Source organism: Ranitomeya variabilis, chromosome 2 (assembly GCF_051348905.1).
Source record: "Ranitomeya variabilis isolate aRanVar5 chromosome 2, aRanVar5.hap1, whole genome shotgun sequence".
In the NCBI taxonomy this organism is placed as follows: domain Eukaryota; kingdom Metazoa; phylum Chordata; class Amphibia; order Anura; family Dendrobatidae; genus Ranitomeya; species Ranitomeya variabilis.
The window spans coordinates 217,836,077-217,908,165 of record NC_135233.1 but is presented as its reverse complement, the minus strand read 5'-3'; the positions used below and the strand labels follow the sequence as shown (position 1 = coordinate 217,908,165).

The 72,089-nt window shown below is 43.2% G+C and overlaps 1 protein-coding gene across 1 annotated transcript; it reads right to left on the bottom strand.

Annotated features, from left to right (window-relative positions):
* Positions 1–14,338: 14,338 nt before the first annotated feature.
* On the bottom strand, positions 14,339–45,406 carry LOC143809258 (uncharacterized). Its single transcript, XM_077292368.1, has 15 exons — positions 45,201–45,406; positions 43,845–43,889; positions 43,123–43,224; positions 41,233–41,350; positions 40,317–40,402; positions 38,939–39,067; positions 38,602–38,733; positions 38,120–38,275; positions 36,360–36,521; positions 33,329–33,490; positions 30,258–30,419; positions 27,181–27,342; positions 22,932–23,093; positions 19,862–20,023; positions 14,339–15,701 (listed from the first exon to the last, which is right to left on the bottom strand). The coding sequence occupies exons 1-15, from the start codon at positions 45,352–45,354 to the stop codon at positions 15,580–15,582; spliced, it is 2,016 nt and encodes a 671-aa protein (XP_077148483.1). The 5' UTR covers positions 45,355–45,406; the 3' UTR covers positions 14,339–15,579.
* Positions 45,407–72,089: the final 26,683 nt, after the last annotated feature.

Sequence of the window (72,089 nt, the reverse complement as noted above, 5' to 3'; positions counted from 1 at the left end):
CAGGGGGATGAGTGGAAAACCGCATTTAATACGCCTGAGGGCCATTTTGAGTATTTGGTAATGCCTTTCGGCCTTTCTAATGCACCTTCTGTCTTTCAGTCCTTAATGCATGATATTTTCCGTGAATATTTGGATAAATTTATGATGGTGTACTTGGATGATATTTTGATTTTTTCTGATGACTGGGAGTCTCATGTTCAGCAGGTCAGGAGGGTTTTTCAGGTTTTGCGGGAGAATTCTTTGTGTGTAAAGGGTTCAAAGTGTGTTTTTGGGGTTCAAAAAATTTCCTTTTTGGGGTACATTTTTTCCCCTTCTTCTATTGAGATGGACCCTGTCAAGGTTCGGGCTATTTACGACTGGACGCAGCCTACTTTTCTGAAGAGTCTCCAGAAATTCTTGGGCTTTGCTAATTTTTATCGTCGATTTATAGCTGGTTTTTCTGGCGTTGCTAAACCTCTGACGGATTTGACTAAAAAGGGTGCTGATGTTGCCAATTGGTCCCCTGCTGCCGTGGAGGCCTTTCGGGAGCTTAAGCGCCGCTTTTTGTCTGCACCTGTGTTGCACCAGCCTGATGTTTCTCTTCCCTTTCAGGTTGAGGTCGATGCTTCCGAGATCGGAGCGGGGGCGGTTTTGTCGCAGAAAAGTTCCGACTGCTCAGTGATGAGACCTTGTGCGTTCTTTATGCGAAAATTTTCGGCCGCCGAGCGAAACTATGATGTTGGTAATCGGGAGCTTTTGGCCATGAAGTGGGCATTTGAGGAGTGGCGTCATTGGCTTGAGGGTGCCAAACATCAGGTGGTAGTTTTGACTGATCACAAGAATTTAATTTATTTGGAGTCTGCCAGGCGCCTGAATCCTAGACAGGCACGTTGGTCGTTGTTCTTTTCCCGGTTTAATTTTGTGGTCTCGTACTTACCGGGTTCTAGGAATGTGAAGGCAGATGCTCTTTCTAGGAGTTTTGAGCCTGACTCTCCTGGGAATTCTGAACCTGCTGGTGTCCTTAAGGATGGAGTGGTTTTGTCTGCTGTCTCTCCAGATTTGCGACGTGCTTTGCAAGAATTTCAGGCGGATAGACCTGATCGTTGTCCGTCTGGTAGACTGTTTGTTCCTGACGAGTGGACCACTAGAGTCATCTCGGAAGTTCATTCTTCTACTCTGGCAGGTCATCCGGGAATTTTTGGCACCAGAGATTTGGTGGCTAGATCCTTCTGGTGGCCTTCCCTGTCTCGAGATGTGCGTGTTTTTGTGCAGTCTTGCGATTTGTGTGCTCGGGCCAAGCCTTGTTGTTCTAGGGCTAGTGGGTTGTTGTTGCCCTTGCCTATTCCGAAGAGGCCTTGGACGCACATCTCTATGGACTTTATCTCGGACCTCCCTGTTTCTCAGAAGATGTCTGTCATCTGGGTGGTGTGTGACCGTTTTTCTAAAATGGTTCATTTGGTGCCATTGCCTAAGTTGCCTTCCTCATCTGAGTTGGTCCCTCTGTTTTTTCAAAATGTGGTTCGCTTGCATGGTATTCCGGAAAACATCGTTTCTGACAGGGGTACCCAGTTCGTGTCTAGATTTTGGCGGGCAGTCTGTGCCAGGTTGGGCATTGATTTGTCTTTTTCGTCTGCATTCCATCCCCAAACCAATGGCCAGACGGAACGAACTAATCAAACTTTGGAGACTTATTTGAGGTGTTTTGTGTCTGCGGATCAGGATGATTGGGTTGCCTTTCTGCCGTTGGCGGAGTTTGCTCTTAATAATCGGGCTAGTTCTGCCACTTTGGTTTCTCCTTTCTTTTGCAATTCAGGGTTTCATCCGCGTTTTTCATCTGGTCAGGTTGAATCTTCGGATTGTCCTGGAGTGGATGCGGTAGTGGATCGGTTGCATCAGATTTGGGGACAAGTGGTGGATAATTTGGAATTGTCCCAGGAGAGGACTCAGCAGTTTGCTAACCGCCGTCGTCGTGTTGGTCCCCACCTTCGCGTTGGGGACTTGGTGTGGTTGTCTTCCCGTTTTGTCCCTATGAGGGTTTCTTCTCCTAAATTTAAGCCTCGGTTCATCGGTCCTTATAGGATTTTGGAGATTCTTAACCCTGTCTCCTTTCGTTTGGACCTCCCGGCATCTTTCGCTATCCATAATGTGTTCCATCGGTCGCTGTTGCGGAGATATGAGGTACCGGTGGTTCCTTCTACTGAACCTCCTGCTCCTGTGCTGGTGGAGGGTGAATTGGAGTACGTGGTAGAAAAGATCTTGGACTCCCGTATTTCCAGATGGAGACTTCAATATCTGGTTAAATGGAAGGGCTATGGTCAGGAAGATAATTCTTGGGTAACTGCCTCTGATGTTCATGCCTCGGATTTGGTTCGTGCCTTTCATAGGGCTCATCCAGATCGCCCTGGCGGTTCTTGTGAGGGTTCGGTGCCCCCTCCTTAAGGGGAGGGTACTGTTGTGTATCCGCTTTTTGGGCTCCCCTGGTGGTTGCTGGTGGTATTGGTGATTGTTTGCACTTTGCTGCTTCTGTTCACCTGCTTCCATCAGCATTTGGGAGTTTCCTATTTAGCCTTGCTCTCCAGTCATTTCCTTGCCGGTCATCATTGTAACCAGAGCCTTCGGTTGCATGTTCCTGCTACTAGTCTGCTGATCAGCTAAGTGGACTTTGTCCTTTTGTTTTGTATCTTTTGTCCAGTTTGCAGTTTTTGTAATTCTCTGTAGCTGGAAGCTCTTGCGGGCTGAAATTGCCACTCCTGTGTCATGAGTTGACACAGGAGTCTTAAAGTAATTTCAGGATGGTTTTTGAAAGGGTTTTCAGTTGACCGTGAAGTCCTCTTTTGTATCTTTCTGCTATCTAGTAAGTGGACCTCTCTTTGCTAAATCTACTTTCATACTGTGTATGTCTTTTCCTCTTAATTCACCGTTATTACATGTGGGGGGCTGCTATCATCTTTTGGGGTATTTCCCTAGAGGTAAGCCAGGTCTGTTTCTTCCTCTACCAGGCGTAGTTAGTCCTCCGGCTGGCGCGTGGCATATAGGAAGCCGTAGGTATGCTCCCTGGCTACTATTAGTTGTGTGGTAGATTTAGCTCACGGTCAACTCGAGTTTCCATCACCCGAGAGCTCGTTCGTTATTTATATGTTTCTTACGTTCCCTTGCCATTGGGAACCATGACACTATGCAATGTGACAGGATTCTGACCAGAATTGAACGGCAAAATCACAGACGTCAGAATGGGTTGTGCTTTTACTGTGGTGACTCCACTCATATTATCTCTGATTGTTCTAAGCCCACAAAAAGGTTCGCTAGGTCTGTCACCATTGGTACTGTACAGCCTAAATTTATTTTGTCTGTTACTTTGATTTGCTCTCTGTCATCCTACTCAGTTATGGCTTTTGTGGATTCAGGCGCAGCCCTGAATTTGATGGATGTGGCATTTGCCAGGCGCTGTGGTTTTATCTTGGAGCCTTTGCAATTCCCTATTCCACTAAAGGGAATTGATGCTACGCCATTGGCCAAGAATAAGCCTCAGTACTGGACTCAAGTGACCATGTGCATGACTCCTGCACATCAGGAGGTTATTCGCTTTCTGGTGTTACATAATTTGCATGATGTTGTCGTGTTGGGTTTGCCATGGCTGCAGGTTCATAATCCAGTCCTGGATTGGAAAGTAATGTCTGTGTCTAGTTGGGGTTGTCAAGGGGTACATGGCGATGTTCCTTTGGTGTCAATTGCTTCTTCTACTCCTTCTGAAGTCCCTTAATTTTTGTCGGATTATCAGGATGTATTTGATGAGCCCAAATCCAGTGCCCTACCTCCTCATAGGGATTGTGATTGTGCTATAAATTTGATTCCTGGTAGTAAGGTCCCTAAGGGTCGACTTTTCAATTTATCTGTGCCAGAACATGCCGCTATGCGGAGGTATATAAAGGAGTCCTTGGAGAAAGGGCATATTCGCCCGTCCTCGTCACCATTTGGAGCAGGGCACTTTTTTGTGGCCAAGAAGGATGGTTCTCTGAGACCCTGTATAGATTACCGCCTTCTTAATAAAATCACGGTCAAATTTCAGTACCCTTTGCCTCTGCTGTCCTATCTGTTTGCTCGGATTAAGGGGGCTAGTTGGTTCACCAAGATAGATCTTCGAGGAGCTTATAATCTTGTGCGTATAAAACAGGGCGATGAATGGAAAACAGCATTTAATACGCCCGAAGGCCATTTTGAGTACTTGGTGATGCCATTTGGGCTTTCTAATACCCCTTCCGTGTTTCAGTCCTTCATGCACGACATCTTCCGAGAGTATCTGGATAGATTTATGATTGTGTACCTGGATGATATTTTGGTCTTTTCTGATGATTGGGAATCTCATGTGAAGCAGGTCAGGATGGTATTTCAGGTCCTGCGTGCCAATGCCTTGTTTGTGAAGGGCTCTAAATGTCTCTTCGGAGTCCAGAAGGTTTCCTTTTTGGGCTTTATTTTTTCCCCTTCTACTATCGAGATGGATCCAGTTAAAGTCCAGGCCGTTTATGACTGGACTCAACCTACATCGGTGAAGAGTCTTCAGAAGTTCTTGGGCTTTGCTAATTTTTACCGTCTCTTCATCACTAATTTTTCTAGTGTGGTTAAGCCTTTGACGGATCTGACCAAAAAGGGTGCTGATGTGACGAATTGGTCTTCTGCGGCCGTTGAGGCCTTTCAGGAGCTGAAACATCGGTTTTCTTTGGCTCCTGTCTTGCGTCAGCCGGATGTTTCTCTTCCTTTTCAGGTCGAGGTTGATGCTACTGAGATTGGAGCAGGGGCTGTCTTGTCGCAGAGAAGCTCTGATAGCTCTGTGATGAGGCCATGTGCTTTCTTTTCTAGAAAGTTTTCGCATGCCGAGCGGAATTATGATGTTGGTAATCGGGAGTTGTTGGCAATGAAATGGGCATTCGAGGAGTGGCGACATTGGCTTGAGGGAGCCAAACATCGCGTGGTGGTCTTGACGGATCACAAGAATTTGATTTATCTCGAGTCTGCCAAGCGGTTAAATCCTAGACAAGCTCGATGGTCGCTGTTTTTCTCCCGTTTCGATTTCGTGGTTTCGTACCTTCTGGGCTCGAAGAATGTGAAGGCTGATGCCCTTTCTAGGAGTTTTGTGCCTGACTCTCCGGGAGTTTCTGAACCGGCTGGTATCCTCAGAGAGGGGGTGATTTTGTCTGCCATCTCTCCTGATTTGCGGCGGGTGCTGCAGGAATTTCAGGCCGATAGACCTGACCGTTGTCCACCAGAGAGACTGTTTGTCCCGGATAGATGGACCAGTAGAGTTATTTCCGAGGTTCATTGTTCGGTGTTGGCAGGTCATCCTGGGATTTTTGGTACCAGGGATATGGTGGCTAGGTCCTTTTGGTGGCCTTCCTTGTCGCGGGATGTGCGTTCCTTTGTGCAGTCCCGTGGGATTTGTGCTCGGGCCAATCCTTGCTGTTCTCGTGCCAGTGGATTGCTTTTGCCTTTGCCTGTCCCAAAGAGGACCTGGACGCATATTTCCATGGATTTTATTTCGGATCTTCCAGTCTCTAGAGGATGTCTGTCATCTGGGTGGTTTGTGATCGTTTTTCTAAGATGGTCCATTTGGTGCCCTTGCCTAAGTTGCCTTCCTCCTCTGATTTGGTTCCGCTGTTTTTTCAGAATGTGGTTCGTTTGCATGGTATTCCGGAGAACATTGTGTCTGACAGAGGGTCCCAGTTTGTGTCCAGATTTTGGCGGTCCTTTTGTGCTAAGATGGGCATTGATTTGTCTTTTTCTTCGGCCTTCCATCCTCAGACGAATGGCCAAACCGAACGAACTAATCAGACCCTGGAAACTTATCTGAGATGTTTTGTTTCTGCTGATCAGGATGATTGGGTGACTTTTTTGCCATTGGCTGAGTTCGCCCTCAATAATCGGGCTAGTTCTGCTACTTTGGTTTCGCCTTTTTTTGTAATTCTGGTTTTCATCCTCGTTTTTCCTCAGGTCAGGTTGAGCCTTCTGACTGTCCTGGGGTGGATTCTGTGGTGGATAGGTTGCAGCAGATTTGGATCCACGTAGTGGACAATTTGACGTTGTCACAGGAGAAGGCTCAGCGCTTTGCTAACCGCCGTCGCTGTGTGGGTCCCCGACTTCATGTGGGGGATTTGGTTTGGTTGTCTTCTCGTTATGTTCCTATGAAGGTTTCCTCTCCTAAGTTCAAGCCTTGTTTCATTGGTCCTTATAAGATTTTAGAAATCCTCAACCCTGTGTCATTTCGTTTGGACCTCCCAGCATCGTTTGCCATTCATAATGTGTTCCATAGGTCATTGTTGCGGAGGTATGTGGTGCCTGTGGTTCCTTCTGTTGATCCTCCTGCTCCGGTGTTGGTCGAGGGAGAATTGGAGTATGTGGTGCAGAAGATCTTGGATTCTCGTATTTCGAGACGGAAGCTTCAGTACTTGGTTAAATGGAAGGGCTATGGTCAGGAGGATAATTCCTGGGTTGTCGCCTCTGATGTCCATGCGGCCGATTTGGTTCGTGCCTTTCATTTGGCTCGTCCTGATCGGCCTGGGGGCTCTGGTGAGGGTTCGGTGACCCCTCCTCAAGGGGGGGGTACTGTTGTGAATTCCGTTCTCGGGCTCCCTCCTGTGGTCATGAGTGGTACTGTGTGAGTTCTGTTCTTGGGCTCCCTCTGGTGGCTTTTAGCGATACGGCTGGTCTGTAGCTGGGTTCCAGCTGCCTTGTTTTCTGCTATTCTGGCTGCCTATTTAACTCCACCTGGACCTTTACTTTTTGCCGGCTGTCGTTGTATTCAGTACTGGTTCTGGTCTCTCTTGGACTTCCCTTGTGACCTGTCTCCTCCTGGAGAAGCTAAGTCTTGCTAGTTCATGTTTGCTCATTGTTTTCTTGAAAATGTTTCTCAGTATATGATGAGTTCAGTCCAGCTTGCTTATATGTGATTTTCTCGCTTGCTGGAAGCTCTGGGGTGCAGAGTTGTGCCCCTCACATCGTGAGTCGGTGTGGGGGTTCTTGTATTCTCTGCGTGGATAATTTTTGATAGCATTTTATACTAACCGCACAGATTCCTTGCTATCTTCTGTCTATTTAGTGTTAGCGGGCCTCATTTGCTAAAACCTGTTTTCATTTCTACGTTTGTATTTTCCCCTTAACTCACCGTTATTATTTGTGGGGAGCTGTCTAAACTTTGGGGTAATTTCTCTGAGGCAAGTGAGGCTTTGCTTTCTCTCTAGGGGTAGCTAGTTTCTCAGGCTGTGAAGAGGCGTCTAGGATTTTAGGAACGCTCCACGGCTGCCTATAGTGTGTGTTGATAGGATCAGGGTTGCGGTCAGTAAAGTTCCCACATCCCCAGAGCTTGTCCTAATTTCTGGTTTACTTATCAGGTCAGTTTTTGTGATCCTAACCACCAGGATCACAACATTTACCCCCACATTTGGAGTATCAGCGTACTCAGGACAAATTGTACAAAAACTTTTGGGGTCCAATTTCTCCTGTTACCCTTGGTAAAATAAAACAAATTGGATCTGAAATAAATATTTTGTGAAAAAAGTTAAATGTTCATTTTTTTATATAAACTGTGCAGGAGGTGTGGGTTAAATCCGCGCTGCCTTAATGATGAAGTTCCAAGGATAATAAGTTTAAAAGGTGGTTTAGTCAACGCGTTTCAAGGTCAGTGCGACCTCTTCTTCAGGAAATCCCACATACAACATACAGATACAACGTGCTTACATTGTTTAAATACCAACAGAGTTAAAAAAAAAAAAAAAAAAAAGCCAGATGGTCAGATGACATATGGTGTCAAAGTTCATGGTTCACAAAGGGTTAATACAACTTTGTTGGCACAGAATTCATTGAAGGGTAATCTTGCAATAATTTATATTTACAGGATATTAAATTAAAAGAGATGGTAATCAGTTGGTTAAGTTAATCGGTTAAATGTCCCTTCAATGAAAAAAAGAAAAAAAAAAGAAAAGAAAAAAGAGGAAGATAGCTGATAGGAACCTAAATATGCAAATTACAATCTCTTTTAACTTAATATCCTGTAAATATAAATTAATGCAAGATTACCCTTCAATGAATTCTGTGCCGACAAAGTTGTATTAACCTTTTGTGAACCATGAACTTTGACACCATATGTCATCTGACCATCTGGCTTTTTTTTTTTTTTTTTTTAACTCTGTTGGTATTTAAACAATGTAAGCACATTGTATCTGTATGTTGTATGTGGGATTTCCCAAAGAAGAGGTCGCACTGACCTTGAAACACGTTGAATAAACCACCTTTTAAACTTATTATCCTTGGAACTTCATCATTAAGGCAGCGCGGATTTAACCCACACCTCCTGCACAATTTATATCATCATACGGCCGTTGATCGGCTTGTGGATCTGCAGCAGCCGAAATTGCTACATGCTCTTCGTTCAACAAAATCAGGTGAGCAATTCTAAGAAAGCTCTCTTGGTTATCTAGAGAATAAGACCCTATTTTGCGCTTTGTGTCTCCATTTTCTTTCCTATAGCTGCTCTTTACTGGCAGGATCCTTGGAAATCCTCCTGGTTTATAGAGTCACCAGCAGCAGAGGGTCCGTTCCACTATCATCTTTCACCACTAACATGGATTACTTCCAGAATCGGATAGCATCGAGGGAACGTCTGATAAACCAAAGGATTTTGACCTTTTTTAGACCTACAAATTTTTGTGAGGAAATTGACTCTAAAGAGACATTTTCTACTAAAAGAAATCAAAAAGACAAATATAGCTGCAGAAGAGAGCCCCAAAGAAACAGATGGATTATTTCATCTGGATGTTCCAACAAAGTCCAACGTCTATCCACTTGAAGACAAGGGTCATCACGTAAAAGTATTTAATGATATAGTATTAAAACTACTGGAGAATATTATAACTACCAACAAACCTTCCAACAACATTTGTAATAAAAAGAAGAATTTAAACCTCAGTTTAGGGGAAAAACAGGCGATGAAATCATTAGTCTCAAATAATAACATTGTGATCAGATCAGCAGACAACGGGGAGGGATAGTGATACAAAATCGCTGTGACTATATTAATGAAGCTTTAAAAATTATCTCGGATAATAACTATTATAAGAAAAGTTCCTTTAATAACTATGCATCCTCCATACGGAAATATATTGATCTTATTGCAGAAGGATTGACTCTAAATATTTTTAGTAACAAAGAAAAAAGCTTTTTATGCGTAAAAAACCCCAGTATCCCATTCTTTTATCATTTGCCAAAAATACACAAAAATATACAAAACCCCCCAGGCAGGCCCATTATTGCAGGTATAAATTCACAGACTTCCAATCTTGCACAATATATTGATCGAATTATGCTTACACATGTTTTTAATCTTAATAGCCACCTTCGTGATTCCTACCATTTATTAGTGCTTTTACAGAAAGTTTTATGGAAACCTGAGTACTTCTTTCTTACTATGGATGTTTCAGCACTGTACTCAAACATCCCACACGACTTCTATGTTTTCATTACTTCCTTAAATTTGATAATAGGCTTTCCTCAATTCAAAAAATCTTTCTAATTAAAGGATTGGATTTTATACTAAAAAATAACTATTTTACCTTCGAAAATGAATTTTATCACCAGATCAAAGGGACCGCAATGGGCTCGAAAGTAGCACCAACTTTCGCAAATCTTTTTATGGGGGGTTTTGAGGAATTATTTATTTTAAATGAAACATTGCAGAAACAAATTATTTTTTATAAAAGGTTTATAGATGACTTGATATTTATTTGGGATAACACAGAAAATAATGTTGATAATTTCATCCAGCCAATTAATAATAATAACTGGGGTCTTTCATTTACTGCCCTTTATGATAATAATATCATCAATTTCTTGGATGTTACACTCTTTATAAAAGATGGCAACATCTGTAGCAAAACATTTTTTTAAAAAGTTGATGCAAATAGCTACATTCATTTCAGCAGTGGTCATTACTCTAAATGGTTAAACAATATTCCAAACAATCAATTCCGTCGAACTAGAAAGAACTGCACTGCTGATATTGATTATAAGGAACAATCCACCATATTGAGTAAAAAATTTCGTGCTCAGAACTATCCCACAAATCTAGTAAAACGAGCCTTTGATAATTCTAGGAAATTAAACCAAGGAGCACTATGAGATAATAGAGTAAAAAATCATGACGATAAAAAATGTAAGATGAATTTTATAACACAGTATAACAATGAACATAAAGAAATACGTGATGTTCTACAAAAAAACTGGTACATTCTATTAAATGACCCCGTTCTAAGTAAAGTTCTCTCTAGAAATCCTAAGATTACCTTCCACAGAGCACCTACCATCAGGAATATTATAGCACCGAGTCGTCTGAACCCCTTAAACAATCCAAGGGATAATCATATTACCAACACAATCAGAGGGATTTATAAATGTGGATCAAAAAACTGTCTATGCTGCCAAAACATCAAACATAAAGCTGACAGCACTATCTCTTTTGCCACCAAAGAGAAATTTATGATCTCTCATTTTCTGAATTGCAATTCAGAATATGTAATTTATGTAATTGAGTGCCCTTGTGGCAAACAGTATGTTGGTAGAACAATTCAACCACTCCATCTACGGTTAAATTCACACAGGCACAACATAAAAAAGGGCCTCCTTACCCATGGACTATCTAGACATTACACTCTAATACATAATAAGGATTTTAATCATTTGAAAATCAGTCCCATTGATCACATCCCTGAAAAGGTTCCCAACAGAATTATGAAATTAAATAGAAAGGAGGTGTATTGGATGTACAAACTAGGGAGCTTGAAACCGCAGGGTCTGAATGAGATCACTGAGGCTTTCATTTAATTTGGTAATATATATACAGAATTGTCTATGTAATCTCTATTTTTTATAAATGCTAATCTATATATACATTTTTTTTTTAATTCATGAAAATGATCAAATAGTTAGTCTGATGTGTTTATTGTCCCTTGATATGAACAATGTTTTTAATTATTTAATTATTTATTTTTTAGAATTTAATCTATATATCCTAATTCGTGAGAAATATATTTAGTAAATAATTAGACTAGTGTGTATATAGCCCCCGACGTGGTTGATTGGTTTGTATTGGTGTCGATCTCCTGGATTGGAGTGTGGACATATATTTTTTTTGTTTTGAGCTCAGTGCCATGTCGCTCCCAATTGAGTTAAATTACTTCCAATGTTTGCCTTGGTAAAAAAGAAAGGGGAAAAAAAAAAAAAATCCCGATATTATAGAATGGAACAACCCCAAAAAAGAAGTAGAGACAACCTGTCCAGGAATTTACAGTATGTATATATTTTTATCAATTTTTTAGTAGTTGTTTTAATAATAAAATATATATTTTTTAATAATATATTTTGGTTAAGGTGGAATTCAAACTTAATAATCAATAGCTTTTATACACAAAGAAATGAATGGTGTGGCTCAGTAGCCTGTGCATTATGCAGCAGACCTTGGTAACTGGGGAATCTCATCTCACAGGTTCCCATCAGCTATCTTCCTCTTTTTCTTTTTTTCATTGAAGGGACATTTAACCGATTAACTTAACCAACTGATTACCATCTCTTTTAACTTAATATCCTGTAAATATAAATTAATGCAAGATTACCCTTCAATGAATTCTGTGCCGACAAAGTTGTATTAACCCCTTCCCGACATGTGACGGTATAGTACGTCACATGTCGGGACCCCCGCTTTGATGTGCGCTCCGGCGGTGAGCGCACATCAAAGTCGCGACATGTCAGCTGTTTTTTACAGCTGACATGTGCGCGCAATAGCGGCGGGTGAAATCGCGATCACCCGCCGCTATTAACTAGTTAAATGCCGCTGTCAAACGCAGACAGCGGCATTTAACTACCGCATCCGGCCGTGCGGCCGGATATGAGCGCATCGCCGACCCCCGTCACATGATCGGGGGTCGGCGATGAGTCAGGAAGGTAACCATAGAGGTCCTGGAGACCTCTATGGTTACTGATTGCCGGTGGCTGTGAGCGCCCCCCTGTGGTCGGCGCTCACAGCACACCTGCAAATCTGCTGTGTAGCAGCGATCTTATGATCACTGCTGCATAGCAGAGCCGATCGGGCTGTGCCTGCTTCTAGCCTCCCATGGAGGCTATAGAAGCATGGCAAAAGTAAAAAAAAAAAGTTTTTAAAAATGTGAAAAAAATAAAAAAAATATAAAAGTTTAAATCACCCCCCTTTCGCCCCAATCAAAATAAATCAATAAAAAAAACCCCCAACCTACACATATTTGGTATCGCCGCGTTCAGAATCGCCCGATCTATCAATAAAAAAAAAGCATTAACCTGATCGCTAAATGGCGTAATGAGAAAAAAATTCGAAACGCCAGATTTACGTTTTTTTGGTCGCCACGACATTGCATTAAAATGCAATAACGGGCGATCAAAAGAACGTATCTACACCAAAATGCTATCATTAAAAACGCCAGCTCGGCACGCAAAAAATAAGCGCTCACCTGACCCCAGATCACGAAAAATGGAGACGCTACGAGTATCGGAAAATGGCGCAATTTTGTTTTGTTTTGTTTTTTGCAAAGTTTGGAATTTTTTTTCACCACTTAGGTGAAAAATAACCTAGTCATGTTAGGTGTCTATGAACTCGTAGTGACCTGGAGAATCATAATGGCAGGTCAGTTTTAGCATTTAGTGAACCTAGCAAAAAAGCCAAGCAAAAAACAAGTGTGGGATTGCACTTTTTTTGCAATTTCACTGCACTTGGAATTTTTTTCCCGTTTTCTAGTACACGACATGCTAAAACCAATGATGTCGTTCAAAAGTACAACTCGTCCCGCAAAAAATAAGCCCTCACACGGCCAAATTGACGGAAAAATAAAAAAGTTATGGCTCTGGGAAGGAGGGGAGCGAAAAACGAAAACGGAAAAACGGAAAAAGCTCCGGGGGTGAAGGGGTTAACCTTTTGTGAACCATGAACTTTGACACCATATATCATCTGACCATCTGGCTTCTTTTTTTTTTTTTTTCAACTCTGTTGGTATTTAAACAATGTAAGCACGTTGTATCTAGATGTATGTTGTATGTGGGATTTCCTGAAGAAGAGGTCGCACTGACCTTGAAACGCGTTGAATAAACCACCTTTTAAACATATTATCCTTGGAATGTCATCATTAAGGCAGCGCGGATTTAACCCACACCTCCTGCACAGTTTATATCGTCATACGGCCGTTGATCGGCTTGTGGATCTGCAGCAGCCGAAATCGCTACATGCTCTTCATTCAACAAAATCAGGTGAGCAATTCTAAGAAAGCTCTCTTGGTTATCTAGAGGATAAGACCCTATTTTGTGCTTTGTGTCTCCATTTTCTTTCCTATAGCATTTTTTTTAAACATTTCAAAAATTCCTGTGAAACACCTGAAGGGTTATTAAACTTCTGGAATGTGGTTTTGAGCATTTTGAGGGGTGTACTTTTTAGAATGGTGTCACACTTGGTTATTTTCTATCATATAGACCAGGGGTCCCCAACTCCAGTCCTCAAGGCCCACCAACAGGTCATGTTTTCAGGATTTCCTAAGTCTTGCCCAGGTGATAATTGCATCACCTGTGCAATACAAAGGAAATCCTGAAAACATGATCTGTTGGTGGGCCTTGAGGACTGGAGTTGGGGAACACTGATATAGACCCCTCAAAGTGACTTCAAATGAGATGTGGTCCATAAAAAACAAATGGTGTTGTAAAAATGAGAAATTGCTGGTCAACTTTTAACCCTTATATCTCCCTAACCAAAAAAAATGTTGATTCCCAAATTGTCCGGATGTAAAGTAGACATGTGGCAAATGTTACTTATTAAGTATTTTGTGTGACATATCTCTGTGATTTAAGGGCATGAAAATTCAAAGTTGAAAAATTGCGAAATTTTCAAAATTTTCGGCAAATTTCCGCTTTTTTCACAAATAAACTCAAGTAATGGCAAGGAAATTTTACCACTAACATGAAGTACAATATGTCATGAGAAAACAATGTCAGAATCACCGGGATCTGTTGAAGCGTTCCAGAGTTATAATTTCATAAAGGGACAGTGGTTAGAATTGTAGAAATTGGCCCAGTCATTTAATGTGCAAACCATTGGGTTAATTATCTTCATTTTTTTAACACAACACAAATGTACCCCAATTTACATCTTTGTAAGGAAATATGCTTATAAGCAGCCAGGTGTTCAATGACTATACAAAATAATCCCTCCTTACAATGCTATGTATATTCTGCTGTGTTATAAAGATCCATAGAGGCTCAAATACACGGTTACATATTATTCACTGACTTCTTTATTAACTTTATTCAAGGTGTTTGATATGAAAGTTCTCATAGAAGCCAAGGCAATAAACATTTAAAATGTGGCCCTGATGATGATGGCAACAAGGGGCCCTTGACTCACGAAGAGTCAACCTTCAGCAGTCAGGAAAGGTAAAGCCCCAGTGAAGGAAATCTCCACCAAACCATGGCTGAAGGACTGCCGTTCACTTAGCCTTTGGGTGTTCATTGATGAGAACAGAGACCGAGCCCGGAATCTGCCTCGTTCTGCAGTAGGAAACTCACTTACTCAGTGAGTGCGTCTAGCTGCTGAATGTCCATTAATGTCGTATTCAGTGGTGGAGAACAGAGACCAAGTCTGGAATCTGCCTCATTGTGCAGTAGGAAACTCACTTTTCAGTGAGTGCGTCTAGCTGCTGAATGTCCAGTAATGTCATATCCAGTGGTGGAGAACAGAGACCGAGCCCGGAATCTGCCTCATTCTGCAGTAGGAAACTCACTTATTCAGTGAGTGCATCTTGCTGCTTGCTGCTGAATGTCCAGTAATGTTACATCCAGGGGTGGAGAACAGAGACCAAGTCTGGAATCTGCCTCTTTCTGCAGTAGGAAACTCACTTATACAGTGAGTGCGTCTAAGCTGCGGAATGTCCAATAATTACATATCCAATGGTGAGAACAGAGACCGAGCCCGGAATCTGCCTCGTTCTGCAGTAGGAAACTCACTTATTCAGTGAGTGCATCTAGCTGCTTGCTGCTGAATGTCCAGTAATGTTACATCCAGGGGTGGAGAACAGAGACCAAGTCTGGAATCTGCCTCGTTGTGCAGTAGGAAACTCACTTATTCAGTGAGTGCGTCTAGCTGCTGAATGTCCAGTAATGTCGTATCCAGTGGTGGAGAACAGAGACCGAGCCTGGAATCTGCCTCGTTCTGCAGTAGGAAACTCACTTATTCAGTGAGTGCATCTAGCTGCTTGCTGCTGAATGTCCAGTAATGTTACATCCAGGGGTGGAGAACAGAGACCGAGCCCGGAATCTGCCTCGTTCTGCAGTAGAAACTCACTTATTCAGTGAGTGCATCTAGCTGCGGAATGTCCAATAATGACATATCCAATGGTGAGAACAGAGACCGAGCCCGGAATCTGCCTCGTTCTGCAGTAGGAAACTCACTGGTTTTGTGAGTGCATCTAGCTGCGGAATGTCCAGGAATGTCATATCCAGTGGTGTAGAATGTCCAGTAATGGCATATCCAGTGGTGTAGAATGTCCAGTAATGTCATATCCAGTGGTAGAGAACAGAGACCGAGCACGGAATCTGCCTCTTTATGCTGATGTAAAGTTGTCTCCAGCTGGATCCCATGTTCATTGGGTTCACAGCGAGACCCTGCTCTGCCTCACCTGCAATAGAAATGTCACAACATTAGCAAAACAGTAAAGATGACTATATGGATATAGAGACAGATTTTAATGAGTAAGACAGCTGGAAAAGTTTAGATGTCATTCGTTATTTCCAGATTATATTGTTTCTGGAGGACAACAAGTTGGCATATGGAGACTTAAAGGCCATGCAATACTTCCCAGGGAATTTGAATAACTAAATAGCTTCTTCAGAGAGGAAGAGGACGAGAACTCTCTCAAATTCCCAGGGAAGAATTGTCTACAAGAAGAAACCTAAACCCTTAAACCCCATGTCAAAAGTCTCTAACGCAGGAAAATCAGATCTCCTGCTTTACACTGATGAGAAGCAAACAAACCGAAACACACATCTGCAATGGGAATTTCTGCTTTGGCTTCTTTTCTTAAGTTATGTAGCAAGATTTTTTAAAGAGTCGATATTGACTTTTAAGATTGCTACTTGGAATACGTGGCACTACTGTTCATGTCCTCTGCCGCTCTGATGCGGCTTCTTACATTATATTACAGCACTAGTCTTTACACGCAATGAACTGATCCTAGCCTTACAGGCCATCCTCTGACAGATTGACTAATAGATTATTGATTAGTCTCTTATTGAAAAGAAATGGATTTTAGAAACATTAACATAACCAGTCTGGAAACTCCCCTCTGTGTCAGTCTGTCATTGTTAGTTTGCTTACTGTAAGTGATATCTGTAATTAGTATATAACCTTCTCATGTACAGCACCATGGAATCAATGGTGCTATATAAATAATAATAATAATAATAATATGTTGCTGGTACCAGCTACACTCCTCACAAAGACCTGTTTTGGATCCCAGTCTAAAGCTTTAGCTTGCACAAATAAAAATTTTGCTATCAACATTTAGGTCTCAAGTGATCAATTTCTAATTAGTTATCCCACTGCATGTTAATGCTAGAACACAACATACTGTATTAATAGAACAACACGGCACTCGTAGTAGTGTATAGAGTAGGTGCTCAAGTAGGGTATCCAGCCCAACAAATCCAAATCCGAAAAAACTTGGCACTCTAAATGAATAATTATCATATGCAAAAGGTTTATTGATGTGCATCCATAAAGTCCAACGTTTTCGGTCCACATCTGGACCTTCATCAGGACAAATATGAGAGATCTGGTACAGGGAGAAACGTTAATCCTGTCTCTATAAATTCCAATACTGGTAGGGTAGCCTGGATGCAGCAAGAAGTCCTGTCCACGTAGGCGCACGTGTAATACGACTGGACACGCCTGGCAGGAGTCGCGGCAGGAAGAAAAGAAGAGGACGTCATCGTATGAAGATGGGAGGCGCTGGACCTGGACCGCGACGCCCATCAGACAGGACCACATCGGGACCGCCCCTGGGTGAGTATACTATAACCTGTTTTTCTTATCTTTCAGGATACATTGGGGGCTTATCTACATCATTACAGAATGCTGTAGATAAGCCCCTAATGCCAGTAGCCTTAGCTTATAGGCCAATTGTGGGGTGACAGATTCCCTTTAAAGAAGACTATTCACCACACATTTTTCATGTTGAACTGGACACATGATGTAATATTGGCAGTAAAGTGGAATAAAACTTAAAAAAAAAATTGCCTTAGTTAAGTAGATTAGTAATCAAAATACTTGTCGATACTGAGGTAACTTTTGTGAAATCAGAGTGGGAATTGCCAGAGAGTTTTCATTAGAGGGGGTGTACTTCTTTTCCCTCTATGACGCTGGCCACATCTAGAATATGGGATCCAGTTTTAGGCTGCACATTTAAAAAAGGATATTCAGAAATTGGAGTCAGTTCAAAGGTGGGAAACTAGATTATTACATGGGATGGAGACCTCTCATATGGTGAGATGTGGAAAAGTTGGGCTTCTTACATGAGATCTCATTAACATATATAAATATTTGTGTGGTCAATACAAAGGTTTAGCACATGACTTACTTATTCCTTGCAAGGACCATACTTAGGACCAGTGGGCACGCATTACGAGTAGAAGAAAGGCTATATTGACAGCTAAGTAGGAAAGGGTTCTTTACAGTTAGAGCAGTCAGACTTTGGAATGCCACCCACAAGAGGTAGTAATGGCGGCAGACACTATAACCGCTTTTACAAAAGAGCTGGATGATTTCCTCAATACACATAACATTGTGGGTTATAGTTAATTTAGTGACAAAATGCACAATTGGCGGAGAAAGGTTGGACCTAAGTCTTTTTTAACCTATGGAAAAAAAGCATAAGTAACAAGCAGCACATCAGAAAAAGAACACAGCCCCACAATAGCTTAGAGCAGGTTTCTCAATATGTGAGATGTGAGGATACAGCCCTAACCTCCTGGTCTAACCTTCTGCATGAATCAGTGTGGAGGTAGAGGCAGCACAACTGAGTTTATCTGTGTCACATTACAAACCCTTCTATCAGCTTTCATCCTTCTTTGATAGCACAGTCACCATATCTGCTGTCCATTACAAACCCTTCTATCAGCTTTCATCCTTCTTTGATAGCACAGTCACCATATCTGCTGTCCTGCCTCTTCCCCAGAGAAGCATCAGTCATCACACAAAAAAAAAATTGTATATTACTCTGCAATCACTATTACATCATGTGACCAGTTCAACCAGAAAACTTTCGTGAAAAGTCCTCTTTAAACTGCAAATCAATAACCTATTGCTATAAAACCCAAATCTTTATTTTATGCAAGCAAAGAAAGTTAGAATAACAGCTGTTTTGGGGTTTGGGGTGGGTGATGTCAGCAGTCTTTTCTATCAGGGTCAAGGCAAAATTAACGTACTGTCAGGGATGGTGACCGCGTCCTCATCTGGGCCCATGTTGATTACTTCATCACCGGCATCAGGCATAGGGATCATGGTGCTGCTGCTGATTTCTCTTTTTTCCACCATGGGTCCTTGAGGAGCGACATCAGTCACAATATTTGTTTTGTCCTCATGTTTTCCCGTGATGTAGAATACTGAAATTAGGTTAAATTCTCACCAAGGACAACATTTGCAAGGAGTTTGTGTGGGTTTCCTCTGGGTTCCTCCCACACTCCAAAGACATACTGAGGGGGAATTTAGATTGTAAGCCCCAATGGGGACAGTGATAACAATGTAAGTAAAATGTTGTGGAAATAATGATGCTACATACAGTGGGAAAATAAGTATTTGACACACTGCCAATTTTGCAAGTTTACCCACCTATAAAGAATGGAGAGGTCTGTAATTTTTATTGTTAGTACACTTCAGCTGTGAGAGATAGAATCTTAAAAAAATCCAGAAAATCACATTGTATGATTTTTGCACAATTAATTTGCATTTTATTGCGGGAAATAAGTATTTGATACAATAGAAAAATAGAAATTAATATTTGGTACAGAAACCTTTATTTGCAATTACAGAGGTCATATGTAGTAGTTATTTCCCAAGTTTGCACACACTGCAGCAGGGATGTTGGCCCACTCCTCCACACAGATCTTCTCCAGATCTGTCAAGTTTCGGCAATGGTGGAGAGGTTGGAGTGTGATTGAGTGTGTGTGATTAAGTGTGTGTGATTGAGTGTGTGTGATTGAGTGTGTGTGATTGAGTGTGTGTGATTGAGTGTGTGTGATTGAGTGTGTGGACAGGTATCTTTTATACAGATAACAAGTTCAAACAGGTGCAATTAATACAAGTAATGAGTGTAGAGTAGGAGAAATTCTTAATGAAAAACTAACAGTTCTCCGAGAGCCAGAATTCTTCCTGGTTGGTAGGTGATCAAATACTTATTTCATGCAATAAAATGCAAATCAGTGGTGTAACAATCATAAACTAAATCCAGAAAATCACATTATAAGATTCTGTCTCTCACAGGTGAAGTGTACCTATGATAAAAATTACAGACCTCTCCATTCTTTGTAGGTGGGAAAACTTGCAAAATTGGCATTGCATCAAATACTAATATTCCCCACTGTAAGTGAGATAAATATATAAAATAAACATCATATAAATGTTATCACCTCTAATTGGTACAGTGATGTATAAAACGATGGACCAAACCACAAGAGTTACCTCTATGTCCAGGGTTTATTGACTGACATTTTCCTTTAAGAGACTTTTTTTATAAGGGCGTTTTTCCATTAAATTTATGTCATAAAAGTCCTGAGTACTTACTGTCAGACTTGACCATCGTATTCTGATATGCCTTGAGTTCGGTGATTACATCATTAAACTGAATGCGAAAGAGTTGGAAGTCTTTGAGGTAGTCACTTTTTTCTGCCAAGGGTCCGCGAGGAGCTTCATGATTTCCAATATTTAGATTATTTTCATGTTTTCCTGTAACAGAAACCACAGAAATCAGTATTTTGATAATAAACACTTCTCTATGTTTCCCATAGATTATTATCTGTCCGTCTACGGATCTTTTACCGACAAGATTCTTAAAGAGACGATTTTTACAAGGTTGTTTTTCTTTTCATTGCGTTTTAAATATATTTTCAGAAGGGGAGAAAAAACAGAAACGCAAAAACGGAAAACTTCAATGTCATGAAGGGATTAAAAAATGGGTTTTACTGAATCTTTCCTCACAAAACTATATCTATGTACTCCGCCTCCTCTGCTCTATAATATGGAACCTGCATTTTAAACTGTATTTTCTTGGTGACTGGTTCTCTTTAAAGAAGATTATTCACCACAAATGTTTCTTGGTAAACTGGACACATGATGTAATATTGGCAGTACAGTGGAATAAAACTTTTAAAAAAATTTGCCTCAGTTATGTAGATATTAGTCATCAAAATACTTGTCGATACTGAGGTAACTTTTGTGAAATCAGAGTGGGAATTGCCAGAGAGTTTTCGTTAGAGGGGGTGTACTTCTTTTCCCTCTATGACGCTGGCCACATCTAGAATATGGGATCCAGTTTTAGGCTGCACATTTAAAAAAGGATATTCAGAAATTGGAGTCAGTTCAAAGGTGGGAAACTAGATTATTACATGGGATGGAGACCTCTCATATGGTGAGATGTGGAAAAGTTGGGCTTCTTACATGAGATCTCATTAACATATATAAATATATGTTTGGTCAAGAATATGGTCCAGCAAATGACTTACTTATTCCTTGCAAGGACCATACTTAGGACCAGTGGGCACGCATTACGAGTAGAAGAAAGGCTATATTGACAGCTAAGTAGGAAAGGGTTCTTTACAGTTAGAGCAGTCAGACTTTGGAATGCCGACCACAAGAGGTAGTAATGGCGGCAGACACTATAACCGCTTTTACAAAAGAGCTGGATGATTTCCTCAATACACATAACATTGTGGGTTATAGTTAATTTAGTGACAAAATGCACAATTGGCGGAGAAAGGTTGGACCTAAGTCTTTTTTAACCTATGGAAAAAAAGCATAAGTAACAAGCAGCACATCAGAAAAAGAACACAGCCCCACAATAGCTTAGAGCAGGTTTCTCAATGTGTGAGATGTGAGGATACAGCCCTAACCTCCTGGTCTAACCTTCTGCATGAATCAGTGTGGAGGTAGAGGCAGCACAACTGAGTTTATCTGTGTCACATTACAAACCCTTCTATCAGCTTTCATCTTTCTTTGATAGCACAGTCACCATCTCTGCTGTCCATTACAAACCCTTCTATCAGCTTTCATCTTTCTTTGATAGCACAGTCACCATATCTGCTGTCCTGCCTCTTCCCCAGAGAAGCATCAGTCATCACACAAAAAAAAAAATTGTATTTCACTCTGCAATCACTATTACATCATGTGACCAGTTCAACCAGAAAACTTTCGTGAAAAGTCCTCTTTAAACTGCAAATCAATAACCTATTGCTATAAAACCCAAATCTTTATTTCATGCAAGCAAAGAAAGTTAGAATAACAGCTGTTTTGGGGTTTGGGGTGGGTGATGTCAGCAGTCTTTTCTATCAGAGTCAAGGCAAAATTAACGTACTGTCAGGGGTGGTGACCGCGTCCTCATCTGGGCCCATGTTGATTACTTCATCACCGGCATCAGGCATAGGGATCATGGTGCTGTTGATGATTTCTCTTTTTTCCACCATGGGTCCTTGAGGAGCGACATCAGTCACAATATTTGTTTTGTCCTCATGTTTTCCCGTAATGTAGAATACTGAAATTAGGTTAAATTCTCACCAAGGACAACATTTGCAAGGAGTTTGTGTGGGTTTCCTCTGGGTTCCTCCCACACTCCAAAGACATACTGAGGGGGAATTTAGATTGTAAGCCCCAATGGGGACAGTGATAACAATGTAAGTAAAATGTTGTGGAAATAATGATGCTACATACAGTGGGAAAATAAGTATTTGACACACTGCCAATTTTGCAAGTTTACCCACCTATAAAGAATGGAGAGGTCTGTAATTTTTATTGTTAGTACACTTCAGCTGTGAGAGATAGAATCTTAAAAAAATCCAGAAAATCACATTGTATGATTTTTGCACAATTAATTTGCATTTTATTGCGGGAAATAAGTATTTGATACAATAGAAAAATAGAAATTAATATTTGGTACAGAAACCTTTATTTGCAATTACAGAGGTCATATGTAGTAGTTATTTCCCAAGTTTGCACACACTGCAGCAGGGATGTTGGCCCACTCCTCCACAGAGATCTTCTCCAGATCTGTCAAGTTTCGGCAATGGTGGAGAGGTTGGAGTGTGATTGAGTGTGTGTGATTGAGTGTGTGGACAGGTATCTTTTATACAGATAACAAGTTCAAACAGGTGCAATTAATACAAGTAATGAGTGTAGAGTAGGAGAAATTCTTAATGAAAAACTAACAGTTCTCCGAGAGCCAGAATTCTTCCTGGTTGGTAGGTGATCAAATACTTATTTCATGCAATAAAATGCAAATCAGTGGTGTAACAATCATAAACTAAATCCAGAAAATCACATTATAAGATTCTGTCTCTCGCAGGTGAAGTGTACCTATGATAAAAATTACAGACCTCTCCATTCTTTGTAGGTGGGAAAACTTGCAAAATTGGCATTGCATCAAATACTAATATTCCCCACTGTAAGTGAGATAAATATATAAAATAAACATCATATAAATGTTATCACCTCTAATTGGTACAGTGATGTATAAAACGATGGACCAAACCACAAGAGTTACCTCTATGTCCAGGGTTTATTCACTGACATTTTCCTTTAAGAGACTTTTTTTATAAGGGCGTTTTTCCATTAAATTTATGTCATAAAAGTCCTGAGTACTTACTGTCAGACTTGACCATCGTATTCTGATATGCCTTGAGTTCGGTGATTACATCATTAAACTGAATGCGAAAGAGTTGGAAGTCTTTGAGGTAGTCACTTTTTTCTGCCAAGGGTCCGCGAGGAGCTTCATGATTTCCAATATTTAGATTATTTTCATGTTTTCCTATAACAGAAACCACAGAAATCAGTATTTTGATAATAAACACTTCTCTATGTTTCCCATAGATTATTATCTGTCCGTCTACGGATCTTTTACCAACAAGATTCTTAAAGAGACGATTTTTACAAGGTTGTTTTTCTTTTCATTGCGTTTTAAATATATTTTCAGAAGGGGAGAAAAAACAGAAACGCAAAATCGGAAAACTTCAATGTCATGAAGGGATTAAAAAATGGGTTTTACTGAATCTTTCCTCACAAAACTATATCAATGTACTCCGCCTCCTCTGCTCTATAATATGGAACCTGCATTTTAAACTGTATTTTCTTGGTGACAGGTTCTCTTTAAAGAAGATTATTCACCACAAATGTTTCTTGGTAAACTGGACACATGATGTAATATTGGCAGTACAGTGGAATAAAACTTTTTAAAAAATTTGCCTCAGTTATGTAGATATTAGTCATCAAAATACTTGTCGTTACTGAGGTAACTTTTGTGAAATCAGAGTGGGAATTGCCAGAGAGTTTTCGTTAGAGGGGGTGTACTTCTTTTCCCTCTATGACGCTGGCCACATCTAGAATATGGGATCCAGTTTTAGGCTGCACATTTAAAAAAGGATATTCAGAAATTGGAGTCAGTTCAAAGGTGGGAAACTAGATTATTACATGGGATGGAGACCTCTCATATGGTGAGATGTGGAAAAGTTGGGCTTCTTACATGAGATCTCATTAACATATATAAATATATGTTTGGTCAAGAATATGGTCCAGCAAATGACTTACTTATTCCTTGCAAGGACCATACTTAGGACCAGTGGGCATGCATTACGAGTAGAAGAAAGGCTATATTGACAGCTAAGTAGGAAAGGGTTCTTTACAGTTAGAGCAGTCAGACTTTGGAATGCCGACCAAAAGAGGTAGTAATGGCGGCAGACACTATAACTGCTTTTACAAAAGAGCTGGATGATTTCCTCAATACACATAACATTGTGGGTTATAGTTAATTTAGTGACAAAATGCACAATTGGCGGAGAAAGGTTGGACCTAAGTCTTTTTTAACCTATGGAAAAAAAGCATAAGTAACAAGCAGCACATCAGAAAAAGAACACAGCTCCACAATAGCTTAGAGCAGGTTTCTCAATGTGTGAGATGTGAGGATACAGCCCTAACCTCCTGGTCTAACCTTCTGCATGAATCAGTGTGGAGGTAGAGGCAGCACAACTGAGTTTATCTGTGTCACATTACAAATCCTTCTATCAGCTTTCATCTTTCTTTGAGAGCACAGTCACCATCTCTGCTGTCCTGCCTCTTCCCCAGAGAAGCATCAGTCATCACACAAAAAAAAAATTGTATTTCACTCTGCAATCACTATTACATCATGTGACCAGTTCAACCAGAAAACTTTCGTGAAAAGTCCTCTTTAAACTGCAAATCAATAACCTATTGCTATAAAACCCAAATCTTTATTTCATGCAAGTAGTGTTGAGCGATACCGTCCGATACTTGAAAGTATCGGTATCGGAAAGTATCGGCCGATACCGTCACAGTATCGGAATCCAATCCGATACCGATACCCGATACCAATACAAGTCAATGGGACTCATGTATCGGACGGTATCCCTGATGGTTCCCAGGGTCTGAAGGAGAGGAAACTCTCCTTCAGGCCCTGGGAACCATATAAATGTGTAAAAGAAAGAATTAAAATAAAAAATATCGCTATACTCACCTGTCCGACGCAGCCGGGACTTCAGCGAGGGAACCGGCAGCGTTGTTTGTTTAAAAATCGCGCTATTACTTGGTTACGTGAATTCCCGGCTTGTGATTGGTCAGGTCGGCCATGTTGCCGGGACGCGGACCAATCACAGCAAGCCGTGACGAAATTACGTCACGGCTTGCTGTGATTGGTCCGCGTCCCGGCAATATGGCCGCCCTGACCAATCACAAGCCGGGACGTCACGGGAGGCTGGACACGCGCTCATTTTAAAATGGGCGCGTGTCCAGCCTCCCGTGACGTCACGGCTTGTGATTGGTTGCGCCGCGATCAACCAATCACAAGCCGGGAGGCTGGACGCGCTCATTTTGAAATGGGCGCGTGTCCAGCCTCCCGTGACGTCACGGCTTGTGATTGGTTGCGCCGCGATCAACCAATCACAAGCCGGGAGGCTGGACGCGCTCATTTTGAAATGGGCGCGTGTCCAGCCTCCCGGCTTGTGATTGGTTGACCGCGACGCAACCAATCACAAGCCGTGACGTCACGGGAGGCTGGACACGCGCCCTTTTTAAAATGAGCGCGTTTCCAGCCTCCCGTGACGTCACGGCTTGTGATTGGTTAATGGCGGCCATGTTGCCGGGACGCGGACCAATCACAGCAAGCCGTGACGTATTTTCGTCACGGCTTGCTGTGATTGGTCCGCGGCCCGGCAACATGGCCGCCCTGACCAATCACAAGCCGGGACTTCGCGTAACCATGTAAAAGCGGGAATTTTAAACAAACAACGCTGCCGGTTCCTGCGCTGAGGTCCCGGCTGCGTCGGACAGGTGAGTATAGCGATATTTTTTATTTTAATTCTCTATTTTACACATTTTAACATTAATGTTGTTCCGATACCCGATACCCGATACCACAAGAGTATCGGAATCCCGGTATCGGAATTCCGATACAGCAAGTATCGGCCGATACCCGATACTTGCAGCATCGGAATGCTCAACACTACATGCAAGCAAAGAAAGTTAGAATAACAGCTGTTTTGGGGTTTGGGGTGGGTGATGTCAGCAGTCTTTTCTATCAGGGTCAAGGCAAAATTAACGTACTGTCAGGGGTGGTGACCGCGTCCTCATCTGGGCCCATGTTGATCACTTCATCACAGGCATCAGGCATAGGGATCATGGTGCTGTTGATGATTTCTCTTTTTTCCACCATGGGTCCTTGAGGAGCGACATCAGTCACAATATTTGTTTTGTCCTCATGTTTTCCCGTAATGTAGAATACTGAAATTAGGTTAAATTCTCACCAAGGACAACATTTGCAAGGAGTTTGTTTGGGTTTCCTCTGGGTTCCTCCCACACTCCAAAGACATACTGAGGGGGAATTTAGATTGTAAGCCCCAATGGGGACAGTGATAACAATGTAAGTAAAATGTTGTGGAAATAATGATGCTACATACAGTGGGAAAATAAGTATTTGACACACTGCCAATTTTGCAAGTTTACCCACCTATAAAGAATGGAGAGGTCTGTAATTTTTATTGTTAGTACACTTCAGCTGTGAGGATAGAATCTTAAAAAAATCCAGAAAATCACATTGTATGATTTTTGCACAATTAATTTGCATTTTATTGCGGGAAATAAGTATTTGATACAATAGAAAAATAGAAATTAATATTTGGTACAGAAACCTTTATTTGCAATTACAGAGGTCATATGTAGTAGTTATTTCCCAAGTTTGCACACACTGCAGCAGGGATGTTGGCCCACTCCTCCACACAGATCTTCTCCAGATCTGTCAAGTTTCGGCAATGGTGGAGAGGTTGGAGTGTGATTGAGTGTGTGTGATTGAGTGTGTGGACAGGTATCTTTTATACAGATAACAAGTTCAAACAGGTGCAATTAATACAAGTAATGAGTGTAGAGTAGGAGAAATTCTTAATGAAAAACTAACAGTTCTCCGAGAGCCAGAATTCTTCCTGGTTGGTAGGTGATCAAATACTTATTTCATGCAATAAAATGCAAATCAGTGGTGTAACAATCATAAACTAAATCCAGAAAATCACATTATAAGATTCTGTCTCTCGCAGGTGAAGTGTACCTATGATAAAAATTACAGACCTCTCCATTCTTTGTAGGTGGGAAAACTTGCAAAATTGGCATTGCATCAAATACTAATATTCCCCACTGTAAGTGAGATAAATATATAAAATAAGCATCATATAAATGTTATCACCTCTAATTGGTACAGTGATGTATAAAACGATGGACCAAACCACAAGAGTTACCTCTATGTCCAGGGTTTATTCACTGACATTTTCCTTTAAGAGACTTTTTTTATAAGGGCGTTTTTCCATTAAATTTATGTCATAAAAGTCATGAGTACTTACTGTCAGACTTGACCATCGTATTCTGATATGCCTTGTTTTCGGTGATTACATCATTAAACTGAATGCGAAAGAGTTGGAAGTCTTTGATGTAGTCACTTTTTTCTGCCAAGGGTCCGCGAGGAGCTTCATGATTTCCAATATTTAGATTATTTTCATGTTTTCCTGTAACAGAAACCACAGAAATCAGTATTTTGATAATAAACACTTCTCTATGTTTCCCATAGATTATTATCTGTCCGTCTACGGATCTTTTACCAACAAGATTCTTAAAGAGACGATTTTTACAAGGTTGTTTTTCTTTTCATTGCGTTTTAAATATATTTTCAGAAGGGGAGAAAAAACAGAAACGCAAAAACGGAAAACTTCAATGTCATGAAGGAATTAAAAAATGGGTTTTACTGAATCTTTCCTCACAAAACTATATCAATGTACTCCGCCTCCTCTGCTCTATAATATGGAACCTGCATTTTAAACTGTATTTTCTTGGTGACTGGTTCTCTTTAAAGAAGATTATTCACCACAAATGTTTCTTGGTAAACTGGACACATGATGTAATATTGGCAGTACAGTGGAATAAAACGTTTTAAAAAATTTGCCTCAGTTATGTAGATATTAGTCATCAAAATACTTGTCGATACTGAGGTAACTTTTGTGAAATCAGAGTGGGAATTGCCAGAGAGTTTTCGTTAGAGGGGGTGTACTTCTTTTCCCTCTATGACGCTGGCCACATCTAGAATATGGGATCCAGTTTTAGGCTGCACATTTAAAAAAGGATATTCAGAAATTAGAGTCAGTTCAAAGGTGGGAAACTAGATTATTACATGGGATGGAGACCTCTCATATGGTGAGATGTGGAAAAGTTGGGCTTCTTACATGAGATCTCATTAACATATATAAATATATGTTTGGTCAAGAATATGGTCCAGCAAATGACTTACTTATTCCTTGCAAGGACCATACTTAGGACCAGTGGGCACGCATTACGAGTAGAAGAAAGGCTATATTGACAGCTAAGTAAGAAAGGGTTCTTTACAGTTAGAGCAGTCAGACTTTGGAATGCCGACCACAAGAGGTAGTAATGGCGGCAGACACTATAACTGCTTTTACAAAAGAGCTGGATGATTTCCTCAATACACATAACATTGTGGGTTATAGTTAATTTAGTGACAAAATGCACAATTGGCGGAGAAAGGTTGGACCTAAGTCTTTTTTAACCTATGGAAAAAAAGCATAAGTAACAAGCAGCACATCAGAAAAAGAACACAGCCCCACAATAGCTTAGAGCAGGTTTCTCAATATGTGAGATGTGAGGATACAGCCCTAACCTCCTGGTCTAACCTTCTGCATGAATCAGTGTGGAGGTAGAGGCAGCACAACTGAGTTTATCTGTGTCACATTACAAACCCTTCTATCAGCTTTCATCTTTCTTTGATAGCACAGTCACCATCTCTGCTGTCCTGCCTCTTCCCCAGAGAAGCATCAGTCATCACACAAAAAAAAAATTGTATTTCACTCTGCAATCACTATTACATCATGTGACCAGTTCAACCAGAAAACTTTCGTGAAAAGTCCTCTTTAAACTGCAAATCAATAACCTATTGCTATAAAACCCAAATCTTTATTTTATGCAAGCAAAGAAAGTTAGAATAACAGCTGTTTTGGGGTTTGGGGTGGGTGATGTCAGCAGTCTTTTCTATCAGGGTCAAGGCAAAATTAACGTACTGTCAGGGGTGGTGACCGCGTCCTCATCTGGGCCCATGTTGATTACTTCATCACCGGCATCAGGCATAGGGATCATGGTGCTGTTGATGATTTCTCTTTTTTCCACCATGGGTCCTTGAGGAGCGACATCAGTCACAATATTTGTTTTGTCCTCATGTTTTCCCGTAATGTAGAATACTGAAATTAGGTTAAATTCTCACCAAGGACAACATTTGCAAGGAGTTTGTGTGGGTTTCCTCTGGGTTCCTCCCACACTCCAAAGACATACTGAGGGGGAATTTAGATTGTAAGCCCCAATGGGGACAGTGATAACAATGTAAGTAAAATGTTGTGGAAATAATGATGCTACATACAGTGGGAAAATAAGTATTTGACACACTGCCAATTTTGCAAGTTTACCCACCTATAAAGAATGGAGAGGTCTGTAATTTTTATTGTTAGTACACTTCAGCTGTGAGAGATAGAATCTTAAAAAAATCCAGAAAATCACATTGTATGATTTTTGCACAATTAATTTGCATTTTATTGCGGGAAATAAGTATTTGATACAATAGAAAAATAGAAATTAATATTTGGTACAGAAACCTTTATTTGCAATTACAGAGGTCATATGTAGTAGTTATTTCCCAAGTTTGCACACACTGCAGCAGGGATGTTGGCCCACTCCTCCACACAGATCTTCTCCAGATCTGTCAAGTTTCGGCAATGGTGGAGAGGTTGGAGTGTGATTGAGTGTGTGTGATTAAGTGTGTGTGATTAAGTGTGTGTGATTGAGTGTGTGTGATTGAGTGTGTGTGATTGAGTGTGTGTGATTGAGTGTGTGGACAGGTATCTTTTATACAGATAACAAGTTCAAACAGGTGCAATTAATACAAGTAATGAGTGTAGAGTAGGAGAAATTCTTAATGAAAAACTAACAGTTCTCCGAGAGCCAGAATTCTTCCTGGTTGGTAGGTGATCAAATACTTATTTCATGCAATAAAATGCAAATCAGTGGTGTAACAATCATAAACTAAATCCAGAAAATCAATATTATAAGATTCTGTCTGTCACAGGTGAAGTGTACCTATGATAAAAATTACAGACCTCTCCATTCTTTGTAGGTGGGAAAACTTGCAAAATTGGCATTGCATCAAATACTAATATTCCCCACTGTAAGTGAGATAAATATATAAAATAAACATCATATAAATGTTATCACCTCTAATTGGTACAGTGATGTATAAAACGATGGACCAAACCACAAGAGTTACCTCTATGTCCAGGGTTTATTCACTGACATTTTCCTTTAAGAGACTTTTTTTATAAGGGCGTTTTTCCATTAAATTTATGTCATAAAAGTCCTGAGTACTTACTGTCAGACTTGACCATCGCATTCTGATATGCCTTGAGTTCGGTGATTACATCATTAAACTGAATGCGAAAGAGTTGGAAGTCTTTGAGGTAGTCACTTTTTTCTGCCAAGGGTCCGCGAGGAGCTTCATGATTTCCAATATTTAGATTATTTTCATGTTTTCCTGTAACAGAAACCACAGAAATCAGTATTTTGATAATAAACACTTCTCTATGTTTCCCATAGATTATTATCTGTCCGTCTACGGATCTTTTACCGACAAGATTCTTAAAGAGACGATTTTTACAAGGTTGTTTTTCTTTTCATTGCGTTTTAAATATATTTTCAGAAGGGGAGAAAAAACAGAAACGCAAAAACGGAAAACTTCAATGTCATGAAGGGATTAAAAAATGGGTTTTACTGAATCTTTCCTCACAAAACTATATCAATGTACTCCGCCTCCTCTGCTCTATAATATGGAACCTGCATTTTAAACTGTATTTTCTTGGTGACTGGTTCTCTTTAAAGAAGATTATTCACCACAAATGTTTCTTGGTAAACTGGACACATGATGTAATATTGGCAGTACAGTGGAATAAAACTTTTTAAAAAATTTGCCTCAGTTATGTAGATATTAGTCATCAAAATACTTGTCGATACTGAGGTAACTTTTGTGAAATCAGAGTGGGAATTGCCAGAGAGTTTTCGTTAGAGGGGGTGTACTTCTTTTCCCTCTATGACGCTGGCCACATCTAGAATATGGGATCCAGTTTTAGGCTGCACATTTAAAAAAGGATATTCAGAAATTGGAGTCAGTTCAAAGGTGGGAAACTAGATTATTACATGGGATGGAGACCTCTCATATGGTGAGATGTGGAAAAGTTGGGTTTCTTACATGAGATCTCATTACCATATATAAATATTTGTGTGGTCAATACAAAGGTTTAGCACATGACTTACTTATTCCTTGCAAGGACCATACTTAGGACCAGTGGGCACGCATTACGAGTAGAAGAAAGGCTATATTGACAGCTAAGTAGGAAAGGGTTCTTTACAGTTAGAGCAGTCAGACTTTGGAATGCCGACCACAAGAGGTAGTAATGGCGGCAGACACTATAACCGCTTTTACAAAAGAGCTGGATGATTTCCTCAATACACATAACATTGTGGGTTATAGTTAATTTAGTGACAAAATGCACAATTGGCGGAGAAAGGTTGGACCTAAGTCTTTTTTACCCTATGGAAAAAAAGCATAAGTAACAAGCAGCACATCAGAAAAAGAACACAGCCCCACAATAGCTTAGAGCAGGTTTCTCAATGTGTGAGATGTGAGGATACAGCCCTAACCTCCTGGTCTAACCTTCTGCATGAATCAGTGTGGAGGTAGAGGCAGCACAACTGAGTTTATCTGTGTCACATTACAAACCCTTCTATCAGCTTTCATCTTTCTTTGATAGCACAGTCACCATCTCTGCTGTCCATTACAAACCCTTCTATCAGCTTTCATCTTTCTTTGATAGCACAGTCACCATATCTGCTGTCCTGCCTCTTCCCCAGAGAAGCATCAGTCATCACACAAAAAAAAAAATTGTATTTCACTCTGCAATCACTATTACATCATGTGACCAGTTCAACCAGAAAACTTTCGTGAAAAGTCCTCTTTAAACTGCAAATCAATAACCTATTGCTATAAAACCCAAATCTTTATTTCATGCAAGCAAAGAAAGTTAGAATAACAGCTGTTTTGGGGTTTGGGGTGGGTGATGTCAGCAGTCTTTTCTATCAGAGTCAAGGCAAAATTAACGTACTGTCAGGGGTGGTGACCGCGTCCTCATCTGGGCCCATGTTGATTACTTCATCACCGGCATCAGGCATAGGGATCATGGTGCTGTTGATGATTTCTCTTTTTTCCACCATGGGTCCTTGAGGAGCGACATCAGTCACAATATTTGTTTTGTCCTCATGTTTTCCCGTAATGTAGAATACTGAAATTAGGTTAAATTCTCACCAAGGACAACATTTGCAAGGAGTTTGTTTGGGTTTCCTCTGGGTTCCTCCCACACTCCAAAGACATACTGAGGGGGAATTTAGATTGTAAGCCCCAATGGGGACAGTGATAACAATGTAAGTAAAATGTTGTGGAAATAATGATGCTACATACAGTGGGGAAAATAAGTATTTGACACACTGCCAATTTTGCAAGTTTACCCACCTATAAAGAATGGAGAGGTCTGTAATTTTTATTGTTAGTACACTTCAGCTGTGAGAGATAGAATCTTAAAAAAATCCAGAAAATCACATTGTATGATTTTTGCACAATTAATTTGCATTTTATTGCGGGAAATAAGTATTTGATACAATAGAAAAATAGAAATTAATATTTGGTACAGAAACCTTTATTTGCAATTACAGAGGTCATATGTAGTAGTTATTTCCCAAGTTTGCACACACTGCAGCAGGGATGTTGGCCCACTCCTCCACACAGATCTTCTCCAGATCTGTCGAGTTTCGGCAATGGTGGAGAGATTGGAGTGTGATTGAGTGTGTGTGATTGAGTGTGTGGACAGGTATCTTTTATACAGATAACAAGTTCAAACAGGTGCAATTAATACAAGTAATGAGTGTAGAGTAGGAGAAATTCTTAATGAAAAACTAACAGTTCTCCGAGAGCCAGAATTCTTCCTGGTTGGTAGGTGATCAAATACTTATTTCATGCAATAAAATGCAAATCAGTGGTGTAACAATCATAAACTAAATCCAGAAAATCACATTATAAGATTCTGTCTCTCGCAGGTGAAGTGTACCTATGATAAAAATTACAGACCTCTCCATTCTTTGTCGGTGGGAAAACTTGCAAAATTGGCATTGCATCAAATACTAATATTCCCCACTGTAAGTGAGATAAATATATAAAATAAACATCATATAAATGTTATCACCTCTAATTGGTACAGTGATGTATAAAACGATGGACCAAACCACAAGAGTTACCTCTATGTAGAGGGTTTATTCACTGACATTTTCCTTTAAGAGACTTTTTTTATAAGGGCGTTTTTCCATTAAATTTATGTCATAAAAGTCCTGAGTACTTACTGTCAGACTTGACCATCGTATTCTGATATGCCTTGTTTTCGGTGATTACATCATTAAACTGAATGCGAAAGAGTTGGAAGTCTTTGAGGTAGTCACTTTTTTCTGCCAAGGGTCCGCGAGGAGCTTCATGATTTCCAATATTTAGATTATTTTCATGTTTTCCTATAACAGAAACCACAGAAATCAGTATTTTGATAATAAACACTTCTCTATGTTTCCCATAGATTATTATCTGTCCGTCTACGGATCTTTTACCGACAAGATTCTTAAAGAGACGATTTTTACAAGGTTGTTTTTCTTTTCATTGCGTTTTAAATATATTTTCAGAAGGGGAGAAAAAACAGAAACGCAAAAACGGAAAACTTCAATGTCATGAAGGGATTAAAAAATGGGTTTTACTGAATCTTTCCTCACAAAACTATATCTATGTACTCCGCCTCCTCTGCTCTATAATATGGAACCTGCATTTTAAACTGTATTTTCTTGGTGACTGGTTCTCTTTAAAGAAGATTATTCACCACAAATGTTTCTTGGTAAACTGGACACATGATGTAATATTGGCAGTACAGTGGAATAAAACGTTTTAAAAAATTTGCCTCAGTTATGTAGATATTAGTCATCAAAATACTTGTCGATACTGAGGTAACTTTTGTAAAATCAGAGTGGGAATTGCCAGAGAGTTTTCGTTAGAGGGGGTGTACTTCTTTTCCCTCTATGACGCTGGCCACATCTAGAATATGGGATCCAGTTTTAGGCTGCACATTTAAAAAAGGATATTCAGAAATTGGAGTCAGTTCAAAGGTGGGAAACTAGATTATTACATGGGATGGAGACCTCTCATATGGTGAGATGTGGAAAAGTTGGGCTTCTTACATGAGATCTCATTAACATATATAAATATATGTTTGGTCAAGAATATGGTCCAGCAAATGACTTACTTATTCCTTGCAAGGACCATACTTAGGACCAGTGGGCACGCATTACGAGTAGAAGAAAGGCTATATTGACAGCTAAGTAAGAAAGAGTTCTTTACAGTTAGAGCAGTCAGACTTTGGAATGCCGACCACAAGAGGTAGTAATGGCGGCAGACACTATAACCGCTTTTACAAAAGAGCTGGATGATTTCCTCAATACACATAACATTGTGGGTTATAGTTAATTTAGTGACAAAATGCACAATTGGCGGAGAAAGGTTGGACCTAAGTCTTTTTTAACCTATGGAAAAAAAGCATAAGTAACAAGCAGCACATCAGAAAAAGAACACAGCCCCACAATAGCTTAGAGCAGGTTTCTCAATATGTGAGATGTGAGGATACAGCCCTAACCTCCTGGTCTAACCTTCTGCATGAATCAGTGTGGAGGTAGAGGCAGCACAACTGAGTTTATCTGTGTCACATTACAAACCCTTCTATCAGCTTTCATCTTTCTTTGATAGCACAGTCACCATCTCTGCTGTCCTGCCTCTTCCCCAGAGAAGCATCAGTCATCACACAAAAAAAAAATTGTATTTCACTCTGCAATCACTATTACATCATGTGACCAGTTCAAGCAGAAAACTTTCGTGAAGTCCTCTTTAAACTGCAAATCAATAACCTATTGCTATAAAACCCAAATCTTTATTTCATGCAAGCAAAGAAAGTTAGAATAACAGCTGTTTTGGGGTTTGGGGTGGGTGATGTCAGCAGTCTTTTCTATCAGGGTCAAGGCAAAATTAACGTACTGTCAGGGGTGGTGACCGCGTCCTCATCTGGGCCCATGTTGATTACTTCATCACCGGCATCAGGCATAGGGATCATGGTGCTGTTGATGATTTCTCTTTTTTCCACCATGGGTCCTTGAGGAGCGACATCAGTCACAATATTTGTTTTGTCCTCATGTTTTCCCGTAATGTAGAATACTGAAATTAGGTTAAATTCTCACCAAGGACAACATTTGCAAGGAGTTTGTGTGGGTTTCCTCTGGGTTCCTCCCACACTCCAAAGACATACTGAGGGGGAATTTAGATTGTAAGCCCCAATGGGGACAGTGATAACAATGTAAGTAAAATGTTGAGGAAATAATGATGCTACATACAGTGGGAAAATAAGTATTTGACACACTGCCAATTTTGCAAGTTTACCCACCTATAAAGAATGGAGAGGTCTGTAATTTTTATTGTTAGTACACTTCAGCTGTGAGGATAGAATCTTAAAAAAATCCAGAAAATCACATTGTATGATTTTTGCACAATTAATTTGCATTTTATTGCAGGAAATAAGTATTTGATACAATAGAAAAATAGAAATTAATATTTGGTACAGAAACCTTTATTTGCAATTACAGAGGTCATATGTAGTAGTTATTTCCCAAGTTTGCACACACTGCAGCAGGGATGTTGGCCCACTCCTCCACACAGATCTTCTCCAGATCTGTCGAGTTTCGGCAATGGTGGAGAGGTTGGAGTGTGATTGAGTGTGTGTGATTAAGTGTGTGTGATTGAGTGTGTGTGATTGAGTGTGTGGACAGCTATCTTTTATACAGATAACAAGTTCAAACAGGTGCAATTAATACAAGTAATGAGTGTAGAGTAGGAGAAATTCTTAATGAAAAACTAACAGTTCTCCGAGAGCCAGAATTCTTCCTGGTTGGTAGGTGATCAAATACTTATTTCATGCAATAAAATGCAAATCAGTGGTGTAACAATCATAAACTAAATCCAGAAAATCACATTATAAGATTCTGTCTCTCGCAGGTGAAGTGTACCTATGATAAAAATTACAGACCTCTCCATTCTTTGTAGGTGGGAAAACTTGCAAAATTGGCATTGCATCAAATACTAATATTCCCCACTGTAAGTGAGATAAATACATAACATAAACATCATATAAATGTTATCACCTCTAATTGGTACAGTGATGTATAAAACGATGGACCAAACCACAAGAGTTACCTCTATGTCCAGGGTTTATTCACTGACATTTTCCTTTAAGAGACTTTTTTTATAAGGGCGTTTTTCCATTAAATTTATGTCATAAAAGTCCTGAGTACTTACTGTCAGACTTGACCATCGCATTCTGATATGCCTTGAGTTCGGTGATTGCATCTTTAAACCGAATGCGAAAGAGTTGGAAGTCTTTGAGGTAGTCACTTTTTTCTGCCAAGGGTCCGCGAGGAGCTTCATGATTTCCAATATTTAGATTATTTTCATGTTTTCCTGTAACAGAAACCACAGAAATCAGTATTTTGATAATAAACACTTCTCTATGTTTCCCATAGATTATTATCTGTCCGTCTACGGATCTTTTACCAACAAGATTCTTAAAGAGACGATTTTTACAAGGTTGTTTTTCTTTTCATTGCGTTTTAAATATATTTTCAGAAGGGGAGAAAAAACAGAAACGCAAAAACGGAAAACTTCAATGTCATGAAGGGATTAAAAAATGGGTTTTACTGAATCTTTCCTCACAAAACTATATCAATGTACTCCGCCTCCTCTGCTCTATAATATGGAACCTGCATTTTAAACTGTATTTTCTTGGTGACAGGTTCTCTTTAAAGAAGATTATTCACCACAAATGTTTCTTGGTAAACTGGACACATGATGTAATATTGGCAGTACAGTGGAATAAAACTTTTTACAAAATTTGCCTCAGTTATGTAGATATTAGTCATCAAAATACTTGTCGATACTGAGGTAACTTTTGTGAAATCAGAGTGGGAATTGCCAGAGAGTTTTCGTTAGAGGGGGTGTACTTCTTTTCCCTCTATGACGCTGGCCACATCTAGAATATGGGATCCAGTTTTAGGCTGCACATTTAAAAAAGGATATTCAGAAATTAGAGTCAGTTCAAAGGTGGGAAACTAGATTATTACATGGGATGGAGACCTCTCATATGGTGAGATGTGGAAAAGTTGGGCTTCTTACATGAGATCTCATTAACATATATAAATATATGTGTGGTCAATACAAAGGTTTAGCACATGACTTACTTATTCCTTGCAAGGACCATACTTAGGACCAGTGGGCACGCATTACGGGTGGAAGAAAGGCTATTCTGACAGCTAAATAGGAAAGTGTTCTTTACAGTTAGAGCAGTCAGACTTTGGAATGCCGACCACAATAGGTAGTAATGGCAGACACTATCACCGCTTTTACAAAAGAGCTGGATGATTTCCTCAATACTCATAACATTGTGGGTTATAGTTAATTTAGTGACAAAGTGCACAATTGGTGGAGAAAGGTTGAACTTGATGGACCTAAGTCTTTTTCAACCTATGAAAAAAAGTATAAGTAACAAGCAACACATCAGAAAAAGAACACAGCCCCACAATAGCTTAGAGCAGATTTCTCAATGTGTGAGATGTGAGGATACAGCCCTAATCTCCTGGTCTAACCTTCTGCATGAATCAGTGTGGAGGTAGAGGCAGCACAACTGAGTTTATCTGTGTCACATTACAAACCCTTCTATCAGCTTTCATCCTTCTTTGATAGCACAGTCACCATCTCTGCTGTCCTGCCTCTTCCCCACACTGTCTGGTCCGAGATGCATCAGTCATCACACTAATGTCTAATGCAAACATAACAAAATAACAAAATCATTTTATTTCACTCTGAAGTCACTACTACATCATGTGACCAGTTCAACCAGAAAACTTTGGTGAAAAGTCCACTTTAAACTGCAAATGAATAACATATTGTTATAAAGTGTATGTTATGCAAGCAAAGAAAGTTAAAATAACAGCTATTTTGTTTTTTTGGGGTGGATGATGTCAGCAATCTTTTCTATCAAGGTTAAGACAAAATTAACTTACTGTGACGGGCAGTGACCACGTCCTCATCTGGGCCCATGTTGATTACTGCATCACCGGCATCAGGGATCATGGTGCTGTTGAGGATATCTCTATTTTCCACCATGGGTCCATGAGGAGCGACATCAGTCACAATTTCAGTTTGTTCCTCATGCTTTCCTATAATGTAGAATGTTGAAATTAGTATTAAAAGCTTCCCAAACTAAAGTTTCCAAATGTTTATTGAAAAAAAATTAGCTCAGTGGTTAGCACTACAGCCTTGCAGCACTGAGGTCCTTGGTTAAAATCCCGCCAAGGACATCGTTTGCAAGGAGTTTGTGTGGGTTTCCTCTGGGTTCTTCCAACACTCCAGAGACATACTGAGGGGGAATCTTGATTGTAAGCCAGAATGGGGACAGTGATGGCATTGTAAGTAAATCGTTAATACTGTTTTATTAAGCTCTTTTTTATATTAAAAATATGTCACAAAAGCCCTGAGAACTTACTGTCAGAGGAAATGGCCACATCCTTATCTGTTTCAATATTGATGACAATATCAGCTGGAGCGGGAGTAGAGATGTCGGCGTTCTCAAGGACATCTCTCTTTTTGACCATTGGTCCATCCTCGTGTTTTCCTGCTAAAGAGATCAAAGAAATCATTATTTTTAAAATAACATTTTCTTTCTCCATGATTCTTCTAGATTATTACGTCTCCTGTTAGTGCTTATCTATGACAAGATACTTTAACAGTTTCGCAACCGCCCACTGTAGATAAACGTTAAACCTGTTTTATTAATCTCTTTTTTATATTAAAAATATGTCATAAAAGCCCTGAGAACTTACTGTCAGAGGAAATGGCCACATCCTTATCTGTTTCAATATTGATGACAACATCATCTGGAGCGGGAGTAGAGATGTTGGCGTTCTCAAGGACATCTCTCTTTTTGACCATTGGTCCATCCTCGTGTTTTCCTGTTAAAGAGATCACAGAAATCATAATTTTTAAAATAACATTTTCTCCATGATTCTTATAGATTATTACGTCTACGGTTAGTGCTTATCTATGACAAGATACTTTAACAGTTTCGCAACCGCCCACTGTAGATAAACGTTGGAGCTTGCTGGGCTTCATGCAGCGCTGACGTTTGTAATGACATAGTCGGTGGTCCCGCAGCACTCATGACCCCCAGGGTCCTGCAACCACTGTAATTCCAGTGCAGAGCGATAGCTCTGACAGGTGTCATCATTCCCGTAAAACACCTGAAGGGTTGAGAAACTTTTCGAATTTGGTTTTGAGCACTTTGAGGGGTGCAGATTTTAGAATGGTGTCATGTTTCAAAAATTGTGCCGATGATCGCTAGACATGTGGGAAATGTTATTTATTAACTTGACTAAAGTAGTAGAATAACGTAGAATAACACTACTACTTTCTTCAAATTCTACTACTTATAGGGACCAACACAGAACCTGTTCAAACACCAGGCGCTTCTGAGTCCCCGCTCCCTTCCCTCCTCGGGTGAGAAGCGCCAGTGTAAATCTTTTCTCTGTTATTTATTAAATATTTTGTGTGACAACACTCTGGTTTAAGGACTTAAAAATTTAAAAATTAAAAATTGCTAAATTTTCAGAATTTTTTTCACATTTCTGTCATTTTCAGACATAAACACAATTTATATTTAACAAATGTTACCACTATAACGGAGAACAATATGTAACGAAAAAACTGTCTCAGAATCGGAGGATCCGTTGAAGCGTTCAAGAGCTATTACCACATAAAGTGACACTGGTCAGAGTGAAAACAATTGGCCTGGTCATGAAGGCGAAAAAAGGCTCTGGCACGAAAGGGTTAAGAGACCATTTCTAAACAGATTACCGTAATTACATATCAAATGTCCCCAGAGTAAGTCATCAACGTCATAAAGTGGACTGTTACCAAGTTATAAAAAAGCAAAACAATAACTATTTGCATATAGATTTTACAGTCTTGTCAAGGGTTAGAAAAATATAATTGGTTTGCTTGAAAAATAAGACCACCCCTGTGTCCAGGTTGTGCCTGGTATTGCAGCTCCGCTCCAGTGAAGGGAATGGTACAGAGCTGCAATACCATGAACAAGCTGAAGATTTAGAAAGCATCGGGTTTTTTTGTTTCTTTTTTATGGCAGCCCTGTTTTTCTTATCCGGGAGAACTGCTTTAGTGTCAGATTGGTTAGGCTGTACTTACCAAGAGGTTTAGGACTAGTCTCTCTATCTTCATCAGTAGAACATCGAGATTCATCATTTCTCCTGGATTTATCCTTTTTCAGATGTCTTTAAAATAGTAAAATATAAGGAATATTGTGAATTACAAAGTAACATATCTTTATTCTGCAGAATGAAATATAGACTCATATGTTTCTTCATTCATCATTTTATCTCTTACATTCTGTAGAAACATGGGCAATAAGTAACACTTGGGCATTTATCAACCATTTTCATGTACATGACAGTAATATGTGTGGATCGTACTGGATTGGAAGGTTATATGAAGATTAGACATGGGTGGAATTGAATTCTGCTCATATTTACAAAACTCAGAATTTTGGAGAACAGATTGTTTGTAATTCACTCCACGCGAATAAAGCAAAGTGGAAGCTATCTGCAGCCGCCAGCTTGCGGAACAGTAGAGCGCTGGCAAAAGGTTTAGCTCTCCTCTCTGACGACTTCTGCTGCTTTATTCTCCATGGCCAGTTTTCCACACTACCATTGTACCGCGCCTCTGGCCAAGCGTTCCCTGTGGATTGGAACTTTGGCTACAAGCGGGCCGAAAGGTCTTTGCTCATGCAAGTCCCAACCAAGAGTCAACACTGGGCCGGAGTTGTGGGCAGAGAGCAGTGGGGGCTTCCGGAGAGGGGCTTGGTGATGTATGAACTTTATTTTCTTCTTACATCCTCCATTTATTACGATCTGGGACTGGGGAGACCTCAGAACATAATAGGGAACAATCAATTTGTGAAGAATAATTCTGCTGTGAATCGAATCTCTAAATAAAATCTGCATGATTTGGCAGAATTTTGTCAGAGCCTCTCATCTGTAATAAAGATGTAATTTTTTGTTACAGACTCCCATGTACAATATAAATCATCCTTTACAATACTCACCTACATATGATACTACACATGACACCAATGAATAATCCAAGGAGGAGTATGCTGATGGAAACTGCAATATAAATGATGTATTCATTCCAAGGGATCTTTGTAGGAACAATACCATCCACTGAAAAAGAAGAAAGAATATATATATTATGTGTATTCAATAACTTGTCTGTAATACACTGTGCCATTATTATCAAAACAGTCCTATTAAGGGAATCTGTCAGCAGGCTTTTGCCATGTTATCTGAGACAACCATAAAGTAGAAGCATAGACCTTTATTATAGCGATGTGTCAGTTACTGGACTGTTCAATAGAATCACTGTTTTACCAGCAATTATCACTACAGGACAACTGGTCTTGCGCCTCCTAGTCCAACCGCGCCTCCCATTCCAACCAGGCCTCCAGCACTGATTAGCCGCATTCTGTCAATAGACAATATAAACAAGCTGTGGCGGGTTATACACAGCTCAAAAACCGAGCCCTGCTCAATCTGCCGCAGAGAAATCTGTGACTCGATTATATTTTCTATTGAACTGTAGGATCCGGCAAGACGATTAAAAATATGGGAGTTTAGTTTTGCAAAATTATGTCTCAGGGATGATTCCATATTAATATATAATAGATATAATGGACAATACAGAGATCTATCCAGTTGCTTAGGTAGAGGCCAATGTTTCCTGGTGAAAGATTGTGACCTGGGCCCTACCTCCATATTTGTCAGATGTATGGTCCCTTGTAGCAGTCCAGATCCTGTGAAGACATATGTATCTGCCCCCTCATGTACAATGTCCCCTTCCTGTAATAAAGTCCCCAATTCTGGCCCTTCATATAATAATATCACCCATCCTGGCCCCTTCCTGTAATAATGTTCACATTCTAACCCAATCCTGTAATAATATTCCTCGTCATGGACTTCATTCGGTAATAATATCCACCATCTTGATATAAAGTCTTTATCCTTGGCTCCTTCCTGGTATAATGTCCTCCATCGGAGGCCTATTCCTGGTATAATGTCTTCCCTTTCCTGGTATAATGTCCTCAATCCTTTGCCTCTTCCTGGTATAATGTCCTAACCCATTCCTGTAATAATGTTCCCCATCCTGGACCTCATTCAGTAATAATATTCACCATCTTGATATAAAGTCTTTATCCTTTGCCTCCTCCAGGTATAATGTCCTTCATCCTGGGCCTCTTCCAGGTATAATGTGTCTCCCTTTCCTGGTATAATGTTCTCAATCCTTTGCCTCCTCCTGGTATAATGTCCTTCATCCTGGGCCTCTTCCAGGTATAATGTCTCCCTTTCCTGGTATAATGTCCTCAATCCTTTACCTCTTCCTGGTATACTGTCGTCCATCCTGAACCCTTTTCTAGTATAATGCCCCCATTCTGAGCTCCTTCCAGTTATATATCCCCATCCCGTTTTTTTTTTCACTAATAATGTCCATGTTCTATAGCTCTTTTCTAACAAAAGTAAAAAAATGAAATTATTCTATTCAAATTCCCCCACTCCCACTACTCGGTGACTATTTGTGCCGCAGTGAACTTCAGCTCAATGTCTGTCTGCAGGGCCCACCTACCCAGGCCTGGTCGCACTCACTGTCACCTCGATCGTTAGGCCCCGTACCAATCTTTCTATTTCCAGGCATGTAAACATATCTAAAGGGCCTGTGTGTCTAGAGGAAAAAAAGGTTAAAAGACATCTGGAGGCTTTTCCATAAAGAGATGATATTACTAGATATCTGCTCTAGATGGCTGGAGAAGAGGGATTGATCCAGGAGTGGAGTCTAATTGCAGTATTTATTAGGAAGGAACATTGGCTGCAGAACATCGGGTTTACTTCCAATGACCACTGACAGATAATAGATAACCTATCCACGTAGCTATGTGACTTACATCCACAATCCTCAGGTCCTTTGCACTGTTCGGTGCGGAGAAAACACTTGTCCTGTCCGTTTTGGCAGCCTCTGGTGCTGTAGACCACCCTGGTACAAATGCCTGAAAAAATGAGACATCAATTAGCTGTAGGCAAACACTGTAGGAATTTTTCTCCATGTATCAGTGTAATTCTCGGCAGTCTTCTAGTGGAGGAGAACATCAGATGTCTACAGCTCCTAATATATTATACATTATTCACTGCACCTAATTTACTTCTCCAGACCCAGCACCATTTCTTATAAGTCACTCTAGGACTGCACAGATCACAATTATAGGAAATCCCAACATGCTGGACAAATTAGTCCCCGTTAGTCATAAAACTGTATTATTTCCCCTGTGGTAATGATGAAATCACGCGACTGAAGATCACAGACACAAGTGACTCCATTATTCCTTACAGGAAGATCTACATTTACTCTTACAATTAGTTCGAGAGCCTAGAATAGGGAACACAGGATGGGAAGGGGTAACACATGAAGACTCCGCCATGAAATGTATCATGTGACTTATTAGCAATCTCAGCCACTCAATAAAAGTTATAGAAGAGCAAATATTCGGTGTCTCTAATGAAGCAGAGTCTGACCCCCATCATATTACACTGGGTCCTATTAGTGATTGTCAGAAGGTTCTGGTGCCAGATGGGAAATGTGAAGGTTATATCTTAATTGTGAGTTACTTACCGCATGTTTTTGAGCACGGACCAAAGATCAGGTGATTAGTGTTGCCTAGAAATTAAAAGTAGACATTAAAGAAGATCTCTGCTGACAAAATCAGAAGTGACATGTATTTCCTATACCTCCCTTCTGTTATATGTAGACGTTATTGTATCTAGCCCGCATTGTTACACCGCTATGTCTTATCTATATATTATTTGACTAAATGCTTGTATCAGTCCTGGTCATGTATTCAGCATTAGATCCTTCATGACCTTTGACGTACATGTACGTCAAAGTTCGTGTCCTTGTCTTTAATGCCGTTCGCATGTCCAGCCTGCATGTCTCCTGGCAGTTAATGGCTGATTCATGTGATTTTAACAGTTACGGGCGAAGTAGAGCTCCACTGATGGGTATTAGCCTGTTTAATGCCGCTATGAATCTCTGACATTTTCATTTAATATGTGCCGTTGGGGTGTCATATCAGAAGCTGATCGGCGTACCCGTGACATGTTGGGGGTAACGATGGGTTGCCATGACAGCCGAGGGTCTGCTGAAGATGCCTGTAGCTGGCGTTCACAGGAGAACGTGGCTTTAGCTATACATAGCAGTGTTTTCCACTGTTATCTATAGCACAATCAACCAGACAATCGCAGCTTCAAGTCCCTAAAGAGGACTATTGAGTACAGTAAAAATACAGTAAAAAATGAAAAAAGTTCATTCAAAATTAAACACTTTAAAAAAATAATTCTAAATACACTTTAGTCGCTGCATTTGTCAATAGAGATCTCAATGTGACATCATGAGGAGCGGAACACGAGGAGCGGAACATGGGTGATGTCACAATGGGTCAGATAACTGCAACCACTAAACATGGAGCAGCTCCATCAATCTATATAGGATTAATATAATATTAATGTATAAGGACCAAGCCGCGTTAGAGGGTATTATGAAAGTATGGGGGCCGCATAGAGAGACATTCTTCATGTGTTGGGGCACAGGGAGACATTACTACCACTGGGCCACATAGGGTGACAATATTAACTCATGATGAACACATGGGGGACAGTTTTACCAGATGAGTGCCACATAGGGGCCAATATTAATTTATGGGGGCAGCATAGGGGGACATTATTACTATATGGGGGCCAGAAAATGGGACAAAAATTACAGTATATGGGTCACATAGGAAATGATTAAAAATCGAAATCGCCAGAATAACATTTCTTGGCAGCCGCAACATTGCAATAAAAGGCGATCAAAACATTGAATCGACCCAAAATGGTATCAGTAAAAATGTCAACTCAGAGCGCAAAAAGTAATCCTTCACCCAGCCTAATGGGGCTTACCCCGTAATATGTGAATATTTGGAAAAGTACTTACCTGCTGGGATTGTATGCTTTGGCCAGGAATCATGGCGGCGGATGTTAACAGGCGCCATATGCTTTGGCCAGGAATCATGGCAGCGGATGTTGATAGGCGCGCCTTCCACATATGCTAATAGCACACTGACGATTAAAAGAAATCGAAAGAGCATTTCAGCCTGGAGAAATATCGCTTAATGTGTAATACACAGTGAGCTTCTTCAGACAAAGCCTCTTCCTGCAGCGTCGCTGCCTTATAGCCACACATTCCGTGATGTCACAATGGAGATCTCAATGTGACATCACAAGGAGCGGAACACGAGTGATGTCACAATGGGTCAGATAACTGCAGCCACTAAACATGGAGCAGCTCCATCAATCTATATATGATTAATATAATATTAAAGTATGAGGACCAAGCCGCGTTAGAGGATATTACGAATGTATGGGGGCCAATATTAATGTATGGGGGCAGCAAAGGGGGACATTATTACTATATGGGGCAAGATAAGGAAACAATATTACTGTATATGGGTCACATAGGAGGAAATGATTAATATATTAGGGGCACATAAAGGGACATTATTTGTATATAATTTAATTGCTTATTGTATGTGGTAGTATTGGTACACTGTGTGCAAAACTTAAAGGGGTTGTCTGGCCCTTATTTTGCCCCCTAAAAAGTAATAATGCCCTGTGTACCCCTTTGATAGCCACAGTAACCTGAGTTCCCCTATAACCATAAGTGCCCACTTTACATTTAATAATGTCCCGAGTCTCCCCACTGTACAGCTCCCCTATACACAGTATGATGCTCTCGTATACACAGTATAATGACCCCTCACTGTATAGTACCACCAACACAGTATACTGACCCCTTTAGTAGCTGCCAAACTGTTTTATGGCTCCAACACTATATGATGGCCCCCTCACTGTAATCTCCACACTGTGTGATGGCCCCTTCACTGGAATCCCCACACTCTATGATGGTCTCTCACTGTAATCTCCACACTGTGTGATGGCCCCTAACTGTAATCTCCACACTGTGTGATGGCCCTCTAGATCGCCTCCATATAGTATAATGCACCAGATAGTCCTAAATATAGTATAATGCACTCCCTAGGCCTACTCTATATTGTATAATGCACCTCCCATAGGCAGACTCTATAGCACAAGGCAGCACCCCATAGCAGACCTTGTAGTATAAGACAGCACCCCAATAGGCAGACTCTGTAGTGTAATGCAGCACCCCATAGGCAGACCCTGTAGTTTAAGGCACCACCCCCATAGGAAAAACCTGGAGTATAAGGAAGCACCCCTATAGGCAGACTTTGTAGTATGAGGCAGCACCCCCATAGGCAGACCCTGTAGTATAAAGCAGCATGATATACAAAAAGAAAAATATTCAGCTCACCCACAAGAATCCAAATGTTGTGAAGACATCCGAGAAAGGATAAACGTCCAGCCAATGACGTAGTAAATGCAGGAAAAAACTTGAAAAAATCCAGCTCCAGGAGAAAGAAATATGTTTAGTTAAAATTCGAATTTTATTTTGAATAAGATGCTAAAAATCCCAATAACAAGTGGCTGAAAAGAGAATCACATAACAGCTCTCACTGTCAGTATTTCTTTCTCCTGGAGTTGGATTTTTTCAAGTTTTTTCCAGTATAAAGCAGCACCCCCATAGGCAGATCCTGTAGTATAAGGCAGCAGCCTCATAGGCAGACCCTGTAGTTTAAGGCAGCACCCCTATAGGCAGACTCTGTAGTACAAGGCAGCACACCCATAAGCAGACCCTGTAGTATAAGGCAGCACCCCCATAGGCAGACCCTGCAGGATAAGGCAGCACCCCCATTTGGGGACCCTGTACTATAAGGTAGCACAGCCATACATGGACTCTGTAGTATAAGGCAGCATCACAATAAGCAGACCATGCAGTATAAGGCAGCACCCCATAAGCAGATCCTGTAGTATAAGGCAGCACTCCCATAGGCAGACCATGAGTATAAGACAGAGCCCCCATAGGCAGATCCTGTAGTAAAAGACAGCACCCCATAGGCAGACTCTGTGATATAAGGCAGCAGTCCCATAAGCAGACCCTGTAGTATAAGGCAGCAGTCCCATAGGCAGAGCCTGTGGTATAAGGCAGCAACCCCATAGGCAGACCTGTAGTAAAAGGCAGCACCCTCATAGGCAGACCCTGTAGTATAAGGCAGCACCCCCATAGGCAAACCCTGTAGTATAAGGCAGCACCCCTATACGCAGACCCTGTAGCATAAGGCAGCACCCCCATAGGCAGTCTTTGTAGTATAAGGCAGAACCCCAATAGGCAGACCCTGTAGCATAAGGCAGCACCCCCATAGGCAGAACCTGTAGTATAAGGCAGCACTCCAACAGGCAGACCCTGTGGCATAAGGCAGCACCCTCATAGGCAAACCCTGTAGTTTAAGGCAGCATCCCATTGGCAGACCCTGTAGTACAAAGCAGCACCCCCGTAGGCAGATCCTGTAGTATAAGGCAGCACCCCCATAGGCAGACCCTCTAGTATAAGGCAGCACCCCATATGCGGACCCTGTAGTATAAGGAAGCACCAAAATAGGCAAACTCTGCAGTATAAGGAAGTACCTCATAGGCAGACCCTGTAGTATAAAGTAGCACCCCCATTGGCGGACCCTGTAGTATAAGGAAGCACCCCCATAGGCAGATGCTGTAGTATAAAGCAGCACCCCCATAGGGAGACCCTGAGTATAAGGCAGCACCCCCAATAGGCAGAACCTATAGCATAAGACAGCATACCAATAGCAGACCCTGTAGTATAAGACAGCTCCCCCTTAGGTAGACTCTCTAGTATAAGGCAGCAGTCCCATAGGCAGACCCTGTAGTATAAGGCAGCACCCCCATAGGCAGACCCTGTAGTGTAAGGTAGCACCCTCATAGGCAGACCCTGTAGTATAAGGCAGCACCCCCATTGGCAGACCCTGTAGTATGAGGCAGCATCCCCATAGGCAGACCCTATAGTATAAGGCAGCACCCCATAGGCAGACCCTGTAGTATAAGGCAGCACCACCATAGGCAGACCCTGCAGTATAAGGCAGCACCCCATAGGCAGACCCTGTAGCATAAGGCAGCAGCCCCATAGGCAGACCCTGTAGTATAAGGCAGCACCACGATAGGCAGACCCTGCAGCATAAGGCAGCACCCCATATGCAGACCCTGTAGCATAAGGCAGCACCCCCATAGGAAGACCCTGTAGTTTTGGGCAGCAACCCATAGGCAGACCCTGAAAATAAGGCAGCACCCCATAGGCAGACCCTGCAGTGTAAGAGAGCACACAAAAGGCAGACCTTGTAGCATAAGGCAGCACCCCCAAAGGAAAACTCTGTAGTATATGGCAGAACCCCCATAGTCAGACCCTGAAAATAAGGCAGTTCCCCATAGGCAGACCCTGCAGTATAAGACAGCATACCCATAGGCAGACCCTGTAATATAAGGCAGCACCATCATAGACAGACCCTGTAGTATAAGGCAGCAGCCCCATAGGTAGACCCTGTAGTATAAGGCAGCATCCCCATATGCAGACACTGTAGTATAAGGCATAACCACATAGGCAGACCCAGTAGTATAAGGCAGCACCCCCATAGGCAGACCCTCCAGTGTAAGGCACCACCCTCATAGGCAGACCCTGTAGGATGTGGCACCACTCTCATAGGCAGACCTTGTAGTTTTAGGCAGCATCCCATAGGCAGACCCTGTAGTATAAGGCAGCCCCACCATAGGCAGACCTTGTAGCATAAGGCAGCACCCCCAAAGGCAGACCCTGTAGTATAAGGCAGCACTTCCATAGTCAGACCCTGAGAATAAGGCAGCACCACCATAGGCAGACCCTGCAGTATAAGACAGCACACCCATAGGCAGATCCTGTAGTATAAAGCAGCACCCCCATAGGCAGACCCTGAGAATAAGGCAGCACCCCCAATAGGCAGAACCTATAATATAAGACAGCATACCAATAGCAGACCCTGTAGTATAAGACAGCACCCCCTTAGGTAGATCCTATAGTATAAGGCAGCAGTCCCATAGGCAGACCCTTTAGTATAAGGCAGCAGTCCCATAGGCAGACCCTGTAGCATAAGGCAGCACCCCCATAGGCAGACCCTGTAGTGTAAGGCAGCACCCTCATAGGCAGACCCTGTAGTATAAGGCAGCACCCCCATTGGCAGACCCTGTAGTATAAGGCAGCATCCCCAAAGGCAGACCCTATAGTATAAGGCAACACCCCATAGGCAGACCGTGTAGTTTTAGGCAGCATCCCATAGGCAGACCCTGTAGTATAAGGCAGCCCCAACATAGGCAGACCCTGTAGCATAAGGCAGCACCCCCAAAGGCAGACCCTGTAGTATAAGGCAGCACTTCCATAGTCAGACCCTGAGAATAAGGCAGCACCACCATAGGCAGACCCTGCAGTATAAGACAGCACACCCATAGGCAGATCCTGTAGTATAAAGCAGCAGCCCCATAGGCAGACCCTGAGAATAAGGCAGCACCCCCAATAGGCAGAACCTATAATATAATACAGCATACCAATAGCAGATCCTGTAGTATAAGACAGCACCCCCTTAGGTAGATCCTATAGTATAAGGCAGCAGTCCCATAGGCAGACCCTTTAGTATAAGGCAGCAGTCCCATAGACAGACCCTGTAGCATAAGGCAGCACCCCCATAGGCAGACCCTGTAGTGTAAGGCAGCACCCTCATAGGCAGACCCTGTAGTATAAGGCAGCACCCACATTGGCAGACCCTGTAGTATAAGGCAGCATCCCCAAAGGCAGACCCTATAGTATAAGGCAGCACCCCATAGGCAGACCGTGTAGTATAAGGCAGCACCACCATAGGCAGACACTAAGTATAAGGCAGTACGCCATAAGCAGACCCTGTAGTGTAAGACAGCACACCCATAGGCAGACCCTGAAGTATAAGGCAGCACCCCCATAGGCAGACCATTAGTATAAGGTAGCACCCCAATAAGCAGACTGTGTAATGTAAGACAGCACCCCCATACGCAGACCCTGTAGTATAAGGCAGCACCCCCATAGGCAGACCCTGTAATATAAGGCAGCAGCCCCATAGGTAGACCCTGTAGTGTAAGGCAGCACCACAATAGGCATACCCTGTAGCATAAGGCAGCACCCTCATAGGCAGACCCTGTAGTTTAAGGCAGCACCCCATAGACAGATCCTGTAGTACAAAGCAGCATCCCTAAAGGCAGATTCTGTAGTATAAGGCAGCACCCCCATATGCGGACCCTGTAGTGTAAGGCAACATCGCCTTAGGCAGCCTCTGAAGTATAAGGCAGCACCACAATAGGCAAACCCTGCAGTATAAGGAAGCACCCCATAGGCAGACCATGAAGTATAAAGCAGCACAACCATAGGCAAACCCTGTAGTATAAGACAGCACCCCATAGGCAGATCCTGTAGTATAAGGCAGCACCCACATAGGAAGACCCTGTAGTATACTTCAGCACCACCATAAGCAGATCCTGCAGTGTAAGGCAGCACCCCATAGACAGACACTGTAGCATAAGGCAGCACCCCATTGGCAGTTCCTGTAGTATAAGGCAGCACCCCCATAGGTAGACCCTTTGGTGTAAGGCAGCACCCACGATAGGCAGACCCTGCAGTATAAGGCAGCACCCCATAGGCAGACCTTGCAGTATAAGGCAGCACCCACATAGGCAGACCCTGTAGCATAAAGCAGCACCACCATAGGCAGACCCTGAGAATAAGGTAGCACCTTATAGGCAGACCCTGTAGTATAAGGCGGCAACACCATAGGCAGACCCAGCATGATAAGGGAGCACCCCATAGGCAGACCCTGTAGCATAAGGCAGCACTCCCAAAGGCAGACCCTGTAGTATAAGGCAGCACCCCCAAAGGCAGACCCTGAGAGTAAGGCAGCACCCCATAGGCAGACCCTGTAGTATGAGACAGCACACCCATAGGTTAGGTAGACCCTATAGTTTCCCATAGACAGTCCCTGTAGTATAAGGCAGCACCCCCATAGGCAGACCCTGTTGTATAAGGCAGCACCCTCATAGGCAAACCCTGTAGTATAAGGCAGCACCCCCATAGACAGACCCTATAGTATAAGGCAGCACCCCATAGGCAGACCCTGTAGTATAAGGCAGCACCACCATAAGCAGACCCTGCAGTATAAGGCAGCACCCCAGAGGCAGAAACTGTAGCATAAGGCAGCACCTCCATAGGCAGGCACTGAGTATAAGGCAGTATGCCATAAGCAGACCCTGTAGTGTAAGACAGCACACCCATAGGCAGACCCTGTAGTATAAGGCAGCACCCCCATACGCAGACCCTTAGTATAAGGCAGCACCCCATAAGCAGACCCTGTAATGTAAGACAGCACACCCATAGGCAGACCCTGTAGTATAAGAAATCACCCCCATAGGCAGATCCCGTAATATAAGGCAGCAGCCCCATAGGCAGACCCTGTAGTATAAGGCACCACTCCCATAGGCAGACTCTGTAGTGTAAGGCAGCACCCCATAGGCAAACCCTGTAGTATATCGCAGCACCCCCATAGGCAGACCCTGTAGTATAAGGCAGCACCCCATAGGCAGAACCTGTAGTATAAGCCAGCACCCCCATAGGCAGACCTTGTAGTATAAGGCAGCACCCCCATAGGCAGACTCTGTAGTATAAGGCAGCACCCCATAGGTAGACCATGTAGTATGAGGCAGAACACCATAGGCAGACTCAGTAGTATAAGACAGCACCCCCATATGCAGACTCTGTACTATAAGGCAGCACACTCATAGGGAGACCCTGTAGTATAAGTCAGTGCTCCAAGCTCCCACTCATCTCCTGACAGCGAGTCCCGGTTAGTGACATCATCGCGACCGCTGTCAGTGTCGGCGTCAGTGATGTCAGACTCTGACAGGGGGATGATGGAAGAAGGAGCGTAGCGTTACTTCTCTCATCAATGCGGTCAGTTGTATCGGCTAAATGCTGATACAGCTGACCCTGCGAAGACAGGCGGGGCCCACTGCTGGCACCGGGCCATTCCCCTCACCTGCTCAGGGGCCCCAATGTGGCCGGTGGGAGAGCAGGGAGATCGATTCTCCCTGCTCTGCTGCAGAATGCAACTGTATCGGTACGCGCACAGCACGGGGATCGGGGCGATGGTCCCCTCTGCCCTCCCAGTAGCTATGCTACTGCTTCAGGTGTTTCACTGGAACTTAAGCAATATGTACGGAAAAAAAATAACATTTAACATTTAACTTTTTCACAAAAATGTTTACTTTAGACCCAAACTTTTTTTTACTTTCACAACAGTATCAGGACAAAATGGATCCCAAAATCTGTTGTGCAATTTCTCCTGAGTACGCTGATACCCCATATGTGGGGTCATACTACAGGGTGGGCCATTTATATGGATACACCTAAATAAAATGGGATGGTTGGTGATATAAACTTCCTGTTTGTGGCACATTTGTATATGGGAGGGGGAAAACTTTTCAAGGTGGTTGGTGACCATGGCGGCCATTTTGAAGTCAGCAATTTTGGATCCAACATTATTTTTTCCAATGTGAAGAGGGTCATGTGACACATCAGACTTATTGAGAATTTCACAAGGAAAACAATGGTATGCTTGGTTTTAATGTAACTTTATTCTTTCATGTGTTATTTACAAATTTCTCTTTGTTTACAGCTATTGACATGTCGCAGAAGTTAACACGTGAGGAGCGGATAGAAATTGTGTTGATGTCTGGTGAACGCAGTACCTGGGACATTGCAGCAGATTTCAATGCAAGACACTCTACGAGACCACCCATCTCCCATGCTACAGTTAGCAAACTGCTTGCCAAATTTCGTGAAACAAATGACAAAATGTGGATACAAGAAAACTGTCACTAATCATCAGTGTCTGTCCTAGCTTCATTCAGCAAGAGCCCACAGCGTAGCACTCGCCGCATGTCATTGGAGAGTGGCATTAGTCGAACATCCCTTCGGCGGATATTAGGTACTCACAAATTGCACCCTTACAAAATCCAGCTGCTGCAACATCTCAACGAGGACCACATTATGGGTGTCAGGTCTAAGCATTCCTATTTATAAGTGGTCATAAACTTGTAAATAACTCATGAAAGAATAAAGTTACATTAAAACCAAGCACACCATTGTTTTTCTTGTGAAATTCTTAATAAGTTTGATGCATCACATGATCCTCTTCCCATTGGAAAAAATAATGTTTATGACTAGTGATGAGCGAACATGCTCGCCACTATTCATTACTCGTCTGAGTATCGGGGTACTCGGGGTACTCGCCGAGCAGCAAGCATTTCCGGGATTATTCGGCGATAAATGCAGTCTCCACCCAGCAGTTTTGGTGGACTTTAGAGACCCAATCACGGTGCAGGGATTGTCTGCCAGGCCATGAAATGCCGCAGCCATCTTTGTTGTGGTCGTGCAGTGATTGGCTGGGCCGCACAGCATCATCCGGAGTATATGAGACCATGCGCCGCCCTGCTGGCCGAATTCTGTTCCTGTTTCAGCGAGAGTAGGGAGAGCTGGTGCCGAAATAGGGTCAGAATTGTGGTTTTAGTGTATGTGCACACACTGCGGATTTTGCTGCAGATCCGCAGCAGATCCGCAGCTGCGGGTCCGCAGCATTTTCCCATGCGTTTACAGTATAATGTAAACCTATGGGAAACAAAATCTGCAGTGCACATGGTGCGGAAAAAAATGTGCGGAAACGCAGCGGTTTACATTCCGCAGCATTTCAATTCTTTGTGCGGATTCCGCTGCGGGTTTACACCTGCTCCAATAGAAAACTGCAGGTGTATACCCGCAGCGAAATCCGCAATAGAAACAGTGATAAATCCGCAGAAAAAAACGCAGCGGTTTTTCCCTGCAGATTTATCAATTCCGCAGTGGACCATTCTACGTGTGCACATACTCACAGAGGTAGTGTAGGTCTGCAACTCTTATATCCACAATTCCTGAAACCACCGGAGACTAGATGGAGGTGGACATGACTTGGGGATGGGTGGATGGAGAACTCCTGCAGCTTTTGTTTGTATTGCGGTGTAGATTTTAAACAAGAGTGTTGTTGCTTTAAGAGGAAGTTTAGATGATTGTGCCTGGTGTATTACTGTGAGGAGGGTGGGGCTTATATAGGGGAGGCAACTCTGGCTCTCCCTCTTTCTCTCACAGGATGGACAGGAGGAAACATTACCCGCCCTCTCGCCCTGTTTATAATCTTTGTCCTTAAACTTTTTAATTATTGCTTGTATAATGATAAATGTTTTATTGTATTTTTGAATTTGTCATTGTATATCTTGTACCAGGTTCAATTGTATATTGGCTATAAAGAGTTATTATTTGCGGTAACCTTCTAAGCCCAAGGGAAGGGCAATCCTTCAGCCATGGTTCCCTGGAGGTTTCCTCCACAGGGGGTTTTTCCTCTCCTGAGTGCTGTAGGATGACTCTTTGTGAGTCAGGGGTTTGCCGAGTTTAGTCCGATTAATGCTTTTGCAGGGACTTCTAGTTTTTAAGTTTAAAAAAATGACTTAATTATTTAAAAAAAAAAAAAAAAAGTGTCAAATGAGACTTGGAATTTATAACCCGTCACGGCTTTGCAGTTTAGGAGTCAGGTGGAAGTTGCAGACGAGTTAAGGTGGGCTCATTTTAACTAATAGAGGATGTAAAACCTCATGGTGGTGAGCAGGCTCGGCTTTGATGGCCAGCCTCAAGAACGTTGTAATGGTAACATCAATCAGGGGCGGGCACAGTGGTTAAGCACAGGAGTGAGGATAATAGGGTCATTGGTGCCCTGAAAGTTTATTGGCTCTGCTTGAATGGCAAGCCAGTGCGTGCCGCCCCTTTATGGCTGTCTGTCCTGGTGCTGTATGTCAGACAGCTGGGGATATCGCAGTACTTGTGAATCCCAATGTACTAGCACTCCACCTGACTCCTACTGTAATTATTTAATCCTGTGATTTGAATAAAAGCTGTGGCCATTTTGACAACCAAAATAATGTGTTTTGTGTATTTATTTTAGTACCTAGGTTTACAGTAGTTATGGTGGTATTAGGAAGGAGTGGGGTCCATCCCATATCCAAAAGTCATGAGAAACCAACAGTCCTTTTTAGGGCTAATTCGTGGGTCCCGATATTGCAGGGCTAGGCAGGCAGGGCACATCATATCCATATCAGTGCAAGGTCTGCAGGCACTGTATGTGCGTCCATTGGTCACACTGCATCTGTCATGTCGGACGCTGTTCAGACCAGGTCGTCCGACAGACAGCGGTAATTCCGCTTTTGACCACTATATATTCATTGGCGTCTGCTATATTTTGTCTAGCTGTTCCGGGGTTAATTTACCTGATCCTCGGATTGGAAGCTGGGCCATTTCCATGGCCTTTAAATACTTCTCCTGATCATTGGGCGTCGCCGATTATAGCTTCTGTCTTGCGTTGTTATCTCGGTCTGGAGTGGAGAGCTGGTGGTTGGAGATTCGTTGCTGGTGGTGTATATTCCTTCGTCTTATTTACTCCTTCCTATATTTGTGTTTATTTTGCCCTGCACATTTACAGTGTATTCCTGAGTGTCTGCGGCGTGGTGTATATTTTCCTTTATCCTTCTCTGTGCTAACTGTGGGTATTTAAGTATTACCTCTTCACTGGGTGGTGGGTGGAGGTTTCAGCCTAGGGCTGAGCTCAGGAGTTAGGGTGAGGTCCGAGGCCTGAACATGCACACCATCAGTGTAAACTTCAGATAGAGGGTCAGTCAGGATTTCCCTAGTCTTAAGGAAATTGCAGGGGCCTGGGTAATTAGCTCTCGCTCACCTAGTCTCTCCCTGACATTATAATCGGCCCAACAACAACAACAACAAAAAAAAGGGGTTTCTTTTTTTTTTTGTTTTGTCATGGATCCCATGACTTCCATAACCCGCCAGTTGGAGGCGCTGTCCCTACAGGTCACTGAGTTGAGGGGGGCAGTGCAGCAACAGGGACTAGCAGTGTCCAATGTGCAAGCTGGAGCGACAGGAAGAGTTACTGAGCCTAAATTTCCGTTGCCTGAAAAATTTGCTGGGGAACGCAGTAAATTTGTTTCTTTTCGTGAAGCTTGCAAACTATATTTCCGTATGCGCCCGATATCTTCAGGTAATGAGGCTCAGCGTGTGGGCCTGGTGTTGTCATTGTTAAGTGGGGATCCCCAAGCATGGGCGTTTTCTTTGCCATCTGATTCTGCTGCATTTGTCTCTGTGGAGAGGTTTTTTTTCTTCTCTTGGGAAAATCTACGATGAACCTGACAGAATGGCTCTGGCAGAATCTAAGATACGCTCTATTCACCAGGGGGAGTGAGTTGCAGAGGATTACTGTTCTGAATTTCGTCGCTGGGCGATCGCTACCCAATGGAATGACGCAGCATTGCGGAGTCAGTTTATACATGGGATTTCTGGAAGGGTTAAAAAAGCCCTTCTGATGTACGAGACTCCTACTTCTCTAGATTCTGCTATGAGCCTGGTTGTCCGCATTGATCGCCGTTTGCGTCAGGGGGAGCATGAGACACCGCCTATGGGAGAGGGTTTAGGTTCATGTGAGGTTGCTGCAGGTGAGCCCACGGAGCCTATGCAAATCGCAGGGGTGTCTAATGTCAAGCATCGAGCCCCTGAGCTCAGGAAGCAGGGAGCCTGTTTTTACTGTGGTAAAACTGGTCATTTTATTAACATCTGTCCTCTGCTGCCTAAGAAAAACGCAACGGCGGAAAACTTCTGAGCTCAGAGGGTGTGGAGGAGACCAGTCTGAGCTTATGTATATCCTCCATGGTGGTTTCTCAGTGCATGCTCCCTGCTAAGGTTTTTGTTGCTGGCAGTGAGCTGCCAATTACTGTTTTTGTGGATAGTGGTTCAGCCACAAATCTCATTGATGAGGGGTTTGCGCGCACAGCAGGTTTTAGGATTGAAAAACTGTCTCATCCTATCCGCGTGGTCAACCATCAATGCTGGTCCTCTCTCTCAGGGGGAGATTACTGAATTTGTGGCTGAGGTGAAACTCCACATTGGAGTTCTACATTCTGAGCGGGTTACATGTAAGGTGCTCAGGAATCTTCCTGCTCGGGTGGTTTTGGGTTTTCCTTGGTTGTCTATGTGTAGCGCCCCCACTGCCGCAGGGCCGAGGGGTACCCGGTACCGGGCCTCTGAGTCTCTGTTCTGGGGTTGTCACGGTGGCTAGACCCGGTCCGTGACCCTGCTGAGGGGCGTACAATGATAGGTGTGCGTGATGGTGATGATGTTGTGGTGGTACGGTGCAGGTTAAATAACGAGGACACCAGGTTGCAGTCTCTTTACCTCTTTACTGAAGGCTTCGAGTTAGCCAATCCAGAGCACTGTTAACCGGGCTGTCTGAGACCGGCCGGTCCAAAGGCACATTAGAAGTTCCCCTTGATAGGTGAGAATCAGCGTCTACCTGCTAGCGCCTATGTGTTGTAGTCCTTCCCTGCTGAGCACCCCGGGATAGTCCTCACAACTTATTCTGTCTGTTTCTGATGTTCGTTCTCTCTCCGTCCCCCAGATGGTATGGCTAGGACGCACCCGTATGACGGGGTAGGCCTGGAGTTCTTCCGGGACTCTAGAGTCGCCCCTCTCCCACAGCTGCCTCCGTTGTCTGCTTAGGTGTTTAAGTGAGACAGCCAACCTATAATTGGCTATCCTGCCGTGGTTTGAAGTATTGCTTAAAGTCTCTTACTTTCTCGGCGTTCCTGCCACCGACTGTTTGCGCCTCAGAAGGATGTTGCCTCGATCTTTCAGCACGACTCCTTCTGGTCCTATTGTCTCCTTACTGTATTCCCTTTGCTCACTTGTTGCGTTGTTTTCTTGGGAGTCTGCCAGGATCCCATCCCTGACAGGTCCTCTCTCTAGCACTTCCCAGTTACTTCTTCCTGTCTTGTTGTCCAACCCCCAGTTTTACCAGAGTGTGAGGAGTGGCCTACTAAATAGAACCACTCCCCCTGGTGGCCAGAGTGTGAAGTGTAGTGTGAGTGTTACCTGATCAGGTGAACTCCTTTAGTGCAATCAGACGCAACATCACTCCCCTTAGCGGCAGAGCGACGTTACTGCAACGACCAGGACTCTGGGGCGCTGCATATGCACAACCTAGTAATTGACTGGAAAACTCAGGACATAATTCGGTGGAGCGAGTTCTGCCAGGAGAATTGCCTGGCCACATGTGTGGCTGCGGTGACTTCAAGCGTTCCGGAGTCACTTCAGGATTTTGTGGATGTGTTCTCTGAGAAGGGTTGTTCAGAGTTGCCGCCACATCGTCCTTATGACTGTTCTATCAGGTTTAAACCAGGGGCCAAATTACTTAAAGCTATCCGGAGAGACAAGCGTTAAAAGATTACATTGCTGAAAGCTTGAGCAAAGGGCACATCAGGCCATCATCCTCGCCGGTGGCAGCAGGGTTCTTCTTTGTGAAGAAGAAAGATGGCGGATTACGCCCGTGTTTGGATTTCAGGGAGTTGAACCAGATTACGGTTCGTGATCCATACCCTATGCCTCTGATACCAGATTTGTTCAACCAGGTGGCAGGTGCTAAGTGGTTTACCAAGCTTGACCTCAGGGGGGCGTACAACCTCATAAGAGTCCGTCAAGGTGATGAGTGGAAGATGGCTTTTAATAACCCTGAGGGTCATTTTGAAAATTTGGTGATGCCGTTTGGGTTGACTAACGCACCTGCAGTGTTCCAACATTTCATCAATGATGTGTTCTCGCATGTTTTGGAGAAATTCGTTATCGTGTACCTAGATGACATTCTCATATATTCTTGCGACCGTGAGGCTCATTTAGATCATGTCAGGCAGGTGTTACAGCTTCTCAGAGAGAATAAGCTGTATGCTAAACTTGAGAAATGTGTATTTTCTGTTCAAGAGTTGCCTTTCTTGGGTTATATTGTGTCTGCTTCTGGTTTTAAAATGGACGCCGCTAAGGTGCGGGCGGTGCTGCATTGGGAACGTCCTGATAACCTGAAAGCACTTCAGCGGTTCCTTGGGTTTTCTAACTACTATAGGAAATTTATCAAGGATTTTTCCATCATTGCTAAACCGCTAACTGACATGACTAAAAAGGGTACCAATTTCTCTGTTTGGCCTGAGGCTGCTGTGCGCGCATTTGAATTTCTTAAGAACAGTTTTGTTTCAGCCCCCATTCTTGTGCAGCCAGACGTATCTAAACCATTTGTTGTGGAAGTCGATGCATCTGAGGTTGGTGTTGGGGCGGTACTATCTCAAGGCTCATCTTTGAGTGGTTTACGTCCGTGCGCCTATTTCTCCAAGAAACTGTCGTGCGCCGAACGTAACTACGATATCGGCAACAGGGGGTTGTTGGCAATTAAGTTGGCCTTTGAGGAATGGCGACACTTCCTGGAGGGGTCGGTCCATCAGGTAACTGTTATTACCGATCATAAGAATCTGCTGTATTTGGAGTTAGCCAAGCGTCTGTCCCCCAGGCAGGCTTGCTGGGCATTGTTTTTCACGCGGTTCAATTTTGTGGTCACTTACAGACCGGGGTCTAAAAACACTAAGGCGGATGCTCTGTCCAGGTGTTTTCCAGGGGGAGAACCTCGGGAGGATCCAGTACCCATCCTCCAAAAGGGTGTTGTGGTTTCGGCTCTCACTACCGAGGTTGAGGCTGAGATTGCCGAGGCTCAGGAGGAGGTACCATCTGAGCTTCCCGTCAACAAATCTTTTGTTCCGCTTCATCTCCACCTAAAGGTTTTGGCGGAGCATCATGATGCCGTCCTGGCTGGTCAACCAGGGGTTAGAGGTACCTTGGAGTTGGTGTCACGTCGGTTTTGGTGGCCCAAGATCCGACAGGACGTGGTCTCATACGTGTCAGCTTGTACCACGTGCGCTAGGGCTAAGATGCCCCGCTCCCGTCCTGTTGGCACACTACTTCCTCTTGAGGTACCTAGTAAGCCATGGATGGAAATCTCCATGGATTTCATCACTGATTTGCCCTCATCAGCTGGAAACACGGTCATCTTGGTGATTGTTGATCGTTTTTCTAAAATGTCGCACTTTGTGTCTTTGCCTGCGTTGCCTTACGCTAAGACTCTGGCTCAGGTATTTGGGCAGGAGGTGGTCAGACTTCATGGGGTTCTGTCTGACATCGTTTCTGATAGGGGGTCTCAGTTTGTGGCAAAATTTTGGAGAGCATTTTGCTCACGGCTGGGGATCAAGTTATCTCATTCTTTGGCGTTTCATCCTCAGTCAAATGGTCAGACTGAGCGTATGAACCAAAATTTGGAACAGTACTTACGCTGCTTTGTCTTTGATAACCAGGAGGAGTGGTCTACCTTTCTTCCTTTGGCTGAGTTTGCCATCAATAATCACCGCCAGGAGTCGTCTGGGGAGTCTCCGTTTTTTTGTGTTTACGGGCTACATCCTCAATTTTGTACCTTGAGTCAGAGGGGCTCTTCCGGCGTTCCAGAGGAGGACCAGTTAGGAACACAATTGTCATCAGTCTGGAGGAGAGTTAAACAGCGCCTGTTGAGTGTGGGTGCTAGGTACAAACGTGTGGCTGACAGTAGGTGTGTGCCAGGTCCGGACCTGAGTGTGGATGACTGGGTGTGGTTATCCACAAAAAACATAAGACTCAAGATACCGTCCCTTAAATTGGGTCCACGGTTTATTGGTCCATTTAGGGTCACCACCATCATTAACCCAGTTGCGTACCGATTGGAGCTCCCTACGGTGTATAAGATACACAACGTGTTCCACAGGTCTCTTCTAAAGAAGGTGGTGGGTTCTGTGGACGCGGCGCCTATGCCACCTCAAGTCTTGGTGGATGGTAATTTGGAGTTTGAAGTCTCCAAGGTGGTTTACTCTCGTGTAGTGCGTCGCACTTTACAGTACTTGGTACACTGGCGTGGTTATGGGCCTGAGGAGAGGTCCTGGGTACCAGCCTCGGACGTTCATGCTGACCGGCTGGTCAGGTTGTTTCACCGCCGTCATCCGGACAAGCCGGGTTTTATAAGCCGTGAGGGCCCTGGGGTCCCTCGTAGAAGGCGGGACACTGTCATGTCGGACGCTGTTCAGACCAGGTCGTCCAACAGACAGCGGTAATTCCGCTTTTGACCACTATTTACTCATTGGCGTATGCTAGATTTTGTCTAGCTGTTCTGGGGTTAATTTACCTGATCCTAGGATTGGAAGCTGGGCCATTTCCATGGCCTTTAAATACTTCTCCTGATCATTGGGCGTCGCCGATTATAGCTTCTGTCTTGCGTTGTTATCTCGGTCTGGAGTGGAGAGCTGGTGGTTGGAGATTCGTTGCTGGTGGTGTATATTCCTTCGTCTTATTTACTCCTTCCTATATTTGTGTTTATTTTGCCCTGCACATTTACAGTGTATTCCTGAGTGTCTGCGGCGTGGTGTATATTTTCCTTTATCCTTCTCTGTGCTAACTGTGGGTATTTAAGTATTACCTCTTCACTGGGTGGTGGGTGGAGGTTTCAGCCTAGGGCTGAGCTCAGGAGTTAGGGTGAGGTCCGAGGCCTGAACATGCACACCATCAGTGTAAACTTCAGGTAGAGGGTCAGTCAGGATTTCCCTAGTCTTAGGGAAATTGCAGGGGCCCAGGTTATTAGCTCTCGCTCACCTAGTCTCTCCCTGACAGCATCCTTCCCAAAGCTCCATAACTGCCTGCTGCTGCAGTTTATTTATTGTCTATATACCTTTTTTTTCCCAAAAAAATTCCCCCCCCCCAAAAAAATACAGTCTGTTCTGTCAGACTGAGGCCTGTTGAAAAATTAAAGTTTGTCAGGCATACGTAACATAGTTGTGTGTGCTACCCTTGTGCCCCCTTTTTTTTTTTTTGGTGTTTTAACTTCACCGAAAAAGGCCTCATATATCTGCATGCTCCAAGTTTGGTCATTGGAGGCCGGTGTATTTTTTTGGGGGCTGTCTGATAGTCAAATTCTATACAGCACTATTTTGCCTAAAAAAAAATTGAAAGGCCACAGATTTGCCAGTGTGGTATTTCTGTTACAGCCGTTATATATCACTGCTCCAACTTTTGGCATTGGAGGCCGGTGTACTTATTTTTGGGCTATGTGATATTCAAATTCTATACAGCGTTATTTAGCCCCCCCAAAAAATTGAAAGGCCACAGATTTGCCAGTGTGGTATTTCCGTTACAGCCGTCATATATCTCTGTGCTCCACATTAGGTCATTGGAGGCTGGTGTACTTATTTTGTGGCTGTGTGATACTCAAATTCTATACAGCACTATTTAACCTCCCAAAAAATTGAAAGGCCACAGATTTGCCAGTGTGGTATTTCTGTTACAGCCGTCGTATATCTCTGCTCCAAGTTTTGGCATTGTAGGCCGGAGTACTTATTTTGTGGCTGTGAGATACTCAAATCTTATATAGCACTATTTCACATAAATTAACTTAAAAATTGAATACAGTCAGTTAGGTCAGGCTGAGGCCTGCCTGGTGTTTGTGCAGCGCCCCAGAGTCCTGGTCGTTGCAGTAATGTCGCTCTGCCACTAAGGGGAGTGATGTTACGTCTGATTGCACTAAAGGAGTTCACCTGACCAGGTATCACACACACTACACTTCACACTCCGGCCACCAGGGGGAGTGGTTCTATCTAGTAGGCCACTCCTCACACTCTGGTAAAACTGGGGGTTGGACAGGAAGACAGTGAGAAGTAACTGGGAAGAGCTAGAGAGAGGACCTGTCAGGGATGGGATCCTGGCAGATTCCTAAGAAAGGACAAGAAGTAAGAAACGGGAATACAGCAAAGAGGTGATAGGACCAGAAGGAGTCGTGCTGTAAGATCGAGGCAACATCCTTCTGAGGCGCAAAGTCGGTGGCCAGAACGCCGAGCAAGAAAGAGACTCTAAGCATTACTTCAAACCACGGCAGGACAGCCAATTATAGGTTGGCTGTCTCACTTAAACACCTAAGCAGACAACGGAGGCAGCTGTGGGAGAGGGGCGACTCTAGGGTCCCGGAAGAACTCCAGGCCTACCCCGTCATATGGGTGCGTCCTAACCATATCATCTGGGGGACGGAGAGAACGAACATCAGAGACAGACACAACAGTTGTGAGGACTATCCCGGGGTGCTCAGCAGGGAAGTACTACAACACCCAGGCGCTAGAAGGTAGACACTGATTCCCACCTGTTAAGGGAACTCCGGATGTGCCTTTGGACCGGCCGGTCTCAGACAGCCCTGTTCACAGTGCTCTGGATTGAGTATCTCGAAACCTTCAGTAAAGAGACTGCAACCCTGTGTCCTCGTTATTCATCGCGACCTGCACCACACATCATCAGTCCCAACTTTCATTGGACGCCCCTCAGCAGAGTCACGGACCGGGTCTAGCCACCGTGACAATCCCAGAACTGAGACAGAGAGGCCCGGTACCGGGTACCCCTCGGCCCTGCGATGGTGGGGGCGCTCCAACTTGGCGTTACGAACAGGATCTACTGAAGCCTGAAGAATCAGGTCATGTGTGCCTTGGAACTGTGATTTATTGTGCTTGGACTGTGACTTATTGCAAAGACTGTGCATTGCTATTGCCGCCAAGAGTTCCCGCCACAATTCGCCATCGCCGCGCACGGAGGGAGGAGCCTTAGCTTCGTGGGCGGAACCGGTCAAAAGGAGCGCGGAATGAAAAAGCGCGGTAAAGTGCCAACTCCGGAAGAGGAACCCCGACCTCCAGCAGGTTAGTAGGAAGAAGGGACGGTCATGTCTGAGTCGGGAGGAGCGGAGGCGGCGGTCGCAGCCGTGGTCACAGAGGCAGCTCCGGTCCCTGCAGCAGACGTAGCCGCGGCCCTAATACCACCACCGGGTGCCGCAGGGCCCGCTGCCCCCATCAGCCAGTCAGAGACTGCCGCCACCACGACAGCCATAATGCCCATCTCTATGCCGTACCTGCCCGGAGCGGCCTGGCTCCCGCGATACTCCGGGGAGTCGCATACACTAACCGACTTTAAAGAAGGGATCTGCAGCCTGCTCGAGTTCTACCCCTTGACAGAGCCTCACAAGGTTCATATGATAACAAACCAACTCTTTAGGGCGGCTTTGAGAGAAGTGAAGTCCTGGCCCGCCACGGATAAGGGAACTGCACAGCAGGTTTTTGCAAAGCTTAAAGCCACCTTCGATACCCGTACTGCTACAGAAATTAAATTTACTTTCTATGGATGCAAACAGAGACCGCAGCATAGCTTACGGGACTATGCCCTTAATCTCCAGGAGACGCTGCAGGCCATTAAGCAGAGTGACCCCGGCAGCATGCAGGATGAGGATAAACTCCTGAAAGAGCGGTTCATTGAGGGGCTCCTGTGCAGTCACCAAAGGAGCCAATTGCACTTCCTGGCCATGCAAAATCCAGACCTGACTTTTGCGCAATTCAAGGATAAAGCAATCCAGGCGCTGCAGGAGCGACAGCCCAGCCGTGCAGTGCCTCCCAGGTGTCCCGCTCTCACATACTACCAGGAGGTGGCGTCGGATGCCCCAGTCGCCGCCGAGGCCGATGCCCAGAGCCTAGAGGATGACTCCCCTGCAGGACTCCGCCTCCAGATGCAGGAGCTGACCAAGAGCGTTGCTGCCCTAGCCGGGACGGTGCAGTCCCTACAGGAGGCCCCCAAGGAGAAGATCCAGCTGGCTTCCAGACCAGAGGATGTCCCCTGGATGCGACAGAGGAGGACTCCGCCGACCAGAGGCCGGGTGTTATGATCTTTAGTGGTTGAGGATCACAAATTACTCCAGCTAAGTAACAAACGTAGGACAAGCTCTAGGGAGGTGGCAAACTCAACTGACCGCAAATCTGAACCTATCCAAACACACTAGAAGTAGCCGGTGAACGTGCCTAAAAAATCCTAGACGTCTCGAGCCAGCCTGAGGAACTAACTACCCCTAGAGAGAAAGAAATACCTCTCTTGCCTCCAGAGAAATAATCCCCAAAGATATAGAAGCCCCAACAGATAATAACGGTGAGGTAAGAGGAAGGCACATACACAGGGGTGAAAGCAGATTCAGCAAATGAGGCCCACTAATACTAGATAGCAGAAAATAGAAAAGGGAATCTATGCGGTCAGTAAAAAACCCTTACAAAATATCCACACTGAGATTTCAAGAACCCCCACACCAACTCATGGTGTGGGGGGAGAAACTCAGTCCCCTAGAGCAACCAGCAAGTGAGGAAATCACATTTTAGCGAGCTGGACTAAAAACATAATAAACACTGATAATCAAAAAATGATCAAACAAAAACTTAGCTTGTCTTGGAGAGACTGGGAGCAAGGTAGACACAAGGAATCTGAAGAGCACTGAATACATTGATAGCAGGCAAGGAACTGAGTATCCAGGTGGGCTAAATAGGAAACCAACCAAGGATAACGAACCAGCTGATGCTGCAACCTGCAGAAAGACAGCACTACACAGTACCGCTTGTGACCACTAGAGGGAGCCCAAAAATAGAGTTCACAACAGTACCCCCCCCTTCAGGAGGGGTCACCGAACCCTCATCAAGACCCCCAGGGCGATCAGGATGAGCCGCGTGAAAGGCACGAACCAAATCGGCCGCATGAACATCAGAGGCGACAACCCAGGAATTATCCTCCTGACCATAGCCCTTCCACTTAACCAAATACTGAAGCCTCCGTCTAGAGATACGAGAATCCAAAATCTTCTCCACCACATACTCCAATTCGCCCTCGAACAGCACCGGAGCAGGAGGCTCAACAGAAGGAACCACAGGTACCACATACCTCCGCAACAAAGACCTATGGAACACATTATGAATGGCAAATGATGCTGGGAGATCCAAACGAAAAGACACCGGGTTAAGGATTTCCAAGATCTTATAAGGACCGATGAAGCGAGGCTTGAATTTAGGAGAGGAGACCTTCATAGGAACATACCGAGAAGACAGCCACACCAAATCCCCAACACGAAGTCGGGGACCCACACCGCGGCGGCGGTTGGCAAAGCGCTGAGCCTTCTCCTGTGACAACCTCTAATTGTCCACCACATGGTTCCAAATCTGCTGCAACCTATCCACCACAGAATCCACCCCAGGACAGTCAGAAGACTCAATCTGACCCGAGGAAAAACGAGGATGGAAACCAGAATTGCAGAAAAAAGGTGACACCAAAGTAGCAGAACTAGCCCGATTATTAAGGGCAAACTCGGCCAAAGGCAAAAAAGTCACCCAATCATCCTGATCAGCAGAAACAAAACACCTCAAATAAGTTTCCAACGTCTGATTAGTTCGCTCGGTTTGGCCATTAGTCTGAGGATGGAAGGCCGACGAAAAAGACAAATCAATGCCCATCTTAGCACAAAAAGTCTGCCAAAACCTGGACACAAACTGGGATCCTCTATCAGACACAATATTTTCAGGAATGCCGTGCAAGCGAACCACATTCTGAAAAAATAGAGGAACCAAATCGGAGGAAGAAGGCAACTTAGGCAAGGGCACCAAATGGACCATCTTGGAAAAACGATCACACACCACCCAGATGACAGACATTTTCTGAGATACTGGAAGATCCGAAATAAAATCCATGGAAATGTGCGTCCAAGGCCTTTTCGGAACAGGCAAAGGCAAAAGCAAACCGCTGGCACGAGAACAGCAAGGCTTAGCCCGAGCACAAATCCCACAAGATTGCACAAAGGAACGCACATCCCGCGACAAGGAAGGCCACCAGAAGGACCTAGCCACCAAATCTCTGGTACCAAAAATCCCAGGATGACCCGCCAACACCGAAGAATGAACCTCGGAAATAACTCTGCTGGTCCATCTATCCGGGACAAACAGTCTCTCTGGTGGACAACGGTCAGGTCTATCCGCCTGAAATTTCTGCAGCACTCGTCGCAAATCTGGGGAAATGGCAGACAAAATCACTCCCTCTCTGAGAATACCAGCCGGCTCAGAAACTCCCGGAGAGTCAGGCACAAAACTCCTAGAAAGTGCATCAGCTTTCACGTTCTTCGGACCAGGCAGGTATGAGACCACGAAGTTGAAACGGGAGAAAAACAACGACCAACGAGCCTGTCTAGGATTCAGGCGCTTGGAAGATTCAAGGTAAATCAGATTTTTGTGATCAGTCAAGACCACCACACGATGTTTAGCTCCTTCGAGCCAATGTCGCCACTCCTCAAATGCCCACTTCATAGCCAACAACTCCCGATTACCAACATCATAATTCCGCTTGGCAGGCGAAAACTTTCTTGAAAAGAAAGCACATGGTTTCATCACAGAGCCATCAGAGCTACTCTGCGACAAGACAGCCCCTGCTCCAATCTCAGAAGCATCAACCTCGACCTGGAAGGGAAGAGAGACATCTGGCTGACATAAGACTAGAGCTGAAGAAAACCAGTGCTTTAGCTCCCGAAAGGCCTCCACGGCCGCAGGAGACCAATTAGTCACATCAGAACCCTTCTTGGTCAAATCCGTCAAAGGTTTAACCACGCTAGAAAAATTAGCGATGAAACGACGGTAAAAATTAGCAAAACCCAAGAACTTCTGAAGACTCTTAACAGACGTGGGCTGAGTCCAGTCATGAATAGCCTGGACCTTGACTGGGTCCATCTCCACAGTAAAAGGAGAAAAAATAAAACCCAAAAAGGAGACCTTCTGTACTCCGAAGAGGCATTTTGAGCCCTTCACAAATAAAGCATTAGCACGCAGGACCTGAAACACCATCCTGACCTGCTTCACATGGGACTCTGTCATGATCTCCATGGCCAGAGAACTAGCATAAGCCTCAATAGGAACAAGCTCTTGGAAGATGTAACTGTACTGACCATGAACTAAACCTACCGCATCATCTAGAAGTAGCCAGGTAGCATGTCCTACTTTTTATCCCTATATGCCCAGCGCCGGCCGGAGAACTAAATAATGCTAGCAGAGGGAAATATAAGACCTGACTCACCTCTAGAGAAATGCCCAGAAAGGAGACAGAAGCCCCCCACATATATTGGCGGTGATATGAGATGAAACAACAAACGCAGCAGGAAAATAGTTTTAGCAAATTTGAGGTCCGCTTTCTAGATAGCAGAAGACAGAAAGCATACTTTCATGGTCAGTAGAAAACCCTAACAAAACACATCCAGAAATTACTTTAGGACTCTGGCATTAACTCATAATACCAGAGTGGCAATTCCTGATCAACAAGAGCTTTCCAGACACAGTAACGAAACTGCAGCTGTGAACTGGAACCAAAATACAAAAACAAAACATGGACGAATGTCCAACTTATCTAGTAGATGTCTGGGAGCAGGAACAAGCACAGAGAGGCTTCTGATAACATTGTTGACCGGCAAGCATCTAACAAAGAAGCCAGGTTATATAGCGACACCCAGATCTAATCAGAACAGGTGAACAGGGAAGATGATGTCACAAGTTCAATTCCACCAGTAGCCACCGGGGGAGCCCAGAATCCAAATTCACAACAGGACTCCCAATCATCAGAAAAGACCAAAATGTCATCCAAATAAACAATCATAAATTTATCCAGATATTCTCGGAAGATGTCATGCATGAAGGACTGAAACACAGAAGGAGCATTAGAGAGTCCAAAAGGCATCACTAAGTACTCAAAATGGCCTTCGGGCATATTAAATGCTGTTTTCCATTCATCTCCCTGCTTAATGCGCACAAGGTTATACGCACCACGGAGATCTATCTTGGTGAACCAACTGGCACCCTTAATCCGAGCAAACAAATCAGACAATAGTGGCAAAGGATACTGAAATTTGACTGTAATTTTATTCAGAAGACGATAATCTATACAAGGTCTCAAAGAACCATCCTTCTTGGCCACAAAAAAAAAATCCTGCACCAAGAGGGGAAGAGGATGGGCGAATATGTCCCTTCTCCAAAGACTCCTTTATATAACTCTGCATCGCGGCATGCTCTGGTATAGACAAATTAAAAAGTCGTCCCTTAGGGAATTTACTACCAGGAATTAAATTTATAGCACAGTCACAATCCCTATGAGGGGGCAGGGCACTGGACCTGGGCTCATCAAATACATCCTGGTAGTCAGACAAAAACTCAGGGACCTCAGAAGGAGTGGAAGAAGCAATAGACACCAACGGAGTATCGCCATGAATTCCCTGACAACCCCAACTTGACACAGACATAGCTTTCCAATCTAAAACTGGATTATGAGCTTGCAGCCATGGCAGACCCAAAACGACAACATCATGCAAATTATGCAGAACGAGAAAGCGAATCACCTCCTGATGTACGGGAGTCATGCACATGGTCATTTGCGTCCAATACTGAGGCTTATTCTCAGCCAATGGCGTAGCATCAATTCCCCTCAGAGGAATAGGAAATTCCAAAGGCTCCAGGACAAAACCACAGCGCCTGGCAAACGACAAATCCATCAGATTCAGGGCAGCACCTGAATCCACAAAAGCCATAACCGGGTAGGACGACAAAGAACAAATCAAAGTAACAGACAAAATAAATTTAGGCTGTATAGTACCAATGGTGACAGGTTTAGCGATTTTTTTTAAGCGTTTAGAGCATGCTGAGATAACATGAGTAGAATCACCACAGTAAAAGCACAACCCATTTTGACGTCTATGACTTTGTCGCTCAATTCTGGTCAGAGTTCGGTCACATTGCATAGACTCAGGTCTCTGTTCAGAAAATACCGCCAAAGGATGAGCAGATTTGCGCTCCCGCAAACGCCGATCAACCTGAATGGCTAAAGCCATAGAATCACTCAGACTTATAGGGGTGGGAAACCCCACCATAACATTCTTAACGGCCTCAGAAAGACCTTCTCTGAAATTTGCAGCCAGGGCACACTCATTCCATTGAGTAAGCACCGACCATTTCCGAAATTTTTGACAATACACCTCTGCTTCATCCTGACCTTGAGAGATAGCCAGCAACGCTTTTTCTGCCTGATTCTCAAGATTAGGCTCCTCATAAAGCAGTCCAAGAGCCAGAAAAAATGCATCTACATTAAGCAAAGCAGGATCTCCTGGCGCCAGAGAGAAAGCCCAATCTTGAGGGTCGCAACGCAACATGGAGATAACAATTTTAACTTGCTGAGCGGAATCACCAGAGGAATGAGGTCTCAGAGATAGAAATAACTTACAATTATTCTTAAAATTTTGAAACCTAGATCTATCTCCAGAAAACAACTCAGGAATGGGTATCTTTGGTTCTGACATAGGGCTACGAATAACAAAATCCTGAATACCTTGCACCCGTGCAGTAAGATGATCCACACTAGAAGTCAGAGTCTGAACATTCATGTCTGCAGCTGAGCTCAAAACCACCCAGAGTTCAAGGGGATGAAAGAAGTTAAACAGACTGCAGCAAAGGAAAAGCGGGAGGAAAAAAAAAAAAAAATGTACTCAGGTCTTCTTTTTATCCCACTTCTGCGATGCATTAAACACTTTTTGGCCTGCTATACTGTTATGATCCTTAGTGGTTGAGGATCACAAATTACTCCAGCTAAGTAACAAACGTAGGACAAGCTCTAGGGAGGTGGCAAACTGAACTGACCGCAAATCTGAACCTATCCAAACACACTAGAAGTAGCCGGTGAACGTGCCTAAAAAATCCTAGATGTCTCGAGCCAGCCTGAGGAACTAACTACCCCTAGAGAGAAAGAAATACCTCTCTTGCCTCCAGAGAAATAATCCCCAAAGATATAGAAGCCCCCAACAGATAATAACGGTGAGGTAAGAGGAAGGCACATACACAGGGGTGAAAGCAGATTCAGCAAATGAGGCCCACTAATACTAGATAGCAGAAAATAGAAATGGGAATCTATGCGGTCAGTAAAAAACCCTTACAAAATATCCACACTGAGATTTCAAGAACCCCCACACCAACTCACGGTGTGGGGGGAGAAACTCAGTCCCCTAGAGCAACCAGCAAGCGAGGAAATCACATTTTAGCGAGCTGGACTAAAAACATAATAAACACTGATAATCAAAAAATGATCAAACAAAAACTTAGCTTGTCTTGGAGAGACTGGGAGCAAGGTAGACACAAGGAATCTGAAGAGCACTGAATACATTGATAGCAGGCAAGGAACTGAGTATCCAGGTGGGCTAAATAGGAAACCAACCAAGGATAACGAACCAGCTGATGCTGCAACCTGCAGAAAGACAACACTACACAGTACCGCTTGTGACCACTAGAGGGAGCCCAAAAATAGAGTTCACAACACCGGGACGACGATCGTTTCCATCGGGACGGACGACCTATCTGCCGCCGCTATCACCAGGTGGGCCACTGTTGTGAATTCTGTTCTCGAGCTCCCTCCTGTGGTTATGAATGGTACTTCAGCGAGTTCTGTTCATGGACTCCCTCTGGTGGCTGTGAGTGGAGCTGCTGGTTCTGAGATTCATTCTCCAGCTGATCTCGTTGAGGCCTTGGCTGGCTGCTCTATTTAACTCCACTCAGATCGTTACTTGATGCCAGCTGTCAATGTCCTAGTACTGGTTTAGTTCTCTTGGATCTTTCTGATGACCTGTCTACTTCAGCAAAAGCTAAGTTTCTGCTAGCTTATTTGTTATCATTGTTTTTGTCCAGCTTGCTATCATGATTTTGTTCTGTTAGCTGGAAGCTCTGGGATGCAGAGTGGCACCACCGCGCCGTGAGTCGGTGCGGTGGTTTCTTTTGCACACTCTGCGTGGTTTTTTGTTAGTGTTTTATGCTGACCGCAAAGATACCTTTTCTATCCTCAGTCTGTTTAGTTAAGTCTGGCCTCCTATGCTGAAACCTGTTTCATTTCTGTGTTTGTGACTTCCATCTTAACTCACAGTCAATATATGTGGGGGCTGCCTATTTCTTTGGGGAATTTCTCTGAGGCAAGGTAGGCTGTATTTTC

Coding starts and splice junctions, on each gene's coding strand:
- LOC143809258 (XM_077292368.1), bottom strand. CDS start 45,354: ATGCTCTTTCGATTTCTTTTAATCGTCAGTGTGCTATTAGCATATGTG. Junction 40,403..41,232: donor ATGTGTAGTATCATATGTAG/GTGAGTATTGTA, acceptor ACTATTTTAAAG/ACATCTGAAAAAGGATAAAT. Junction 38,276..38,601: donor TGTGGCCATTTCCTCTGACA/GTAAGTTCTCAG, acceptor TCTACATTATAG/GAAAGCATGAGGAACAAACT.